The 72,089-nt window shown below is 41.8% G+C and overlaps 1 long non-coding RNA gene across 1 annotated transcript; it reads left to right on the top strand.

Moving 5' to 3' along the window:
• Nucleotides 1–20,263: 20,263 nt before the first annotated feature.
• Nucleotides 20,264–50,034, top strand: LOC110304391 (uncharacterized). The gene is made up of 3 exons (XR_002379076.3): nt 20,264–20,355; nt 30,376–30,496; nt 49,473–50,034. It is a non-coding gene; the product is annotated as an uncharacterized LOC110304391 (long non-coding RNA).
• Nucleotides 50,035–72,089: the final 22,055 nt, after the last annotated feature.

The following is a 72,089-nucleotide window of genomic DNA, read 5'->3' as shown; positions in this document are numbered from 1 at the left end:
GGCTGAAAAAGAAATTAGGGAAACAACACCCTTCTCAATAGTCACAAATAATATAAAATATCTTGGCGTGACTCTAACTAAGGAAGTGAAAGATCTGTATAATAAAAACTTCAAGTCTCTGAAGAAAGAAATTATAGAAGATCTCAGAAGATGGAAAGATCTCCCATGCTCATGGATTGGCAGGATCAACATTGTAAAAATGGCTATCTTGCCAAAAGCAATCTACAGATTCAATGCAATCCCCATCAAAATTCCAAATCAATTCTTCAACGAATTAGAAAGTGCAATCTGCAAATTCATCTGGAATAACAAAAAACCTAGGATAGCAAAAACTCTTCTCAAGGATAAAAGAACCTCTGGTGGAATCACCATGCCGGACCTAAAGCTCTACTACAGAGCAATTGTGATAAAAACTGCATGGTACTGGTATAGTGACAGACAAATAGACCAATGGAATAGAATTGAAGACCCAGAAATGAACCCACACACCTACGGTCACTTTATCTTCGACAAGGGAGCTAAAAGCATCCAGTGGAAGAAAGACAGCATTTTCAACAAATGGTGCTGGCACAACTGATTGTTAACATGTAGAAGAATGCGAATCGATCCATTCCTATCTCCTTGTACTAAGGTCAAGTCTAAGTGGATCAAGGAACTTCACATAAAACCAGAGACACTGAAACTTATAGAGGAGAAAGTGGGGAAAAGCCTTGAAGATATGGGCACAGGGGAAAAATTCCTGAATAGAACAGTAATGGCTTGTGCTGTAAGATCGAGAATTGACAAGTGGGACCTCATGAAACTACAAAGCTTCTGCAAGGCTAAAGACACCATCAATAAGACAAAAAAACCACCAACAGATTGTGAAAGGATCTTCACCTATCCTAAATCAGATAAGGGACTAATATCCAATATATATAAAGAACTCAAGAAGGTGGACTCCAGAAAGTCAAATAACCCCATTAAAAAGTGGGGCTCAGAACTGAACAAAGAATTCTCACCTGAGGAATACCGAATGGCAGAGAAGCACCTGAAAAAATGTTCAACATCCTTAATCATCAGGGAAATGCAAATCAAAACAACCCTGAGATTTCACCTCACACCAGTCAGAATGGCTAAGATCAAAAATTCAGGTGACAGCAGATGCTGGCGAGGATGTGGAGAAAGAGGAACACTCCTCCATTGTTGGTGGGATTGCAAGCTTGTACAACCACTCTGGAAATCAGTCTGGCGGTTCCTCAGAAAATTGGACATAGTACTACCGGAGGATCCAGCAATACCTCTCCTGGGCATATATCCAGAAGATGTCCCAACCGGTAAGAAGGACACATGCTCCACTATGTTCATAGCAGCCCTATTTATAATAGCCAGAAGCTGGAAAGAACCCAGATGTCCTTCAACAGAGGAATGGATACAGAAATTATGGTACATTTACACAATGGAGTACTACTCAGCTATTAAAAAGAATGAATTTATGAAATTCCTAGCCAAATGGATGGACCTGGAGGGCATCATCTTGAGTGAGGTAACACAATCACAAAGGAACTCACACAATATGTATTCACTGATAAGTGGATATTAGCCCAAAACTTAGGATACCCAAGATATAAGATACAATTTGCTAAACGCATGAAACTCAAGAAGAATGAAGACCAAAATGTGGACACTGTGCCCCTTCTTAGAATTGGGAACAAAACACCCAGGGAAGGAGTTACAGAGACAAAGTTCGGAGCTGTGATGAAAGGATGGACCATCTAGAGACTGCCGTATCCAGGGATCCATCCCATAATCAGCTTCTAAACGCTGACACCATTGCATACACTAGCAAGATTTTGCTGAAAGGACCCAAATATAGCTGTCTCTTGTGAGACGATGCCGGGGCCTAGCAAACACAGGAGTGGATGTTCACAGTCAGCTATTGGATGTATCACAGGGCTCCCAATGGAGAAGCTAGAGAAAGTACCCAAGGAGCTAAAGGGATCTGCAACCCTATTGTTGGAACAACATGATGTACTAACCAGAACCCCGGAGCTCTTGTCTCTAGCTGCATATGTATCGAAAGATGACCTAGTCGGCCATCAATGGAAAGAGAGGCCCATTGGACTTGCAAACTTTATATGCCCCAATATAGGGGAATGCTAGGGCCAAAAGAATGGGAATGGGTGGGTAGGAAAGTGGGGGGCGCTATGGGGGCTTTTGCGATAGCATTGGAAATGTATTTGAGGAAAATATGTAATAAAAATATTAAAAATTAAAAAATATATATTTAAAAAGAAAAAAAAACCTAGTCAATAAAAGTGCATTTCATGTTATTGATAAAAAAAAAAAGAATGATAAGATATATGCAGATTCATTTCAAAAATACAGTCAACAGATATTTAGAATATGTTTTTCTGAGCCAAGATATTGCAATAGATGGAAGGTGAGTCAAAGACTGGCCACAGGTTTGACCAAACAATCACCATGTCTTAGAAAGAAAAGATTACTGTCAGTTTGACATGAAGAGCAAGCTGAGTACAAAGGACAGGTCTAAGCCTGAGACTGCATTTTAGAGTACTCAGCCTTGAGGTTGGCTGTCATTACCAAAGGACAGAACTGAGGAAGAAGAGAGAGGACCATCCAAACCAGGTCAAATCAATGAGGGTCAAGGAACTAACCTTAGGACAGGAAGAAAGGCAGCAAGATATGATTTCTTACAGGCCATTAAAGAAAGTGTTTCAAGGAAGGTAGTGAATGGCAGTTGATGGGGTCAAGGAAGAATTATGCCAGCAGGAGGCATTAGCATGGCAGTGCGGGGTCCTATCTGAGCTTTGCAAGCCCCTACTGTGGCATAGTGGAAGCAGCATGGAGGGCATGAAAATGAATGAGTGAATGAATGAATGATTTCCTGTGTGCACCTGGAGTATTTTCCTTACAGAATATAAAACAAGTGGCCCAAATTGAATATAAAACAGCTCCCCAAGGCAGCTGTAGCATTGACTTCTGCATGTGCATATAGCATCCAGCTCTGATTTTCACACAGTGGAGATTCAAAGAGTTCAACTTTCCCATGGCTGGACTATGGTGAAACTACGCTAAAGTCTTATCAAGGTTCAACTTTTGTTACAAATAAAATATCTTGATGTTAGAGACAGCTGTCAGTTTGCTTAGGTGAGAAATCTTGATTCCAATTGGATTATATTGAATATTAACAGTGCTGATTCATATTACATTTCCACTCTTAGCCTCCCATCTCTGCCCCCCCCCCCCGGTGTGTGTGTGTGTCTGTGTGTGTGTGTCTGTGTGTTTTTTGCAGGATATTAAATGGTGGCCCATGCAGATGTTATACAAGTACTATGCCACTGAGCTATATCTCACAATCCATTATTAGCTCTTATTTCTATGAATTACTATCTGGGGAGAGTAGAAGCCTTTTGTATTGGCCCAAGGTAATCAGTGTTACACATCACGTAGGTCTTCCTGAAGGGAATTCTGTATGCTTACCTGGTTGTGATGTTATGCATATTGTCTTTAGGTATGGGATTTCAAGGTCCTCTCTTGCCCCCAACCATCTTTGGTTGCACTAAAACTAGAGCAACAGACAGTGCAGCCATGCTTGCCTTTTGTACTTCCATCTTTGGATTAGCCCACAAAGAACTTAACAAACAATAAAGAATTGCCCAGTTATAAGTCAGTTTGAGCTTACCACCTTGTTCTTATGACTTTAAAATTGATTCATTGGGGGTTCCTTTGCCCTAAGCTTTGACCACAACTGCCTCTCCCACAATCCATCATTAATATGTGTACATACTTAGTATGAGCTGTTTGGCTGTTAGAGACCCATGCGTTACCAGACTCCTAATGAAGCTGATGAAAAATGCTTGAGATGTCCAGAAAGAAATACACAGAAGTACAAAAAAAAATCCTTCAAAATATTATCAACAAGAGAGATTTTCAACTTTAATTCATCCAGTGCATCCAGGTGGTGTAATTCTGGTCTATATGAAAGTATGTGCTACACTACTGAAATAATGACTATGATAAATTGAAAAGATAGAGACTCCTCATGTAGCTTTCACGCATGAAAACAATTGTCCAAATACAGACAAATGTGGTGACTCCACAGCAGTCTCACCATTCACTGGAGAACAAACTCTGAACACACATCCTCATGTGTGTTCCTATTCACACCTCTCGCTTCAGATGTAGGTCATCAATAGAGTGTTTACCTGGCATGCACAGGCATCCTGGACTCGGTCCCAACCTCTGGGTAAGGAGACCATCCGTGGTGGACCTTGCTGTAATCCCAGCACTCAGAAGATGAAGTCAGGAGGATCAGAAGTTCCAGGTCATCATCAGAGTGAGCATGCCTGGGTTCATCTCAACACAGGAACACATAGGAAATGCCTGCCTGTTTCATAGTCAACATGGATAGATTAAAAGCTGGACGTTGGCCTGAGAAGATGGCTCAATGAGTAAAGACACTTGCAACCAAATCCGATTACCCGAGTTAGGGCCCTCATGATAGAGGTATAGAATTGACTCCTCCCAGTAGTCCTCTGATCTCCACATGCACTTGCATGTCACGGCACATACTTCCTTCCAATGTAATTTAATACAATATAATAAAAATAAAATCTACATTTTATCCACTAGCTTCCACATCAAGCTTCTGAAACCAAAGTCAATCAATCACAAGACCATCTCAGAGATTCAAATGAGTCTTTGGATTCCTGCCTCAGTGTCCTCACCATCCCCCGGTGTCTGGCAGTTCCAGAAAACTACAAGCAAACATGGATAATGGTTCTGACCAGTAACAGGCAGCACAGCAGGTGAACTGTGTACACCCAATGTCCTGGCCCTCGTTCCTGTGTGAGAAGAGCCAGGGAGCCCTATTCTCTGAGTTCTGCTACTCTAGATGTAAGGAAATGGACCCAAAGCATCAGCATATTCACTTGGACCTGTGAGAAATGCAGATCTGCTCTCCCATAGCTGGTCCATCAGAACCTTTAGCTTCCCCAGTGGTTCTGCACATGACTGAAAGTCTGAGAAACAGTCTCTAAGAAACTGTCCAGGTCAGACCGAACGGAACTCCCAAAGTGCTGGTTCAGCACGGGGATTGTGAGCCTGCATTTGCAAAACTCATCTTGGAGCCATGTAGGTGACTGACAGCTCTGAGGACAACTGTACAATGAGCCTCAGACAGTTATGCATAAATGTTCCTCCTTACTCATTAAAAAGGTTCAAAAGATGCTGTGCGGGAGATAGTCCACATAATGACCTTCCAGATTTCTTGGCATCAATTGTCTTCTCAGAGACTCTGGTGCCTTCGCATATTAAGTTAAGCCTCCTCTCTGCAGATTGTCAGTTCTTTGCTGCTGACTTTCAAGCTGCACCCCACACCACCCGAGGTTATTGGAGAAAATATATCAGGCACAGCGTGAACAAAATGCAGGCAGGTACTTAACGAAATAAGTTTAAAGCATCTTTGAAAAACTGGTCCAATTATTAACTGGGGTGTGGCTTCTGAGTCATTGAAATTCTGCATTTTATAGGTTCTGTCAGTGTAGGGGAGAAAGAGTCAAGCGCCTGCATTGCGACTGTGTTCACAAGCACACAGCTGCCACCTTAGCTAGGAGGTCACACATGCTACAGTTCTGCTTGTTTAGTCTTCCAGGTGTTTTGGAGGCAGCATTAAGGAGAATTTCAATGAGTCCAAGCTCCATCCAATGTATAAATTACATCGAAAATCTCCCCCAAGCTAGTGCGAGCCAGATTGTCCTCCCCTTATTAGAGGTAGTGTCTAGGAAGGCAATGGAAATGGCACCTTTGGAGCAAGACCCTCATAAATCAGGTGTTGCCACACTCTTTTGAAGTGACAATAGAAAGCCAATTGGAAAACATAGTAGCAAAAGACCCTGCTTCCAAACTGTCGGCAGACTTGAGAGTGGGTGAAATGTTTGGCAGGAGAGATGGAGTGTGAGCGTCCTTCATTGCACCAAGCACCATTCAAAGGCACCTTCGGAGCAAAGATTAATGAAAGCGAACTCTCAGCAAGTAACATAACACAGGATAACACAGGCTCTCTTCCTTCCTTTCCCTCGTACACGCCTCCTTTCAAGAGATCCAGACTTAGCTTAGGACAAGATTTACAATTCTGAAGGTGTGATAGAAGGCAAGTCATGGTCAGTGGAGCTGCTGCAGCATGCAGGTGTCACTGCAGACGTCAGCTTGTCACTTCTTAATCTAACTCAGATACACCATTGCTATTTAGGAAGCTAGGTAGACAGCCCTGAGGAATGAAAAGCCAGATGTCTAATGTTGGGCTATATAAGAAACTAACCCCTCAACATGAAGGCTACCAGGCTCAATTGGAGTTTGATGCCCTCCTGGTCTCACTTCCAATTCATTGAGTGTCAAACTTCAGGCCTACCTTCTTGGTACTCTTATTAATATTCTTTGCCCATCACAATTGACCATGTGAAGATCAATCGTGGTGTGAAGAACCAGCATGGAGTTATTGCTCAAGAAAAAAAAAAAACCACGGAAGACTGATTGCACTTGCTAATCTATACTTACAGCCAACGTAACGTAGATTTTTCTTTGAAATGCAAAACTTTATTTGCTTTTTATTCTTTTTGAGTCTGAGGCCACATATCTCTAGGCATTCTGAGGACACACCTCCTTGAAAAGCTGGGCTGGTCTAGGAATGAAAGGCTTCACTTTTTAATAACTGAGTACTACCCAACTGCTAGCTAAATATGTGGGCCATTTTCTAATCAACAGTGAATACTGCCATCCCAGATCTTTCCACAACTTAGCCATATTGCTGCCATAATCTAGTCTAAAGGAGGCATCCATTAGCTGTATATTTAAAAACTACTCACAGTTGGAGCTTATAACTCTCAACCTCTTCAAGTATTAGTGTTCTATTTTGAAAATAATATTTTTACCTTTATTTATTTGTTTGTTTTGTGGGGAAAGGGAGGGTGTGGCTGTGCAATGACATGTGTGTTAAGGTCAGAGGGCAACTATGGGAGTTGGTTATCTTCATTCAGCACATGGAAGTTCAAGCTGAAGGGGGTTTCCACATAGCCGATTTAGCATGAGGATTGAAGCCCTGTATGTGACTGATAGCTCTAAGGACAACTGTACACTGAACCTCATACCAAGGTGCTTAAACGGTCCCAGAGATTGAACTCAGCTTGCCAGGCTAGGCACCAAGTATTCTTACATGCTGAGATATCTTACTGGCCCTAAAGTAATATTCTTTAAGAAATGTTTTTATTGGAAATAATTCTAAATTTGTGGAAAATTTGGAAGACATGGTGGTCTAGATGAGACTAGCACCCCCCCCACAGGCTTATATATTTGAATACTTGTTTCCCAATTGGTGGAACATTTTGAGAAGGATTAGGAGGTATGGTCTTGATTCCTGCCATTCCCAGTGTGCTTCTCTATGTGTGTACTTCATGGCTGAAGTTCAGGATGCAAGCTCTCAGCTGTTCTCAGACACTATGGACTGTTGCTGTATTTGATAAATCTTCTCTAATCTTTCTGGCAGCGGCAGGCAGCGAGCGTTCCTCCCTACCCTTTTTGATGTTTTGAATTCAGAAATGAAAGACACACACACACACATACACACAAACACACAGCCTTATATTTAAATATGCCTTAATCAGCTCAATGGCTGGGTCACTCCCAAACTTCCACATTGCTAGCGCCTCCCCTCTGATACTCCTGAGTTATTACTTACTAAAATCTATATTCCATCTTTGCTACCCTAGATCCAATGGGGATGGGAGTAGGTGCTGGGGCTGCTCTTCCCCGGTTCTTACATGATTGATACTCTGTCTTCCCCAGCTCTCAAGCCTGCATCTTCTTCCTTTCTCAGCATTGGGATTCTGCTTCTTCCTCAGGCCCCTTGCCAGTGAATCCTAAAGTCCCACCTCCATCTCCCTGCCCAGCCATTGGCGACCAGCAATTTTATTTACCAATCAGAACCAGCTGGGGGCAGGGACACTCAAGTGTGACATGCAGGGATTCTCATGCAAACATAATGCAAGTGTTAGACCAAATCCATAACAGGACTCTAACCCTCTGATTGCATTAGGATCATCAAGTGCTTTCTTTTATAAGTTGTTGTGGTCATGGCATTTTATCACAGCAATTCAAAGTATAACCAGGACAGAAGGCAAGTTGTAGCCTGACTGTGGTATCCTTTCCCCAACAGGGCTGCTCTGCCTCAGTGGGAGAGGATGTGCCTGCCCTGGCAGAGACTTGATATGCTAGGGTGGGGGAGATATCCAAGGGGTGCCCACCCTCTCAGAGGAAAAGAGAAGGAAGGATTGGGGGAGGGTCTCTTGGGGGGAACTTGTAGGGGAGAGTTTGGAATATAAATAAATAGATAAATATAAATTTTTTAAAAAGAAAAGAAAATGAGAGGTTTATATAATACTCAGATTCATTTTTTACTTCATTTGCATTTTTATTTATGTACTTTCTGTGTCTTTCTCAATAAATATTTTCATAAATATGTAAAGATACTTAGTAATATACACTATGACCCTCAATCCTTAAATATTAAAGCATTTCTTAAGAGTAGGGAATATTTTCATATGCAAATCCACATTGCTATGATATCTTAAACTAATCTACATCCAAATTCAGTTGGCTCAGGAGGCCTTTTATACAGTGTATTTCTTGTTTCTGGGGTAAGACCTAGACTAGGATAAGGTGTTGTGCTTGGTTATCACATCTCTCAATTTGGAACATTTTACAGAATGACTTTGCATTTTGTGATACCCACATATTTGAAGAATGCATTTCCTGGCCCCGTTTTTAATAGACTGTTCTTCATATTTGGTTTGTCTGATTAGATTCAAGTGGGGTGGACTTGCCTGGACACAGCATAGAGGGTGTCCTGTTAGGATTTATTTTAACACCAAAGGATAATTTGCCAACTCTAACACGATCTGAGTTCAATTTTTTTCCTAATATGCACAGGCACTGCTGTGGATCAGGTTCGCCAGCAGCTACAGTCCCAGGGGGACATGCTGGACATCATACTTGAAGCACCTCTGCCAATCTAACCACTTTCAGGAGTCCAGGGAGACAGAGCTTTTGCACCAAAGTTAAACAAAGGGACTTTATTGCAGACTGGCACTGAAGAACATGATGCCCAGGATTCATGGAGTCCCAGGAAAGGTGTGTAGGGAACAGGGAATTGTATCTACGCACGTCTCACATCTCAGCTGAGGAATTTGGCTAAGAGGCCATGAGATGCCCCTGTGTAGAAGCCATGTAGGATATCCTGGGCTGGGAGTACAAGTACAGAGTCCTGGCTTTTCAACCAATCCCTCTGCATCCTCCCAATAGATGATGCATTTTTAGCACCTTATTCAGTTGTTCTTGAGAAATACAGTAAGATGGGGAAAAGGACTGAGTTGGCACAGAGTTCCTGAGAATGACAAGCCTGGACATGCTGAGTGTGTATTTGAGAATAGCTTGGACACTCCATGCCAGTGGTCGTTGACTGTTGACTTCCCTTATTTTGTACTTCAGACTCTATGTCACTGCTCATAACATTGTACAATGACAGTGAAGATCTTTGTTCTTCACAAGGTCCTTTTCAAAGTGCAGATGTGGGATGTTCTTTTGAAGAACGCCTGTGCACATTCTGAAAAACCGTAACTGACAACACTGTCCACATGTTCCCGAGAGCTTCCCTTTCGAGGAGCCAGGAGCATTTATTTCCAGTACAAAGCTTGCTTATATAAAATGACTTCAAGGTTCCCTTTTGTTGAATAATTAGGAGGTTAATGGTTCAATGAAAATTCTCTTTTCTCCTTGGGTTTTCAGAAAGATCAGGGCTATGTTTGAAGCTTAATTATTCTAATTCAAATGGAATATATGTAATCTTTCTAAAGTGGTTCTGAAATTTTAAGTTTTCTATTAAATTGCTTCTCCAGGAATGTATTTTAACACAGCAGAACTCGTGACTTGGAATACCCAATATAAGCTCCACCTCACCTTGGTATGGGTGTGGCCTGAGTTGCACACCGAACCAATTTGCCTCTTTATCTCTGTCTCCTTTTCCCTCAGATGAGAAAGTGTTTGACAAGTCTTTGACAAGTGTGGTGGTTTCTATAGGAATGCTCCCATACACTCATGTGTTTGAATGCTTAGCCCATAGGAATGGGGCACTACTAGGAAGTGTGACCTTGTTGGAGTAGGTGTAGCTTTGTTGGAGGAAGTGTTACTGGGAGGCAGACTTTAAGGCCTCAGATGCTCAAGCCAGACCCAGTATGGTGAGTCTCTTCCTGCTCCCTGCTGATCCAGTTACAGAACTCTCAGCTCCCTCTTCAGCAACAAGTCTGCCTGCATGTTACCATGCTTCCCACCATGATGATTATGGACTAAATCTCTGAACTCTAAGTCAGCCCCAATTAAATATTTTCCTTTATAAGAGTTGCCATGGTCATGATGTCTCTTGACAGCAATAGAAACTCTAACTCAGACATCCGATCCTGGTCCTTGTTAGCTCCCGTTCTACCACAGGTCCAGAGATATGGGTATAGCTTTGGTTTTTAGGCCCAGATGTGGGATAGCATCAGGTTTTCCTCCTTACACTTATTTTGTATCAGGCAAGCTGCTGATACAAAAGGGACCTTTACATAGTCTTCACACAGGGCCTCTCAGGCCATTTGTTTTTGCCTTTTACCCTCTGGCTGCCTCTCAATGCCTTTTTAAATTTAAACTCATGCACATGCTTCTAGGTTTGTGCAATGCTTTTAACAAGTCTTGCTGCTTCAGGTTTTTGTTGATCCCAGGAACAGAACATTGTTGGCCTGTGCAAAATATTCTCCTATTATTTATGCAGCAGGATAACTTGCAGAGGTTTTAACTTGTTTGTTTGTTTGTTTTTTGGCTCCTAAAGGAAATATATCAAGTATTTCTGTGGTATGGTGGAGCATCTTTTAGGTATACGCCCATGAGTGGTATAGCTAGCTAGGTCTTGAATAGAACTATTCCCAATTTTCTGAGAAACAGCCAAGTTAGTTTCCACAGTGGTTGTAAAAATTTGCACTCGCATCAGAAATGGAGGAATGTTCTGCTTGCTCGACAGCCTCACCAGCATGTATTGTCACTTTGGTTTTCGGTCTTAGCCATTCTGACCGGTATAAAATGGAATCTCAATTTTGTTTAATTTGCATTTCCCTGATGACTAAGGACATTGAATATTTCTTTAAGTGCTTCTCAGCCATTATAGATTCCTCTGTTGAGAATTCTCTGTTTAGCACTGTACTCCATTTTTAATTGGATTATTTGGTTTGTTGGTATCTAATTTCTTGACCTCAAAAATTCTACCAGAGAACTCCTTCAGTTGATAAACATCTTCAGCAATGTGATTGGATTCAAAATTAACTTAAAAAAATCAGTAGCCCTCCTTTATATAAATGCTAAATGGGCTAAGAAAGAAATTAGGGGAACAGCACTCTTCACAATAGCCATAAATTCTATAAAACATATTGGTGTAACTCTAACCAAGCAAGTGAAAGACCTGTATGACAAGTGTGTCAAGTCTCTGAAGAAAGAAACTGAGGAAGATATTGGAAGATGGAAAGATCTCCCATGTTCATGGACAGGTAAGATTAACATAGTGAAAATGGCCAAACTTTGAGGTTCTTTCTCTATATGCCTTCTGCTCAAAGTCACCATGGGATGAGAATGGAGAGCTTGGCAGTTCGTGCTTCCTGCTTCAGGAGCCTCTTACTGCAGGATGAAGAATTTGTCTGGCTTTATCTCAGATTTTTGACCCAGAGTTTTTGAAACTGTTAGAACTTGGATCTTTCTGACTGATAGAGTCTTGCCCAGAGAAATAGTTCTGAGGCTCCTCACAGGCTCTTGGGCATAGGCTTTGAGGAAGCTTCAGGATTACTGCTGGTCACTGAAAAGAATCACCATGTGACTAGAAGGTTGAGCCAGCTCAATCTGGGGGAGGGGAGGAGCTAGTGGGGGGAGGGAGCTTAGTTACAGCCTTGTGGCAGTGGTCTAACCAATCATATCTTCAGACCCTCAAGCCCAGGTTCCTGGCTGGAGAGCACACTGATGGACTGGGGATGGGGTGGGTTGCGGGAGGGGATGCCTAAAGAGCCCTTGGGGAGGAAAGCATATGAAAACACTGTGTGCTCTGGACCATCTCCAACCTTAACTCATAAGTCTTTTTGTTTGGCTGGACCCATCTGTATCTTTCACAATAAAACAGAATTATAATTACAGTCCTTTGTCTGATTTCTACTGCTCACTTTAAGTTACAGAATCAAAGGAAGCTGTGAAAAGCCCTTGGAGGTGTAGTTGTTTGGTCAGATATGAGGAAGGATAGGAACTCTACTTGTGGTTGGTACCTGAAGTGGGAACAGACTTGTGGGGGACTAAGTCAGTGACTTGTAGGGTGTGCCGTCAGTCACTCTGGGTGGTCAGCACTAAAACGGGATCACAGTACACCAGTTTGGGTTGATACAGGCCACAGTTGTGGTGCCAGAGTACAAGTCCTAGCTATTGTCCCATATCCGTGTCTCCTGTGCCTTCTTTGCTACAATACAATCCAGGCTATTGGTTCAGAATCTTGTGACCATCCAAGAACCTATCTAGATGTGTTTGTGTGATGTTCAAGGAAGAGAGAAGCTGTGGCTGGATGGTGGACCTTCAAGGACATGCACATGTGACCAGGCCACTTCTTGGTTGTGCTCACTTCAGCCTTTCTTAGTGGCACCTTAAGTCAGGCAGAGGCAAGCCTCCTCCTCCGCTGGAGAGAAACACTGATTGCTCTTCCTGATCTTTGCCCTTCAGAAAACAAAGAGGACTGTATTTCACAGTAGCTAAGTTATGGAAGCAACTTAGGTGTCAGTAATGAGTAAATGGCTTATAGACATGTAAAACTTGCTTACAAGTTTTGGGATCCCCACTATACCCAAGGCTGCACATGATAACTAAAACGTAGTGACATTCCTCCCACAGGATAAACAGGCATAGTTCTAGAACCCGATGACACCCATTGTACAGTATATAAACAGAGACCAAGAGCAATGCTCTGCTCTGTACATCTGGAGAGATGCCACCTTGATCTGCCCTGGGGCTAGAGGATCTTCCCCCAGGATCCTGACCTTCAAATCAGAGACTTGTTTCTATTAGAGACTGGACCTGACCTTCAGCGAAGATATGTCACACTAGGACTGTAATTAGGAGCTTAGAGTGTGAACCTTGTGTGACAACCCAAAGCAAAGTAACATCTATCTTTTTGTTATACATAGTACACGTATTACCTTCTTGCTTACTGTCCATCAGCAGAAGAATGAATATGGAAAGGGTGATAAATACATTAAAGAATAAAGTCCTGTCATCTGCAAGGAAAGACAAATGGACTCAGCCAGAGACAGTCATATTACGTGAATTAAGTCAGTCTCAGGAAGATGGATATCATGCTCTGGCTCGTTTGTGGGTCTTAGATTTAGCATAGAAATAGAAAAGAAATGTAGGTATAGAAAAAAAAATGCTGCATATACCAAAGCAAGTCATATACATAGAGATGATGTGAAAATCAAAATGAAATTGTCTGAGGGAACAAAGGGAACTAATGGGGAGGGGGAAGGGAGGAAAGGAAGAGAGTAGCGAGGGGTGGGGGATGTGCTCGAAAGACACATACATGCCTGAGAACAGTATTATGTAACCCAGTCTAATATAATAATCATTTTTAAAAGAAAGAAGGGTGTCTGGTGCCATGTCTTCCTGTGGTCACTGGCTTTGCGTTGCAGAGACAGCCTGAAAGGACCAGGGAAGCTCAACGGTCTGTGTTCACCACGGAAAGCCCCCCCCACCCCCACCCCCCCGCCCCTCTGCTGCTTTTGCAAGGGTGACTTCATGGCCCCTGTTTACCTTCCCCTGCACCTCACAAGGTGCCCTTCCTTGCCCTTTGGCTGTTGTTCCAGGCAGGGTGACACTAATGCTCCTCGAGAAAGGGGGTGGGTGATCAAGGAGAGCACCCTAATAAGTCACGTGCACCCCAAGTGCGCGCTGTCTGCCTTAAAGGTCACATATTTCCGCGCTATGAAGAAGAAGGAGCAGGTCGGAAGCCTCATGCATAAGCAAAGCTTCTCCCCGCACTCAGAAGTAATTTAAATGGCTGGGAACTTATCTCTCTGATAAAGGCTGCACCTTTTTATGTGTGTTCAACCTAAGGAAAGTGCTTCAAATCCTCCCTGGCATTTGCCTTGCAGTGCTCTTGGGGGGTAATGGGCCATGACGTGCCTGGAGCTGCTTTGGAGCTGAGTGTGATCTAGTGTAAATGTATTATTATTGCCATTAGGAATGTGGTGGTGGGGGGGATTAAATGCTACAGATAAAAATCACTGAAATCTATAAGGAGAATGTAAAACTGGGCCCAGGAAGTTCCATACTTCAATTAAATTAAATGACCACATAATGCTACATTCTAATCCTGTGTGCATAAATTAACATAAAAACAAAATGACACAAAACTGCTCGCATCAGCAGGAAATTGAGGGGCCATTAGTCATTACCCCTTGGAAGCCCCTTGCATTATTATTCAGTGCCCAGGAACTTGACAACTGCAGAATGCTTAGCAGTCATTTGTGGGTAAATCTGCTTCTCTAACGCTGACTTTTAGAATCTTTCCATTTAGCCTTGAGCTGAGTTTCCCCACTTGTCTGCTGGGACAGTGGTGCTTGGGACCTGTCGCTACTTGGTCCCCATGCTTAGAGCATCCCCAGGATTCTGCAGAGGTCAGGTGATTAGCTGATTCTTGATTGTGTGCTGCCTCCTGGCTCTCAGTTCCTGGTGATTTCCATGGTCCTGATGGGAGACAGGCACAAGACCTGTTTCTGCTTGGCCTTCAAACTTTTCTAGGTGGGACTCTGGACCATAGTGGTTGGTGTCCCAAGAGGAGTCCCGTGACTCATGTAAATGAATAGATGTGTTTTGTAATTGTGTGGGGTTGTGCATTCTCAAATGGTCTTCTGAAAAGAAACCTCAGGTTTCTGAATAGACACCCTTATTCATATGGAGAGAAGACAATGAGTGATGTCTAGGCTTGCCAGTTTCAGAGGAAGGCAGCATACTGATTTCCAACTAACATTCACTAAAATGCACTGCTGAAGGTCAGGTATGTCCTTTTGTGTTAAGGGTGCCACAGAAACAGCACCATGCCACTCCTGTTTTCCGGAGGCTGCCTTTTGGAGACTCCTCCTCAGAGAGATGCAGACAGGACGCACAGGGCTTTGTCCAAAGTCGGCAGATGATTTTTAATATAGCACAATGTTGTTTCTCTGCAGCTTCCTGGGAATATACTGGAGCTTCAGGCTAGTGTCTGTGACCTCAGCTCCCGTGGAAGTTTGGGTGAGAATGGCCCTCATCAGCTCTTATATTCAAATGATTGGTCCCTAGTTAGTGAAACTGTTTGGGCGGACTTTGGAGGTATGGCTTTGTTAAAGGGGGTGTGCCACTAGGCATGGTGGGCTTTGAGGTTCCCAAAGCCCAGTTAATTCTCTCTCTCTGCCTTGTGGTTGTTGTCTCAGCTACTGCTCTAACACCATGCCTGTCTGCCCGCTGCCGTACTACCCACCATGATGGCCATGGATTTCACTACCCTCTAGAACTATGGAACCCAAATTAAATGCTTTATTTTATAAATTGCCTTGGTCATGGTGTTTGGTCATGGCAATAGAAAAGTAACTAAGACAGTTCCCAAACTGTTTAGAGGTCCTCTGAATGATGGAGTCCCCACATGGAAAGAAGCACTTCCATGTCTCTTTAGCCCTAACTGCTGCTGTGGACCCAGGTGAATGGCAGTGTGCTGGAGTCTACTGGGCCCGTCTGTGTAGCTGTAACTGAATCCTGCATCCTTGCAGAAATGTTCATGCTCAGAGATGAAGGATCTGTGGACCGGTGTTGAAGAGCCAGGAACGGTGAGTTACTTAGCATTCATAGGCTTGATAGTGCTTGAGAAATCTGCAGTACACAGATGTGTAGTTTATATGCTCAGTGGTACCTCTAGGTCCTTCAATAAGTAATCACTGAGCATCTGCTATGCCTGATATTCTGCTAGGCTGTAATGTTAGAGTTCTCCAAATCTAATGGCAACAAAGAGATTATCAGCCACTAATGATGATGATGGTGGTGGTGGTAGTGACAACTATGACAAGTGTGGTGATAACTGTTGTTTGTGGTATAAGTTTATGTGTATGTGCTATTAGGTATCTGAGTATATCATTGCTAATTTGTATAACAGCTTATGAGATAGCACAGAATATCCATCTTAAAAAGGTATCAGCGTCAGAATTAAATATAGATTCCCATGGCTCAGCTATGTAACCTGTTACACAGTAAATTTTTTTGGTAGAAAAGTGTAGAGTGCAATGGAGAAGTGGTAAGAAAAATCAATACAAAGCTTGACTGCAGAGGACCGAACCCCTGGCAAGCAATTGGAGTCCACGATCACTTGGTAGATAACAGCAGAAGACTGGACAAGCATGTCCTGTAGCAGCCCTTCACCATTTCTTCCATTGAGAAGAATTCCCAGCATTTCAAAATACTGGACTGTCCTGGCAGCTAGAAAATGATGGTGATGACGGAGGTGATGATGATGACGATGACAATGATGACAACGATGATGACGACGTCGATGACGACGTCTGTGACTTCATTTTGTTCTCTTGGGGACCAGTAGTCACCATGACAATTCATACAGACAGCCAGACATCCATGGTACATCAGATACATGGTTATCACATGTTTTATTTATTTATATTTTTAGAAAAGGGAAATTATTTATTATTTACAAAAAGAAGTCATTTGTATAAATAAAGGTTGCCTCAATCTTAAAATTTCCTGAATAATTTTTGTGTTTTTAAGGTTACCAAGATAAGCATGCAAAATACTTCACAGGGAATAGAGGACTAGAGAGAAATTGGGAATTAAGTCATTAGACATTAAGATTCAGTCTGGAGGGACATCATCTTTGACAAGATGATGTAAGCCAGTAGGAAGATGACTTAACTTACATCCCACCTTTCAGGAACGTGTTTATTTTCTCCTGTGAGGCAGACCTTTGTATGGGCTAGCACCCACTCAGCCTTACCAGAGGAAAACTAGGTGCACTACAAATAGACGCTTCTGTATTATCGTCACCAGCCTTAGGTAGACTCGGTTGATAACCTGAACATAAGATGTGTCGAGCCACTTCTGATTTGCAAAGTGGAGGAAGACATGCCCTAACCTTAAATATGGAGGACGATGCACTTTAACCCTAAGTGTGGAGGAAGAGATGCCCTAACCCTAAATGTGAAGGAAGATTCTCCCCTACCTTAAATGAGCTACTCAGTCCTCATCCCGTCCTCAGAATGACAAGACATCTCCTGACACGTGTTTATTGCTATAACAGTATACTGGTTGTAAACAATGTTTCCAAATTACTTGCTCTCTGAGAAACAAACATCTCTCCCTCTAATGCTACTACCAGAAAGCTCTAGAAAAAAAAATAGCTGCAATTTCATGTCATTTTGTCTAGGTAAATCAGCTGAGTTCCCCCGCCCACCCCCCATCATTTTTCCTAGACGAGCTGGTGTCATTATCAGATGACTCCACATTTGCAGCATCTCCTCATAGCATCTCCCCTCCCCCAAGCCTCCCCAGTGTCAGGATGGTTCAAATAGACTCCACAGGAGCCGCACTCAAAGGAACAATCTGTAACACGGCCACCCACCCCTCCCCCTCCCCAAACCAAATCAGGCTTATGAGAGAAATTCAGCGTTTTCCTGCCAAGAACTTACAGATATCTGATTTAAGTGCCTAATTTTAGGATTCTGAGTGGAGCAGAGCATTTGGATTCTGAAAGACAACCATGTGCCTTTACTGCAGCCCCCTACTCTGCCATGCTACTAATTCATGCTTGATTATACATCATGCCTCCAATTCCATTTCTCAGCACAAATGTAGTCCTCAACAAAAGCTCAGCGAGGGTTCCATTCCTTCCTCTTCAATACACGTGTGTGGCTTCCATTAATTTTAATGTGACTTACGTGCCAGCAAAAATATCCATAAATTCAAAAGATAACTACTACCACTTCTAAAGCTTTCTCACTTCAAAACATTAATTTTATATAAAATATGATTGTCTGGGCACAAAAAGTCCTTCCATAATTTTCTTCCTAAACAGACAAGCAAGAATGTGTTGTATTATAATTTCAAATCATTTCAAAGCCCAGCTTCTCCTGTAGATGAATTTACTTCTCGAATCTTGATTTATAAAGCAACATAATCAACTTACTCTAATACCTCTTGTCTTCATCTATTGGAACTGTTATGTCAAAATAGCAAACACCAGAGGATTCTCAACCACAGAACCTCAGGTCTCACAGTTTGGGGGCTGAAGTTTGAGATGGAGTCACCAAGAGAGTTGAAGCCTTCTTCTGGGTCGTGGACAGCTCACCTCTTACCTACCCATGTGGTAGATGAGAGCCACATTCTCTGCTCCACCCCCCCCCCCCCCCATCATTGTTTGAATGCATAGAGCTTAGCAGCCCAGCAAGCACTGGGAAGGATTACAGACTGAATGCTTGTGTCCTCTTAAACTCATTTGTTGATTAATGCAATGGCTTTTGGAGGTTTGGCCCTTAGTGGGTAATGCCTGCAGGAGAGTAGAGTTAGTGCCCCTGCCCCTGTGAGGAGTATAGAGGTGCTTGCTTCCCTAGCATTCACAGTGTCACAGGGCAAAAGCAGGGAGCTTGTTTGTTGCATCCACCACCAGCTGCTTATTAGGCCCTGTGGGAATCTGCACCTGTATGCCCTCTGATCTGTTCCTTGCTGTACCATAGCCCTGTACCAGGGCTGTACCATGGTGCTCTCTGATGCTCACGCCCAGACTCTTATATGTTCTCAGAGTGAAGCCCTCACACCCACCATGTCACAGCACTTGGGACTTTGTCAGAAACATCAAAGTGAAGATCTGTTGCTCCTGAGCCACGCCTTCTGAATCCGGAGCCCAGGAGTAATCTGAATGCCCGGCCTTCTTGCAGCTTTGATGCAAGCTGACTTTCAGAACTGCTCTCTGGGGCATAGGACCCTCCCCACCGGTGGGAATGCTGAGACCCAGACCTCTCCGTGCTTCTGTATGAGGCCGAAGTGTTCCCTAATGAGACTATCCCAGCCCCTGAGCTACACCAATTAATAAGATAAGTAAAGCGCTGTGCCGTATTGATGGATCTCATTAAGTCAGAATTCTTTACTAACTTCAATTAATTCTTCCCAATTATCAGTGGAACTTCAATGGAGGAGCTTTTTAGTTTAACCTGAAATTACCCTTTACAGACAAGCTAATTTACTAAGGTTGACAATATTTGAAGTTTAAGAACCTTCACCTTGATTAATTATATTTCCACATCCTAAATCCATGATTAAAAGTGAAAGGGCCAGACATGGTGGCTCGCTGCACACTCCTGGAACCCTGGAACTTGGGAAGATCACCCAGGAGGATCATGGCCAGGAGTGTGTAGCACTGGCTGCACAGTAAGTTCTGTTCTGTGCCAGTCTGGGTTGTATAGTAATTTCTGCCTTAAAAAGCAAAATGAGAGCATTGTTGGTGTAGTTGAAGGTGGTTTCAAGGTTATCTGAAAAGAATATAAAGTATTAATATCCATGGACTCAGTACCAACTATATATTTTCTGTTTTAGTGACTACGTATTTGTTCTCATACATGTTAGGACATGTGTTTCTCACAATGAAACTAGGGTTTGGCCAGCTGTATGGTCTATTTACTGACAAGGAAATGGGTTCATAGAAGCTACACAGTAAACCAAGCTGGAAGCAGAACTAGGCAGACAGTGCAAAAATCCCCGGCACCACACCGCTTGAATGATGGACTGTGGTCCGTATATGCTCCAGTCTCTGATGCAGATAATTGTAATTTGGATGGATCTAGTTCTGCCTGATCTTTCTTTCTCCATGAAGTTTATAATGAGTGGGAAGCAGAAACAGAAAACTGAGCAACAAGGAGATGTCTGAGTTACTGTGGGCGCCAGTGACGGTCGTGGAGAAAGCAAGCGTGGGAGGAGTAGGCTACCCTCGTGAGGTGGGTGTGGCTGGCCCGTCTGTAGGAGGGAAGGAAAAAGGCTGACTTTCAGGAGTCACAATAGGCGGCCATGCAGAACAAAGGGAAGGTATGTAAGCAGAGACAGGAATGTGTGAGAGGTGACATGAGCAGAGGAAGAACCAGAAAGTTTGGAGAAAGTAAGAGAAAGCCCGAGGCAGAATGTCAAGAAGGGACTGAGAGACTGACAGACACAGCCCAGTGATGAGTCCAGGTAAAGACACTGAAAAAGTGTGTGCTGGACACTTAAAATAGAGTCTGACAAACTAACTGAATCGTGCACTCAATATGTTTTATTGTCTTTTAAATTTCTACTAAATTAAATTTATTTTTTGAATTTCATTTATATGTACTTAAGGTCTACCCCTTCCTCTTCTCCCTCCAATTGCTCCCATGACATCCCCCTCAAATCCACTGTCTCTTTTTCTTTAAACTATTGTTGTTAAGCATATGTATATATGTAAATGAATAAATATATAGCTACAACCTGCTGAGTAAGTTTAGTGTTGCTCATGTGTATATTTTAAGACTGACTCCTTGGTATTAGATAACCACGTAGGAGGCTCCTCATTTCTGGAGAAAATGAATCCTTCTGCGGGGTTTAGCCTTGTGTGCTGGGTATTCAGAAACTGAGCCCTGTGCTCCCATCCAGACTGCAACCTGATCCTGGCCCAATGTTAACCTATGTACTGTTAATATATATATATATATATATATATATATATATATATATATATGTATATTCCCCAATAATCCCTAATTAGTTAATAAAAAGCTAGAGCCTGTGATTGGCCAGGAGTGAGATGAAGGTGGGACTAGATACTGAGTAGGGGATCTGAGGTGAAGAGAAGGAAAAAGGAGTGGAGAAAGACACTATGAGGCAGGATGGACTATGAAGATGTATGTGGCCAAGAGAAGTTTGTCCTGAGGATGCACATGGAACAGAGCAAGCTGGCTGAGACTTAAATAGCAAGTAACATGGGGCCTATGGCTGGAATGTAGGCTAGAATAGCTCAGAAACTGCCCAGTCTAGGGTTACAGCTTGTTAATAAAAATACCAGGTTTTTGTGTCTCTTATTTGGGAGCTAGACAGGAACAAGTTGGGCAGAAAACCTCCAATAAAAATATTTTACATTCCTCTCTCGGCACTCCTTAACTGCCTGTAGCTCTTTATCTCAGGGTGGAAAAGAAGCAACCAAGTGAAGAGGAAGCCCCAGAGTGGGAGGGACTCTTCGTCAGTTACACATTCTAATATAGGATTAATATCTAGAATACATAAGGAGCTCAAAAACAAAGAGTCAAAAAAACCCGAACAAACCAATTAAGAAATGAGCTGTGGATCTGAACAGAGCTCTCAAAAAAGAAGAAACGAATGTGGCTAAGAAATAGCTCAAAACGCATTCATCATCCTTAGCAACTGAGGAAATGCAAACTAGAACAATTTTGAGGTTTCATCTCACCCCAGTCAGAATGGCTGTGACCAAGGAAACAACGACCAACAAAGGCTGGAGAGGCTGTCGGGCAAAGGAATGTGCTTTCACTGTTGGTGAGATTGCAAACTGGGCAGCTGCTCTGGAAATCAGTGGGGGAAAAAAAAGCTAAAATTATAACTACCATATGACCCAGCTATACCACTCCTTGACATATGACCAAAATAGTCAATGTCCTACCCCCTAGACATTTGCTCCATACTGTTCATTGATGCTGTATCCAAAATAGTTAAGTAATGGAAAGAACCTAACTGACCTTCAACCTGTGAGTGGAAGGTTGGAAATGTACACACACATATGGGTATGAAAAAAATGACATCGTGAATATTGTAGGTAAATATTTGGAACTAGAAGACACTGTGTCACTGATTCCCTCCCATAGCCTGCACTCTTCCCCTGTGATTGGGTATCTTCCCCCATCAGATGGTAATAATTGCACTGCTATACAAATTTTACTTTGTTCTCTATATGCTATGCATTCTCCCATTTTTCTGATTCTGGTTTTTGCTAATTCTTAGCCACTGTCTTTTCATGTTGGTGTATTTTTTTCCTCACTGTTTTCCAGCTACCTTGTACTTTAGAGTGAAATGCTTGCACTTACTGAAACTTTGAGTTGTCTGGGGGAATTTTTCAATGACCAAACTGTTTTGTGAGCTGAGTCCTTGAGAGAATGAGTGTCACTGGAATTTCACTGCTACCAGTGTCCCTGGGAAATAGTCCCTTTGAATAACTTTTCTAATGAATAAATACAATATCCTACCCAGATATAAGTTTGTTGTCTGAGCTGAGGGGGCTGAGGGAGAGGCTGACTGTTTAGGTCGGCAATATGTAGACTTTGTGGTAATTCTCCAGTAATCTGAAAGGTATCCCTTCTCAGCTGCACAATATCACTAGGTCTCTTCTTCATTCTATCTGGAGGCTAAACATCTAGACTTTCACACCTATCATAGGAAAAAACAATTGTCTGGGTGGGTATCCTAGATGTGGATTCTAATTGGCTCTTTGTACAGTCATTCAACCAATCATCTTGTCTTTGCCACCCCAAGTCCCATACCACTGTCTGTTAAGACAGTCCTTTTACTTTGTTTCCTGGTATTTCTATGACATGGATCAAATTATAGTTGACTTTGCATGTCTGTGGGTTGTGAATCTAGAGATTCATCCAACTGTAGACAGAAAATATTCAGAAAAATGTTAACTTGAACCTTACACGTGTGCTTTCCTTCTTGGTATTATTCCCTAAGATTATACTATATCAACTGTTTACATAGTATTCACACAGTCCTGTGTATTATAAATAAACAAGAGGTGATCGATTGAAGAGTTGTGAGTAGGGCTTTGCAAATACTGTGCTATTTTAATGACTTATTATTACGTGCATATGTGTTTTTATACATACACACACATTCCCAGTTGAGTCCTTATAATAATGTTACTTGTAGGTATGTTTTTAGTGTTGACCATTTGACACTGGACAAACATCTAGCATGCTCTTTCCTGGGAAAAGCCATGTTTCCTACTCCTGTCTTTCCTGAGTTGTGTGTAGTTCCTTGTGTAGGGTTGAGATCTCATGGACTTTTCCTCAACAGTTTGTCCTGATCATTGGTGTTATCCTTGTCTGCTCACATTTGGATGAGTGTGTTGGAGAGACTTGGAGTGTACAGCATCAGATGTTACTAGGAGACACAATCTCAGAGCAATGTCCCTGATCCTCTAACTCTTATAATCTTTCCACCCCCTCTTCAACAATGTTCCCTGACTACACTACTTTGGATAAAACATTCAAGGCTCTGCAGACTTTGTATAATTGGACTGTAATCAAACCAATCCCCATGGATATAAGGGGACAATTCTGCTTCTTGTTGAATATACCCTTTATCAGCTACTCAAGTCTAGTCACCTCATTTGCTTAAAGAGAAATAGAATCTTTGAGAGACCAAGCAAACTAGCTAGGATTTTGATAAAGAATGTTCTGATTCACAATGGGGGAACACAGAAGCTTAGAGCAGCTGGATGGGAAGCATCCCTGGACAGCTGCTTTTCATTCCATAGCTCAATACAATGCTCTCTTTGCCATGAATTTTCATGGGGCTTTAGGCAAAACCCTACAGCAATTCACAGTCCTTGCGGTCAAGGTCACCATGATATGCTTTGTTCAGCTTAGACACCACAGTCCTGGCCTGAAGTTCTCTGACTTTAGTACACCAAAGCACTGTAGTTAGATAAACAAATAGCAGCTGCAGTAATCAGAACTAATTTTAAAACAAAGTCACACGAAGTAAACTAACTGCACTTGGCCATCTCATTCTGGTTTGTTGTATAAAAAGGTTTTATGCAGAGATCATTTATTTCCTGCAGGTGTTTCCTGCTTCTGAGATGATGAACTAGAAAATCTGCAATGGTGGTATCTCTCTGACACCATCCTATTAACATAGTTCAGTTCTTCTAGAAACAAGCGTTCACCAAGGAGAAATATTTTACATATTTCCAGAAACGTCTTAAGGGTTTCCTTTGTACAGCATCCATTAGTGCCTTTGAGCCTGTTCTATACAATCCTGGAAATGGAGAGCTGAGAATAAAATCACTACAATTGCTACAATTTTTGCCCCAGCGCTCAGCACTTCTTGTAAACAGAATGTGTGCCATTGTTCCAGTACCAAAGGAAAAAAAGAAAGAAATCTAAGTGCTTCAAGATCCAATTTCGATAAATTCCAATTCTCACTCTCCAAAATGAAGGAAAACATCTCTATTGATTTCTGACATAAACAACTGGATCAAAAGCACTTGCTGCTTTTGTTCAGAGTCCCCCCTCTCCCTCTTCTTTTCCTTCTCTTGCTTCACCCACCTTTGATTGGCTTGTTACAGAGTGAACTTACTCACATACCCTCTGTTCTAAGTTGTTTTTTCCCTGTAGAATTTTTGGGCTGTAATCAGAAGGTGTGTGAGTGCTGTCTGAACTGGCTATGGCCTTGTCTCGATGTGCTTATGAGTTCTGAACCTGAAAGACTGACTTTGGGGCCGGGGTTCTGCTTTGGCTCCAGGCTTCAAATCAGATGGGCTGGCTGCTCCACCAGCGAGGGCACAGCTGGCAGCCTTGTGAGCAAGGACGGGGAAAACCAACCGTGGCAAGGAAGCAGTAGATGCAGAAGTTGAAGAACTTGTGTTTGTTGTAACTTTACAAAGCTTTGTGTCTTCTTTCAGGTTTTTATTATTTATTTGTTCGTTTTTTTTTAAAGAAAACCAAGATTCAATTCACATACTATAAATTCACTCTTTTGCAGTGTACAATTGAGTAGTTTCTTGTTTTGTTTTGTTTACTTACAAAGTTGGATATGATTATCATTTCTTAATTGCAGCATGTTCTCAACATGGCAATTAAAGACCCCTGTTCATCAGTAGTCACTCCCTCTCCCTCCAACCCCAAATCCCGACAGCCTCTTTATCTACTTTCTACCTCCATGAATTTGTGTGTTCTGGGCACTTCCTAGAAATGGAGTCATAGACAATGTGACCTTTTGCATCTTGCATTTTTCCTACCTGCCATTTAGTGTTTTCAAGGGTCATCCTTGTTATAGCATGCAGCCAAACTTTGTTTCTTTTTTATGGCTGACTGACATTTCATTGTATGGATATAAGACATTTTCATGACATTTTCTTTATCCATTCATCAATGTGTGGACATTTTAGTTGTTTATACTTATTGTCTATCATAAATAATGTTGCTATAAGTGTTCCTGTACTCTTGTGTATGCGTCTGTGGTAACGTTTTGAGGAACTTCTGAATTATTTCTCAAAACCACTGTAACATTTACATTCTCACGAGTGGCAGCTCCTGTTTCTCCACACCTGTGCCAACACTTGTAATTGTCGTTTTGATTGTAGACATTGCAGGGATTGTGAAGTGGTATGTCATTATTTCCACTTTCCTGACAGAATTCTTGAGAAAATTTTATATCCTTATTGACTACTTGTGTGTGTGTGTGTGTGTGTGTGTGTGTGTGTGTGCGTGTGTGTTCACGTATACTCATGCATAAGTGTGTGTTTGGAGACCTATCAATTCAATTTTTTCCATGTCTTCAGACATTGAAACTCTATCAGATATACAATTTGTGAATATTTCCCCATTCTGTGGTTTTTCTCACTTTCGTGATTGGGCCCTTTATAACACGACATTTCAAATTTCAGTAAAGCCAAATTTATTAATATTTTCTTTTGGCTTGTGTCCCTTACACATTCTACCACACACACAGATCCTCTACAGTGATGCAAAGCTAACAATAAGTTGAAGACATTGTTTTTGCCTTCAAGTTAAACAGAACCTTGCATGAACAAAGCAGAAATATGAAGAGGCCATAGAGAGTCTTGCTGCCATGTAGAGTCTTTACCTCATCTTTGGCTGGTCTTTACTCAAATGTCACTTCCTCAGAGGGACGTGCATTGACAACTGATCTAAAGATCACTTCTGTAACTACTGATCCGTACCCTCCTCTTAATGGCTTGCTAGTGCTAAACTTTATTTCTTTTTCACCCAAATGTAAGTTCCAAAGAGACAGGTACTTTGTGTGTCTTCACCTCTGAATGCCAAGTATCTGCAATACACCTGGTGCACAGTGATTCCTAATGAAGATTGACATGAAGTGCAAATGCAGTATCACAGGCAGAGAGGCACCAGCTCTCCCAAGGGAAGGTCAGAGAAATCCATGTAAGAATTGGGAAAGCTTAAGCAATGTTTTAAAACCAAATTGATGATAGGCTGTTCTAGTTTCATTTCTATTGCTGTGACTGCAGATTATGACAAAAAACAACATAGGAAGAGCATCTTTATATGGCTTACAAGTCTAGGTAAACCCATCACTGAAGGGAAGACAAATTAGGAAGTCATGCAGCCCATCACATCCTATTCACAGTGAAGGTAGAGAGAAACAACACGGACATATTGCTTGCTTGCTATTGCTAGCTTTCTTCTGTCTTATACAGTTCAGGGCCCTAGACTGGATCTTCTGGCCTCAATCAGTAATAAGGGCAACCCAAAATAGACATATCCACAGGCCAACCTGATCTACAAAGTTCCTCAAATGGGACTCTCTCAACATAACGATGCATGGACCAATCTACATACATTTTACCAGGATGAGGAGCTGGCTGAAGGCCCAGCTAAGTGGGGTATTAGAGAAGGAAAGTCAGAGTTCTTAGACGCCCTTCGGTGGGGTCACCCTGGTGTCTGACCCAAGGTCCTAGAAATTCCAAGCCTTAGGGTGAATTCTAGAATGGGATGGCTGATCTTTAAGATATTCTTCAACACCAAGAGTCCAGAATTTTACTTCAGCAAGGAGAGCTTGAGATATAGAAATTTTCAAGTGTTTTTCTTGCATGTGAGAGGCCTTGGGGTTAGTCTCCAAAACAAAAAGGGAGATAAACTTTCAATATCTTTAAAGTAAAAAATATCATTTCTTTCTTTCTGAAGTGAAATATAACATGCAGGAATACATTTTAAATGGGTTCTTAATGGAACACACACACACACACACACACACACACAGAGCAAGCATTGAGAGAGCCACCCAGATAAAAGTATGGGCTATTTCATTTACTCTAGAAGCTTCCCATTCATATTTTTTCCAATCAATAATTCCTAGAGTTAAGCCTAATTTCTATAAACATAGACTAATTTTTCTTGCTTTTGTAGTTCATGTTAATGAACCCATGAAGTATTCACCATGTCTAGATTTTTTCTTTTCTCAGCATAATGTCTGTGAGCTTATTCTTTATGTGTGCACAGACTGATGGGTAATGCTATATTACCAGACACAACAGAGTTCACTTATCCGGTCTATTATTGAAGAAGATTGGGTCTTTAAAGCTCTTAGTGGTTATGAATAAAGCTCTAAGATTTATGTACTTGTTGCTTGTTTTGTAAACATAATTATGTTTCCCCTTGCATGTACCAAGGAGCAAAACTGTTAGTTCCCAGTCTGGACTTCCCTTCACTCGGTAATACTCAAAGGATCCAATTGTTCCACAGCCTTTTCAACAGTTACTATTATGCAGCAAAGAACACATTTTGATGTGTAATTTTCTAGTATAGATTATATTGACATTTTCTTATGCCTGTTGTTTTGTTTGACATCCCTTTGTGGGAAATTTCTTTGGACAAGAAATGCATGTTCAAGATTTTTCTCCAATTTAAATTGGGTCTGTAAAACACTCTCTCTCTCTCTCTCTCTCTCTCTCTCTCTCTCGTGTGTGTGTGTGTGTGTGTGTGTGTGTGTGTGTGTGTGAGAGAGAGAGAGAGAGAGAGAGAGAGAGAGAGAGAGAGAGAGAGACGATGGAGCTTGAACATGCTAGGCAAGTGTTACTGAACTACAACCTCCATCTCTATTTTGAGACAGGGTTTTTTTCCAGGCTGGCCTTTACCTGTGATTTTCCTGCTTCAACCTCTCAAGTAGTGGCATTAGAAGTACGTATTACCAGATATGGCTTCTGTATATATTTGAAATGTTAGCTACATTGTATCAGTCATATAAAATTATATCATGAATGTGTATGTGTCATGTATATATAGACTATATGTAAAAATATAAATGAAGCATGTGTAACTATAATTTGTACAATAACAGATTTTTATAAGAATCCAATTTATTGTTTTCTTAATAGTTTTTATATGCTGTTTTATAAGCATTTTTTAAATTTTAATTTAAAAAATTTTAAATGTAGGGGGTCTCACTTGCAGCCCTGGCTGTCCTGGAATTCGCTATATAGGATGAGCTGGCCTCAAACTCACAGATATCTACATGTCTCTACCTCCTGAGTGCTAGGATTAAAGTCATGAGCCACCACACCCAGCCTCAAACATCTTTTTTTTTTTTTTTTGTAAATTTCAAGTTTTAAAAAAAAATTCCTCCCTTTTATTCAGGAGAATAATCAATTAGTTTTTATAATTATGTTTCCATGTTAAAAAAAAATATCACATTCAGGTTAGCATGCAAAGAAATGGGTTTCATCACAGGATCCTCATCCATGTGTGTGATTTTACATTGTTCTCATGTGTGCCCTGATCACTGCTTTGCCCCAGACCCCTGCCTGCAGCCTTTCCCCCTTCAGTCAAATGTCTCTTTTGCTTCTACTTTCATGGCATCTATATACACTTGACTTTACATATCTATTTAAACTCTCAGAACCACAAGACTTCATTATCTTTATGGCTGGAAAAAACTCCTCTGTGTACTTACTGAACAGTTTCTTTATTGGTTCCTCTGTCATTGGACACTACGCCGCATCCATACTTAAGCTACTACAGACACTGATGTGTGAGGACCTGTATGGTAGGTTAACTCAGAGACCTTTGTGTAAATAGTCTGGAATTGTGCAGCTAGCTTATAGGGTAGATCTAGTTTTACATTTTGAGAATTCTCTGTACTGGTTTTCGCATGGCTGGACTTGTCTATAAGAGCTCTCTCTCTCTCTCTCTCTCTCTCTCTCTCTCTCCCATACCCCCCCCCCCCGCCCCAGTGTTTGCTCTTGTTTTCTTAGTAGCCGCTATTCTCAGAGAACTGAAATTGTTGTGTTTTTAACTAATGTTATTTCTCGAAGTACTGTTGCTGTTATTACCTCACTAGGTACTTAGAGCAATCCTGTGGCTCTAGCAGAGCAGGTAGAATCTGCTTGACAGTGGGCTGAGGTCCATCCAAAGCCACTCAGCCGATGAAGAACCATCTAGACCCCACTGCGATTCTGCCGGTGGTACTGCTGTCAGAGTCTCTATCAACAGAGATTTTTGTTGTTGATCCTAAAATAGAGCAGGGAGTAGGATAATTGCCTCAGAACTATGCTTCATTTTAAAATCCGTAGCCTAATTTGAGATTGACTACAGAAGTGCAGAAAATGAGATCTTGAAAGGAAGATAGGCTGTTATGAGGAGTCAATTTCTTCCTATTGGTATAATTAATGAGATAAAACTACTTTAAGACTTTTTTGAGATGCAATGAAAGTCGAGTAACTTTGAAAATTCCTTCTTATACTTATTTGAAAGTGAAACAAGAATCCACTCCTGACGAGGTCCTAGAGAAATTGTTAGGCTATGCCCGATAACAGGGTGGTACATGGCAGCTGCCATTGTAGAACACAGTGGGGCACCAAGAACTGCCCCCATGCTGTCCATTCCTGTTAGCCAAGTGATCTTATTCCAACAGAATTTATCCTATACATTCTGTTAATATTGTTTTCTAATAGTGAAAGCAGAATATTATGTTGGAAATATAGGTAGAGTATTTGCTTACATGCACACACACACATGCATGCATGCATGCATGCAAACATCCAAACACATGTATATACAAAGGAGGATTATAATTAATGTTGCTAGATATCTGTGATGTGTATTCATATTCAGATTAATGCATGGCGCCCAGTACCTTCCCTGATAGATGAGCCCATGGTTTTACTTGATACACTCATCTCAAGGACAGAGCTGTTCAGGCTCTGCACACAGGATGGGGCTTCAGGAAGTAATAGAGGCAGCTCAGCATGCCTGGGCATTCAACTGTAACCACTCCTTCCTTTTATGGGTCAAAATATTTAATTTACTGCTTCCTCTATTCCACTACCCTTTTACCTAATTATAGGTAACCCCAAGGGTATTAGCTAGACAACATGCAATCTCAAACTGTAAAGCAACGGCAAATGTCACATCAGCAGTAGCTCCCGCATGATGTATATTGTTTATTTGTTTCTCTCATGATTTCCAGCCAGATGTCCAGAGTCCCAGCCTGCAACAAGAAATGGAAAGCTTTGATGCTTCAGTAAGAGCCTGTTGAGAACTCCTCTAACCAAACAGCCTGCACATCTATGAATTTTCAGCACCACAGGGTAAAAGGGAAAAGGAATTCTTTTGAGGTCATTTCTTATTACAGACTTGGCTTGACTTGTAGAAATGTCTTATGGGGCAGGGCATGGGGGAAATGGCATTAAAGGTTAAGTTTTTTGGGTTTTTTGTTTTTTGTTTTTAATATAGCTCATTCAACTTACAGAGATGTTCTTATATGAAGCAGGGAAGCTATTGTAGTATTTCCCTCCAGACCCCATACTGAGTGTGCATGTGTGCACTGAAACCGATGCTCAGCTTGCCCAGACATCTCAGAACTGGGCAAATGTGTGCAAACAGCTTGAACAGGGACCATTCGGGGTTTTCGTGCTCTTCGCGGGTATGCATTTTTCATGATTCTTCAATGTGAACGCTGGGTTGCAACTCTCACCCCGACTCTGCTTGCTTTTGCCTGCTGCCTCTTTCTCTTTCTCTAGCTCACTCTTGGAATTCAGTCTTACTTAGAGGGGTAAGAAAAAGAAAAACATAACTCAGAAATGAACTCATTTTATTGTGCCTTCCATTATGCTGGGAGCCAGAGAGCTTTTGTAAAGCCAGCCCTGTGCTCTGTTGGGCTGTGGAGTATGTCAGAAAGAGCCAGGCGTGAGTGACCCAAACACCCCAGATTTTAAGCTTTAATCAGTCATATTTTGCTCTCCAGAGTGACCAGTTTATTAGATTCTGTTTTAAGGTGACTCTCGGGGGGTGGGGGGAGATGAGGGGATGGGCATAGTTGTTCAGAAGACATTAGAGAACCCCACTGTTTCCCAAGGGCTTAATAACCACACTATGGCAGCAGGCCTCTCAAAGTATTATATGACTCTTCTTAAAGCATTCGCCTCCATTTCTGAGGTAATGAAAGTGATGCGAAAGGGATTTTTCTTTAACAAGCCCTGAGAAATAGGTAGGTCTTTTCGCTCTTTGTATCTCATTCCTTTTTGGAGGCATGGGATGTTCTTCATACATCTGAGCCCCACGATGCTTTTACTGTGTGTTGTTTTGCAGTGTCAGAGAAAGACAGCTTTAAGGGATTGTTCTATACCAGCTAGGTCTTGAGTGGGAAGCACTGGGTGGAGAAATAATTCAGTACACTGGAACAAGCCCTATTTGCTGTGGACTTAAGAAGCAATTTAATTGCACTGCTTGCTCAGGGAACCAAAAAGAAGCCTGCTACGGAATGCATTTAAGTCAAATTTGTGCTTGCATACTTTTTCATCGCCATGGCTTACATGGCCACAAAACTGAGCCCCTGGTCAGAACACGCACCTTATGATGTGCCTCCCCTAAAATACTCATGAATGAGGAAAGCAGCTTGGCAGAGAGATGCAAAGAATGGACATGTAGTTCATGCAAAATAGATAACCTAACACGGTGGCTGCAGGAAACGATATTGGTGTGGGGTGGAGGGAGTTATATGTGGGCTTTTAGGGGTGCAAATGATCAAACAGAAGTAGTTCAGACGTGGGGAACAGTACCCCACAGTATCTACCTCTTTGTCTGAAGTGTTGTTCATCTAACTGCGGTAGACAGGGAGAAGGGAATGATAGTAAAAATGGAGACTAAGGGAGCCTCCCCTCCGAAGCTCACCAGAGTCTCCATTAGATATTACCAGGGAATAACACATACTCAGAATGAAATCTGCTGTGGGCAGCGTGGCAGGCTGCTTCTGCTGAAAACACTTACAACCAGTGGGTTTCCAACCCTTGCACCTCACTCTCCTCATGTGCATTCTTTTCTGTCTGACCTCAGGCTCTGAGGGAGGGTGATACTGTGATATAATAAGCACATATTGGTCCTTGTTCCCATATGCCGGCACAGCAGGGATCTCCTAAAGCCCTTACAGTTTCCTGAGAATCTAGAACAGAGGAGCATCTTCTGTTACCCACCAGCCCCTTTCAGTCACACCTGAGCTTATGATGATATGCACACTCCTGGTGGGCTCTTGGTAAGTTTCAAGATGGCCCAACTGTGTGACTTGAGGGTGAGAACTTTTCACTCACAGGGATGGGAGAGGAGGGAGTGTCTGAGTTCAGACGTTAATGACTATTTCAACCATGCTACATAATGTGGCCCTCCACTAAAAATCACTAAAAGATAGGTTGTGGAGAACACAGCCCAGGGCGTTGAACACATTGGGCTCCCAGGTGGAGGATGGGTGAGCTTTACAGCCCTGCCCCAGAGCATGCTGAGGGCCTTTTTTCCAGTAGATATTACTGAGTTGTGGCCTTTATACTAATCTAATGGTGCTACAGGAGTTCTAAAGAAAAGATTCAACTCTAGAAATCAGACAATAAACTGGTTCCTGTAATCTATCCCCATGTGTCAGAGTCAAACATTGGTACAGGGCAGAGAAAGCCTTAATCAATGTGGCCCCACAGGAAAGAACAAATAAAGATGTTCAGTGACCTCCAGCTCTGTCTTTGAAAGAGGGATAAGAACGGTGACACATTTAGAACCCATAATACACACACACACACACATACACACACACACACACACACACACACACACATACACACATACACACACACATACACACATACACACATACACACACACATACACACACACATACACACACACACATACACACTTACTCACACACATACACACATACACACACACACATACACACACACACATACACACACACACACATTGAGGAAAGAGAAAGGGTTAGGATGAAGGTTTGTATGGTGTGGCTGAATCTGCTAGATCATTTTCTCAGTTTTGATTTTCAGTGGTATCTAAGTTGTTATTCTCCCTTGGAATAGCAATCTGGTTCCCCGAGGTGACTGCCCTGATTAGGGATAGTCTTGCTCCTCACTATTGCAATGATAAAATGTTCTCACCAAAAGCAACTTAGGGGAGGAAAGCTTTATTTTAGCTTACAGCTCAAATTTCCCCAGTTCATCCAGGGCAATAAGTCAAGAAAGACCATGAGCAGTAACAAACATACATCCAAAGAAGTAGGGCAGAAACCACCAAGGAATGCTGTTTGATGGTTTGCACAGAGGCTCATGCTTAGCTAGCTTTCTTATACAGCTATGACTTCCTGCCCAGGGAATGGTGACACCCACAATGGGGGGGAGGGTTAGGGCTGTTACATCAATCAATTAATAATAAAAGACAATACAGTCCATTGTATAAGGCCTCTTGGTGGACAGTGATCTTGTTATCTTTCTAGACTGTTCAGAAAGTCCTTTCTCTATGAAAGGCCAGGCAGAAATAGAACTCAGATCTCATTCTTATGATCAACAATCATGAGATTGAGCAGATTTTAAAAAAAAAGTCAAAGATAGAGCATAAAAATGAATCTACAGAAACAGTAGACTTTGCCAGGAGGAAACAACCATTTTTTTGTGGGCCTCAACAAAGCAGCCCCATCTTGTACCTTTCTCCCCTTTGTGTAGATTATAGTTGTCCTTTTTGATGAGAGAGAGAGAGAGAGAGAGAGAGAGAGAGAGAGAGAGAGAGAGAGAGAGAGAGTGTACTATACCATTTGCATGCACATGCCCACAGGTGCCAAAACAAGATATCAGAACCTTTGGAAATGGAGTTACAGACAGACAGTTGTGACCTGATTCTTGAACCCACCCTGGGTCTTGCATAAACAGAAGTAGTTCTAACAGCTGCGCCACCAATCCATCTACAACATTTTAACTCTTAAGGAAGGACAATTGAGATGTCTCACTTCCTTTACCATCAATGTTTTTAACTTGTAAAATTAGTGTATAAAAGGGAATAAAGGAACTGAGGTACAAAACCTTACATGAAGGAAGGGTCTATCCTCAGTGGCCTTCAAGACTGCTGATATCTAACCAGCTACCTAACAGCTTGGGTGAGAATGACAACCTGTGGCTCCAATAGTGTCCACTCTGCAGAGAGGAAACCTGGGCTTGTAAGAGATGAAGGTCAGTTTTAGCTTTACAGTTAATTGCAACTGAGTTCACAGTAGGACCAATTATTCCTAATTCCTACCTCCTCCCCAAAGCTCCCTCTTACTTTCTGCTAAGCAATGTGTACAAAAAGCTTTCCAGAATCTCCTTGTGTTTAGTTTTCACAACAATCTTATGAGGCAGGTCCTGATAATTAAATTGTATGAATTAGAAAAGAAAATTCAGAAGGAGAGAAGAAATTACCCATGGTCCTTTGCAGTTGAAGCTCTTGGCAGAGCTGCCTTCCATTTCCTATCTTAGCTGATTAGAAATGCTGGTGATTTTGTGGCTGGATCTTGGAAAATGGTTTTAAAGATGCCAGATTAAACAAAGGCTTTCTGTTCAATAGATAGATTATTTGCTTGCAATGAAAATTTTCGAAATGATGCTATCATTGTCCAAACCAAAACAAAGCGATGTAACAAATCTTCTACCTGATAGTTTAAATGGCTCATGCACTTTAAATGGGAACATTTATCATAACCTAGAGAAGGTACTATTTTCACTTATTGTTTAGAACACTTTAGTCCATCATGATGTTGATTTGACTGTGACATAAGATTCTAATGTAAGTTTTATGCATTGAAACAACCATGGCTATTTTCCACATTCCTATGTCTTTGTCCTTGGTGACAGCACAGGTTGGTTTTGGATATCAGGGAGAAAGTGATAGGATCACTTCTGGATACTTTCTATGAAAGCTTTATATGTCCCTATTCAAATGAGTGTACACATATTTCCCCCTTTACTCAAGAGATGGCTCCCAAAAGGCTGGAATGCCTTCTTGTTCAGGGTGTGCTGAATCCTGCTTCCCAGCTTTGGCCGAGAGCTGGAGACAGACCGTGATCAATGTGTGCTTGTTAAGACAAAGAATGGTTTTGTAATACAAGTGATAACCCACCAGCATATCTGTTCTGCCAGTTACAATTTTAGCACATTGCATTTTTCTTTAAAAAAAAAATCAAGGACAGCGAAAGATTAACATTAAAAATTATTTCTAAATGATGCAAGAATACATGAGAATTATCGCTGATCTTGATATTAGAATGTGGTATTTACAGGCACCTGAAGCAGGCTGAGAAGCATATGTTCAGGACTGGTTTCCCAAATTGATAGACAATAGCAAGGGAGTATTGATTTTCGCTTGTCTGTTTCTTTTTCTTTCTTCAGCACATGCTTCAAAGGGGTCAGATCTGAGCCATTTACTCTTTCACACCAAAAATTGGATCTTTGAAACACAGGGGAAATTCTGCCTTTCTCTCTTTCCTCTGAGATAGAACAATGAAGGGCTAAAACCTTTGTGAGTCAGGGGGTTCTTTGTTTCTTAGGTGCTTTGTGAGATGAAGAACGCATGTAAAGTTCACAGCAAAGGAAGGAATGGGGAGGGGAGGACATGATGGTGAGGGACAGACATGGTGAGGGGACACAAAATTTCAGTGAAGAGCTTAGATTTTTTCTAAAATGAAAATGAAGGGTTTAGAATTGGAGAGTTCTGGCCATGTTGTACTTTAATGTGATTAATATAAAAATCCCTCAAAGATGGCTGGGCTGACAGTAGGTCCATCAAATGTACAGAGCTGTTCACAATTGGGTGTAGGATGCAGACTGATGATATATGGAGCTTCAAGGTGGGGTCATTGAAGCTGATGCAGAATCAGGGGGCAAATGCCTACCTGACCTGTGTAACCCTGATAACTCACTGGGATCCATTATCTAGGAATTATAAACAATGCCTGCTCTGCCTACATCTGGAAGCGGTTGGGAATTATCACATGGGAGAGCCTCAACAATACATGAGGCAGCAATGCATTGCTGCTACCACTTTTGCCAGAGAACAGAGAGGAAAGGAGGTTGAGATAAAGCCTGATACCCATGAGGCAGGGTGGGGGACACAGGAGTGTAGCAGCCATTGGGACTCTGAGCAGAAGTCAAGGAGCCTGTTTATATGAGCGATGGGGAGAAGAGGGCTTCTCTTCCTTCCCCATTGCTCTTCTTGCCCAGGAGATGCCCCAGTTAATGTTCCTAACTCAGGGCTAATAGAATGAGCACTTCAACCCAATGATCCCACCTATTTCCCACACATCTGTTGTCCAGTGAGCTCTCTCTCTCTAATCCCCAAATACAAGCAGACCTACTTTTTATCATATGAACACAGTTTTTATCATATGAACAGAAGTCCATATGCCAACAGTTTGGTTCCTTATGCGGCAGTGGTTAGGTGTTGATAAGGAATGGAGTCCTCTGGATGCTAATTGGGTCAGGGGAGGATAGTAACCCTCAAGATGGATTAATACGATTTTCAGTAGCAGGTTATGGAGGGTGAATCAGGTCCTGAGACTAGACGTCACAGCGCCTACTCAGTTTCTCTTCTGCATGTGTTCCTACCAGTTCAATGTCATCACAAGAGCCCAGCAGATGCCAACAGCATATTCTCATCCTTTTAGAACCTCTTTTTCCTTATAAGACACCCAGCCCTGGGTATTTTGTTAGAATATCACAAAGCAAACGACCAGCTACCATACTAATCTCTTTTCTTGCTTTTTCTTTCATGCAGAAAATATGGCCTATTTTTATTTGGACCTGGGAGAACTCAGCTATCCTTTAGATAAACGTATAAATTCTGATACAGCAATGCAAAACAGCAATAAAATTAACCAGTTACAAATATGTGCAACAAATGTAATTGCAGATCAGAAACAATAATAAGGGGAGAATACAACATGCACACACACACACACACACACACACATACACACACACATACACACAAACAAACACAATATTAAAACATAGGGAAAAATAATCCCCTACTTTTTAAGTAGTAAATATACTGTTAAAATCAATTATCAAGAAGGTCAAGGGTCAGTTATGTCTGGTAAAGAGCGTCTGTGATCAGGAAAAGAAAGGCTGGGAGATCTAGGGGTACAGCTCCATTCTTACTAGTTAGATTGTTTAATAGGTAGTTTTTTTTTTTAATTATGTATTATACTGAGGATATATGGTACTCATTTTCACAAATTTCTTTAGAATTATATATTATACTGAGGCTATATGGTACTCATTTTTGCAATCAATGTCATATTTCACAATAAAAAAAACAAAAGAAATTATAGTCAAATATTACAGAGAAAGGCAGAGCAGCAAGCTTCAGGCCACCACTGTTCCCCATCTGTGAGCTTCCTTTTGCCTGCAGGCCTGGGCACACCTAGTTGCCCTCTCCTTGCCTCCTATTGGGGGCAGATGCTGTTGTTCAGATCCTGTGCTTCTGCCTTCTAAAGCCTTCCTGCACTACCCAGAGCACTTCCTGCTCGACACAGCACAGCCTGTTCTCACTGCTGCCTTCACTGGCTTCTTCACATTAAGCTGGGCACTGTCTGTGGGCGGTGCCTCATGTGTCATACCTCCAGCTCTTAGCACAGGACCTGGTCCCCAGTGGGGACTGAAAGCTCTTGATTGTCACAACCCAAGTGACCCATAGTGTACTCACAGGTCTGGATTCTAAGTGTAGCTGAATTCAAGTTTCAGTGGAAATGAAAACATGCCTCGTATACACTGAGGAGCTGAAAAAACTAGCCCTAGCTAGTTTCACATTATGGTCTGTAATAGTGACATCAGCTCTCCATTCATACTGAGCATTGAGCTAAGGTAACTTACAGATCATATGACTTTTACAGCTAGTGATCCAGGAGGTTAGTATGCCCACAATCTCACTGCTAGGTGGACTTGGGATTGCCATATGTCCCTATCTTCTAAACATCTCTTCCAGCTCCTTATAAGTGGTTGATTGTCAGGGATGTCTTGGTGGTTCCATTGTTGTGACAAGACACCATGATCACAGCAACTCTTACACAGAAAAACATTTGATTGGGGCTAGTTTACAGTTTCAGAGATTCAGTCCATTATCATCATGGCGGGAAAGCATGACAGTGTGCAGGCAGACATGGTGCTGGGGAAGAAGCTGAGAGTTCTCTGTCTGGATCTATAGGCAGCATGAAGAGAGAATGGCACAAGGCCTGGACTGGGCTTCTGAAGCCCCAAAGCTCACCCCCAGTGACACATTTCCTTCAGCAAGGCCACACCTATCCCAACAAAGCCACACCTCCTAATGGTATTACTCCCTATGAGCCAATGGGAGAATTTTTTCATTCAAACCAGCAAAAGGGGAAAAATTTTAAACGAACAACACCACTTCTGCAATGGTCAAAAAGACACTTTGTAGGTGGTATTGTTCTGATACCAGTCAGGGCAGAGCAGATGGCAGTCCTTTGATCATCCTAGCTTGGTTCCTGGCTTGGTGGTCAACGCTGTCTTATGCCTAGAACTCATAAAAATAAAATAAAGTAAAATAAAGTAAAATAAAATAAAATACGGGAAGCACAGTGTGGGAAGAAGAATACAGACTGAGACCTGCAGACTGATGTCCCACCCACAGATCTGTCCTTCTGTGAAAGGAACAGGTCAGAGACACCCAGTGACTGCTACACAGGTAGAAGGAGGATATCACCCAGGCCTGCCAGCCTGCAGCAAGAGCTACCACAATGTGCAAGTATGTGGTGGTCAGATGGGAGAGAAAGAGAAGTGGAACTGGAGACTCAAGGGAGCAGAGGAAAGCCTGTATGTCATCCCTGTCACCTGAGGCCATGATGGGATGCCCGCCCAAGCTGCTGCTGGGGGCCATGTCTGTGTCTGTGACTGTGCAGCAGCAGGGGCCAGTGTCACGTATGTGGTTCACATTACCACTGGAGAACATGGGGACATCTTTGGTGGAGTCAGATGCTGGGGACCATGCTGATGTCCGGACACTGTGCAAAACTGGCCTCACCCCTCCCTGACTGCAGTGCTCTGCAGAGCTGCTCCCAGCTTTCAGCAGCAGCAGCAGCACTCAGAGACTGAGCCTCGTGCCTTGAACAGGCAGCATAATGGAGCTGGTCCTGATGATGGGGTGTGGGTAACCTGACCCAGAAGGCATAAGTATGGATGAGAGGACTGACCCTACCACTTATCTGCTTTGGAGTGGCATGGGCTCAGAGGTGATACCACACCAGCACTGCCACCGCTACTGACACCTCTGGCAGTCAGGAAAGTTGCCCTCAGTGTCATGAGCTTGGGAGAACTAGCCCTGCTCCTTGACAGTTGTAGTACTCAGGAGAGTGGACCTTGTACCTTGCCTGGGCGGCATAGTAGTTCTGGCCCTTGGGGGGGGGGGGGTGAGAATGAGCCAGCCCTGAGGGACTGAACAAAGGAGAGCTGGCCCTGTCACTCTCTGCCATGAGGTGACATGGGTGCAGGAATGATCCCCTTTCCACTCCCCTGCTTGCCACCTGTGGTAGTCTAGATAGCTGGCCCCAGGGGCATGACAGCAGGAGAGTTAGTCTTGTCCCCTCAGTGGCTATAGTGCCCTGGAAAGCTGGTCCTGGACCTCGCCTGGGCAACACAGTGGAGCTGGCCCTGATGGTGAAGGCACTGATGAGCCAGCCCCAGTGTGTGAGTGGGAGAGCAGGCCCAGCCCTTTGCAGGCTGCAGCACTTGGGAAAGTGGGCCCTTCGCCTTGACTGGGCAGCATAATGGAGCTGGCTCTGAAGGTGTGGGTGTAAGTAAGCTGGCCACGTGGGCATGAGAGCAGGGGAGCTGACCCTGCCTCCTGTAATGGCAGCATTGGATGGCAGAGCCAGAGTAGTGCTGGAGAGCTCACCCTGGTGGTGAGGATAAGGGAGAGTTGGCATGCTGACCAGTACAGCTACCACCTAGGCCCAGATCCAGGGCTCTGAGTTGGCCCACCCCAAATCTTTATCAGCTGTGAGTAGGAGGCATGAAATGGTCAGTCCTGATGATCCAAAGCTGCAGGATCTTCATGACACAGGGCAGCAACAGGATAACTTGGAGGAGTCCCAATGAGGATCCAATATTGATGATGACACAGAACCCAGAGATCTCCAAACAGACCAATAACTCATTGTGATGAACATTTGCAAGGGAAGCTATATGATCATAGGGATAATACTGGGGGACACACTGTGACACACTACAGCATCCATGATGAGATATTTTCTATGCTTTGTTTTTGCTTGTTTGTTTGTTTGTTTGTTTGTTTGTGTTATTTGGGGGGGGGAGTTGTAAGGGTGAGAAGCAGGGATACAGGGACTGGGAGATGAGCAGGACTGAGGTGCATGATGGGAAACTCACAAAAATCAATACAAAGTTAAACAAACAAACAAACAAACAAACAAACAAACAAACAAACCTGTAGTCATGTCTGGCTTTGCAGTCCTGAGAATCAGACCAGACCGCTGTGCCTGCCACTGAGCTACATTTTTCAGCCTTTCCTTCTTATTTTTGAAACAGGGGTTTGCTATGTAGCCAAGGTTGGCCTTAAACTCATTATCCTCTTGCCTTCACTTCCCAAGTTCTGGGATCACAGGTATGTGTACATGCCTGTAGAAAATGGCCTTTGTTCTGAAATAGTATAGCGTATGCGTATCTCATTGCTTATAAGATATGACAAACTTTTACTAGCTTGGTGTACTGAATACTATATATGTGAATAGAGCCGTAAATTATGACTCTGAATCCCCATGTGCCTGGCTCCATTTCTAAACAGTCAGGGTTTGTTCTGAGGGTCTGGGCTGAGAGTGGAGAGTCAGGCTACTAGAGGCTCTGGAAGTAGTTGCTTGAGTATTAGGCATCTCTTGTACATCTGTGGAGTCCACTGCTCTCTTCCAAGTGAAACCCAGTGGCCTAGATGGGGTCATCTCAAGCTCCCCTGCCTATGATGCCCTATAAACTTGGTCTTCCTGTGTGGATACCTTGTAAATAACCATATTGTTCTCATGTGTGTGCCCACACAGTTGTGATGACCCAGGAAGAACAATGCAGGCACTTCATCTGAACACAGGGACCAGGGACATCTGTCCTGTGTCTGTCAGAATAACGTCTGTCTGCTTCTATGATATGTCTATCCTTGTCACACAATAGAGAGAAGTCACACAAAAAGAAAAAAAAAATCACTTTTGACTGACATAGGCAAACACTCTTGAGCACCCCACTATGTTCCTTGAAGCTCTTATTGAGATTTGTATTTGTTTCCAAGGATATTGTCCTGCCATCTTGACCCCAGGGAAAATGACTGAACTAGACTCTTAGGGAGGAAGCATGCCTGGAAAATGCCAGGGGCTCTTTAGCTGTAGTAGGGCATGAGGCTATGAGCACATTTGAATGGTGTGATAATCAAGATGTCACATTGGTTACCTGCTGGTACTGTGACATTAGGTGGACTGCTCTGCTAATCACTCCAATTGAGCGCTTCCTACTTGACTTTTTGAGTTCCCTCATTTAGACAGTCTGAGATGGAGTGTTTTCTCTTCCAAGTTCTGCCCTCTGTCCTGCTGCACATAGAGGAGGAAGCCACAACCTACAAACAACCATAATGCCAGGTTCTTTTTGCCCACAGGGCTCCAAAAATTGATATTAATAATGCTTTAAGGGAACAAACATTATTATAATGCTTTGTTCTTTAATTCAACATTCTGTTCTTGGAGGTGGTTAGCAAAATCTGACTAAGTATAATACAATGTATTAATAAGACTATTGAGTAACGCAAATGCAATATAATGTATATATAATGATGAATAGAAAACCAAATTACATTCCCAAAAAATCTTAAAACATCTGCACCTCCTATGTTACATTCTGTTAATGGGTTTTGAGTCCTTATATTAAATCTGAATGCTGGGCTCCCATCTTCCTTCTTTGGCTCTCTGTCCATATGCACATTACTACCTTGTATAGTCACTGCATGGCAGCTCTGTCAACACCCCCAAGGGTTTCTTTCCAGGAAAGTAAGTGCAGAATGTAGAATAAAGGTCAGGACTTTTTTTTTTTTTCATTTTAAGACACCCTTTGGATAATACCATTCCACTGAAGTCCTTCCTCCTACATCAGGGGGGCCCTCCACTCTCTGAGATTGCCTTCCAAGGGTGCATGCTCCTCTGTAAGCCAGTTGGAATTTTGCCTGGAAAAAGACATATGGGTCTTCATGAGGTTATAAAACCTGGCTTGGAAATCCACAGCTTCTTATAAAAACACTATTTTTTTTTATATAAAGAACCATTTTAAAGGCAATGGTTACTAGGCAACCTGATTTAACTTATTATGAGCAATGGGAAGAATGTCTTCCATTAGGTCTGTTTTTACTTAGGTCAAAAAGTTTTTTGCTTGTGCTGGTTTCCAGTCTATTTTTCCATCCTTCTTTTTAACGCACACATTCTGTGTGCCACTTAGTCATGGGGGCTATGGCCACAGAGTTGAGCTGGCTTTTTCTGTGTGCTATGCCCCCAACGAGCACGGGGAGCATCTGAGAGATCTACACACACTCACAGAAACCCATTCAAATTGCTGAGTTAAAAAGATGGAGGAGGAGGAAGAGGAGTTGGTGAGGCTGGAGGGATAGCTTAGCCCTTAAGGCACCTCCTGCTCTTGCGACAACATAAGTTTGGTTCCCCACATCTATTTCCATGGCAACTCATACTTCAGCTTCAGAGATTTCAATGTCCTCTTCTGGACTCTGCGGGCACCTGTACTCACATGGGCACATACCTCAAACAAACACACATAACTAAAAATAAGAAATCTTTTTTTAAAAGAGGTGTTTGAGAGTCAGTGAGGTGCCAGTCTTGAGAACCTGAGCTCAATCCCTGGGCCCCACATGGTGGTAGGAGGAAACAGGCTGCTAGACATTTTCTTCTGACTCCACAATTTAGATGTGGCATGCAAGCTGTTGTGGCCAGAGTGTACACATGTTATTATGAGAAATGGGAGGAATTTCTCCCATTAGGTCTGTTTTTACTTAGGTCAAAAAGTTTGTGCACACATGTAATAAATTAAAATGTAATTTAGGCCTGGAGATATGGTACAGCAGTTAAGAGCACCGACTGCTCTTCCAGAGGTCCTGAGTTCAATTCCCAGCAACCATGTGGTGGCTCACAACCATTTATTAAGGGATCTGATGCCCTCTTCTGGAATGTCTGAAGACAGCTACAGTGTACTCATAAATAAAATAAATAAGTACATCTAAAATGTAATTTAAAATTAAAAAGAGGGAATTAAATATAACTATGAAAATCAAAGGCTCGGGTACACACAAACATGACTGGGACCCACTTATGAGGGACAGGAGAAATGAGAAAGCCTTTCTTTTACCTCTCTTGAGTATACACCAAGGGTAGAATTGCTTGGTGAAAGGGTGATTCTCTGTATCACTTCCCCAGGAACAAGTTGATGTCCATAGCAACTGCCCCATTTTACATCCCCACCAGCAACATGCAGGTACTGATTTTCCCATGAGAAGTACTTTTGCTTTAGGAAATAACACTATAGTTTGGATTAAAACCATCCAAAAGAATGAACTAGGGTTTCTATTTTTTGTTTGATTTTGAGAGTTGTTTAGTTTTACTTTCTGTGTGTTATGCACCATACTTGTCTGTGTACCATGCAGTGCCGGAAGGAGCCAGAGGAGAACATTGGAAACCCTAGAACTGGAGTCACAGATGGTTATGAGCCACCACGAAGGAAACCAAACCTGAGTCTTCTCTAAGAGCAGCTACTGATCTTAACTAATGTTTCACCTCTGTGTAGTTTTGATGTATATCTTACAAATAACCAATGGCAGAAAATAGTTTTCATATTTGTTTTCTTTATTGAAACACCTACCTTTTCAAAGTCCTCCCTTCACTTGTCTGTCTTTTATTTTCGAGTTATAAGAATGGTTTGTATACTGTACACACACAATCCTTCCTCAGACATGCATTTTAAAACACTTTCATTCTGTGCCTTGTCTCTTTATTCTTTTGACAGTATACTTTGACTCTAAATATCAAGTATTTTAATCTGAGAAAGGAAAGAAACCCATCTGCTTCTCTAGATCCCAATTAGGATTTCTGGAGTAGGAAATTGGTTTTGCTCACTTAGAAGGAAAAAAAAATCCACCAATAACAGCCAAGAGTGTAAGCAAAGCTACTAGCCTCATCTCTGCTGGTGGTAGAACCTGTTCTCAATTGCACTGACACCTGAATGAGGCAAACAACCACAGGCCAGGGTTGCAGCCAGTGGTAGGTGGAGAACCAAGATGCTCCAAGACCTCCAGGGAGGGGCTTCCAGTGCTCCAGAGAGCACTTTCTGTTGTTGAACCAGCCTGCATAGAAAGAAAAGATTCCTTCAGCCCAGCATGTAAAGAAGGCCGGTTCTAGCAGGAGGTGTGGTGGGACTTACAGTCCACGTGGTGAGAGTTGCTGGAGATGCACGTTTAAGAGTCTGTCTCAGTGAAGCAGTGGTTGAGCCCATGAAAGTTAGTGGTGTTATAAAGAGTGGCTTAGTTAGGGTTTTACTAACTAACATGGATCAACAAATACCATGACCAAGGCAATTCTTATAAGGACAGCATTTAATTGGGGCTGGCTTACAGGTTCAGAGGTTCAGTCCATTATCATCAAGGCAGAGCATAGCAGCATCCAGGCAGGCATGGTATAAGAGGAGCTGAGAATTCTACATCTTCTTCCAAAGGCAAACAGGATAAGACTGGCTTCCAGGGAGCTAGGATGAAGGTCTTAAAGTCTACAACCACAGTGACACACTTCCTCAAACAAGGCCACCCCTACTCCAACAAGGCCACACTTCCTAATAGTGCCACTCCTGGGCCAAGCATATTCAAACCATCACAAAGAGGAAACAGAAAGGAGAACTAAGTGAGGCCAGGCAAGGTGAGACCCAGGGAGGTGTGGAAAGATGAGATGGGATCATGGCGAATGTCAGCGGATCAGATTCAACTTTGGCTCAGGGGTCTTTTATGCTCATTCCAAATCTTTCCTACCTGGACATTATGCCCAGTTCTCATCTTGTCTTTTCCTTTGGGGCTCATAGACACTTCCCATAGGATTCTCTTGGCATCTAGTCTTGCATTGCTAACGGAAGCCTCTTCTCACAGCATCTCTCATACTTCTGTATTTTCTTAGGGCCCATCTCTTAAGCAAGACTCTGGGCTCTTGGAGGTCCAGTGAGGTTGCGCTCCCCAACATAGTGCTGTTTACAGCTAAGTGCTCAATAATATTTGATTCTGTTACGAACACAAGCCTCTAATAAATGTTGCAACAGCTTGATAAGCCACACCCAGTCACAATTCTTTATGCTTTTCTGTTCCGTGCCATTAGCTTTATCTATTTATGTCTCCTATGACATAATCCTTGTTTCAGTATTGATGAAGGTAAGTTAGATATGGCATAATTGTTTCCAATAAGCTCATTCATTCATTACCATTAATGATTTTCTTCCTCAGATTATGAAGAAACTAGAGAGCTATGACAATGAGTTCTGATACTTTTTAAAAAAGAAAGCATCATTTTCAATCTAAAAGATCACTAGCAGTCCAGGGATAGAAGTAAAACTCAAAACTTGAGATAATACTTTTTAAAAAAGAAAGCATCATTTTCAATCTAAAAGATCACTAGCAGTCCAGGGATAGAAGTAAAACTCAAAACTTGAGATAATATATCATTACTGCCCTAAGAGGTCTGAGATAACAAATTGGAAAATTTGTCTAAAATAATTGCAGGAGAAAGATTGTTATCACCCACTTTTGTGAGAGAAACAAAGGAAATTACTATTTTTCTTGAGGTAGATAGAATTTGTGTGCATCTGGAAATTAAAGATGTTATAAGATAGAGTTGCAAAATGTCTTAATTTCACCCAGTAATTACCTTCTTCCAGCAATATAGTATATTAGCATGGTAAAAAAATGAGTCTATCAGAGTTAAAAACAGATAAAAGATTTATTAAGACTTTTTGCCTTATGAGAAATGAAACAACCAAAGAGGGAAATGCACGTAGACACTTTTGTTTCAGAGCAAAGTGTCACAACAGTAGGGATCAATTGTAAAGCCCTAGAACAGCTTTGTTTCAATATTTACCTCTTTTAATCATTTCTCCTTCCCCTTCTCTTTGTAAAACGCTACATAACTGTGTCTGATCTGAAACTCACTCTGTAGACCAGGCTGGCCTCAACCTCACAGAAATCTGCCTGCTTCTGCCTCTTGAGAGCTGGGATTAAAGATGTGTGTCATCATATGTGACTTCTCTTTTCCTTCCTTCCTCGTTGAAAATTAGGCATTTCAAGGGTCAGAGGTTTTAACTAGAAAAAAATGTAGCGGATGAAGACTCAAAAGACCCAGACTCTATTTAGAGCTCCTCCCTTCTTCCCTCCTCCCCTCCCTCCTCCCTCCCTACACTTCTTGCTACACTCTTCTAGAGAAACCACGGGTGTGTCACAGACAGGAAGTAGAGGGGAAGTAAGAACTGCGCATCAGTTCCCTCTCTACTTCTCTCCCTCTATCTTTCTCTTTCTCCCTCCCTTCCTTTGCCCCTCCCTCCTTTGCTTCTTCCTTTCCCCTTCCCTCCCTCAGCCTCTTCCTTCATCCCTTCCTTCACTTCTTTTTATTTGCTTTTAAATACAGGTTTTCCTATTTTTTATTTTATTTTATTTTAAATGCAGGTTGACATCAAATTCATGTTCTTCCTGCCTCAGCTTTCCAAATGCTTGGTGTTTGTTTGTTTGGCCATTTTAGTGCCATTGCTACACTCCTCTAGAGAAACCTCGGGTGTGTCACAGACAGGAAGTAGAGGGGAAATAAGAACTGCGCATCAGTTCCTCTCTCACGCGCAGCTCTTACTTTAAGTCCATTCATATATGACAAGGCATTGTGGTGTGTGCTTCCTCTAGTCTGGCTAGATGCTAGACAACCTTCCTACAGCATCATCTGAACTGTACCCGCTGGAGAAGCGCTTAGGTTTCTCAGAAAGTATTCTTGAAAACTAGGCATTTCGAGGGTCAGGTTCTAACTAGAAAAAAGTAGTGGGTAAAGACTAAAAAGACCCAAACTCGACTTAGAGCTCTTTGACAAAATAACTACATGGAGTGGAAAATTCAGCAAATGTCCCTGAGGCTCTCTGCTCTGCCATGAGAGGAAGACTGTGGGGACATTGTTGGCAACTTGGTCCCACCCCTGTGCCAACAGCCTTGTTTGGAGTAGCTGTGTGAAGAAGGGTTCTGCAGCTGCCCATGTGGTCACTGCACCTAGGGCACACAGAATGGCTGTGTGTGCCCTATGCTTGTTATTCTGAATTGCCATGGCTTAGGGATGTGTCTGGAAAGGTCTACTTGTATGTGTGCCAAGGCTCGTAGGTGACTCTGCCTTACGATCTCCAGGCCTCCCGTCATCCTGTCTTTTTCTCTGATGATGAATATGCTGTTTGCTGGAAGCCTGCAGTTGTCCTGCCCTATGGATTCCGGATGTTTCCAATGTATTCCTCTGCCTCTCTCCTTTCAGTCACTCAGTTCAACAACTTTCCTTTGTGCTGGGCAGTAAGCTAAGAGTCTGCTGCTGCCCTGCAGCTGTTTGTGGATCTATCCAAAAGAGCTGTAGCCTGTTTTCTGATGCTGGGAGGCTAGAGGGGCTCAGGCTGGTTTATCAGCACTCAGCCCAGCCGGGCTCTTTTGATAACAAGAAACAGAGGTTCTCTCAAGGTCACACTCAGAAGGGGCTTGGGATTAAAAACCTACAATGAGAATTCTTACGAAGTTGAAAGCAAAAACTGAAAGCAGCCTGGGTGTTCACAACTAGAATTTGAAGAATAATGATGGGCTTGGGTCCTTCCTCACAGTGCTCTGTACCTACCTATCCAGCCTCAGGTCTGTCATGGATAATGTGCAGCTAAAAAGAGTCATGCTGACTTCTGTCCTGAGATGGGGGCTGGTCAGCCTGGACAGAAGATCCTCTTATTGCCCGAGGCCCAGGGTAAATGTGGCAGGATAAATGAATGGCTAGCAGTCTCAGAAAACTCCCTCTGCCCTTGGACAGTATGAGAAAGTCACCTAGGCACTGGCTGTGTGAGTTTCATGGTTTCATCCGCTGAGCTCTCCTCATATTCATGGAGTTCTGTGAGAGTGCCCGTGGTCCTACCTGGCTTCTAGCTGGCTGGATGGCATGCTTGGGTCATCCTTGCTGATCAACCAAAACAGAGAGAGAGAGAGAGAGAGAGAGAGAGAGAGAGAGAGAGAGAGATTTAGGAGGGAGACAGAGGTGAAGACCTACATGAAGAGGACCAATGAAACTTGGAAGGAAGGAGTTTTGTAGACATCTTTAAGAAAAATGGTGTACTAGTGTTTTCTATTGATCACCAGTAAGAGGCAGCATGCTTGTAAAGAAGGTGACAGGTCTTGCCTGTGATGACAGTGTTGAACTGAAAATAAATCTACAGTGGGCAAAGACTTAATTTGCCATTCCTTATATCCAATCTACACACAGGCTAGGTTATATGTAGTAAGACTGTGCTTCCTGCAAGCTTTTGTTTAGCCAAGTGTTAGGACGTCTTAATGTATTCTTCCAGTAAGATGGCTCCAGGCTGGAGCCCAGGGTTACTCCAAGGTTTATTTTGATGCAGTGATAGACAGAAGCTAAGACAACCATCCTCACATCATCAGGCTAAGGCAGAGTTCAGCGAGGGTCTCTCAAGTCATATCACACTTACTAATGAGCTAGCCTTATGTCCCATTTCATCCTATTAGGCCATCTGCCCCAGAGGTAAGAAAGAGACTAAGACAAGCTTGCAGATTCATCATGAGGGTTAAATTAGGCCATACTGTGTAACTGGGAAAGTTGAGTTGTCTCTCCCTTCCATCACCCTATCACACTATGCATGTTAAAGCAGAGAAAGCTGGTCAAAAGTAAGCGAGGCTTTGCTGGGTCCCTCAGGGGCTAAGACACTCCATGTATCGGAATCCCGATAATTCCAGAAGGTTTGATATTAAATTCAGTTTGTCGTTATCTTTATTCTTATCATGAATAAAATATCTTTATTCTTATCATGAATAAAATAAATGGCACAGGACTGACACAGGGTAAGTTTCTTAGTTCAAGGACAGGAGAATTATTTAGTAGTGTAATCTGTTTTTTTTTGTTTTTTTTGGTTTTTGTTTTGTTTTGTTTTGTTTTGTTTTCAGAAACTAAAGCCAGAGGGTGAAGTGATCAGGCCAAATGCCCCACAAGTGTGGGAGAATGGATCCAGACACACCGCATGTCTGTAATCAAGATCTTCCCCTACTGTGCCCACTCAGCTGTCACAAGATAACTTAGAGGGCAGCAAGATCAACTTCCCCACTGTCTGTGGAGAAACAGCTGTGGGAAACATCTCTAGCTGGGAATCCCAGGAGATAAGAAGATCCAGCCCAGAGAGAAACTCTTAGAAAAAGCAACCTAGAGAAGATGTGGGACTGAGACCGTCAAGGTCAGGAAGGATGATGGCAACACTGACTGACAGGAGTCACTGGAGTAGAAGTTATTTCAGGAAGGGGCTGGGAAGACATTCTCACAGAGAGTTGCAAGCAACACGGTGGTGGGGATCTGGAAGGGCTTGGCAAGGCTGCTGCTGTCATTTCCGCCCGTGGAATGTTCCCAGGAATAACTTTAACATATAGGGAACTACAAGTTTACTGTGGAAAATAACATCATATCTGACTGCCATCATTTATGGTGTTGGGGCATTCTGGTTACAGAAGTGGGCACGATGACACACTTAATGAACTATTTGTGACATTTTACTCAGTGTTGGATATGCGTGTTTATGTTTTCCTCCAGAGTTGATTAGAAGGGATGGTGTCACTGGGTGACTGGGATGGGGTGGGCAAAGCCAAGCGATCCAGGGCAAACTCAGCTGGGGCCCAGCACCTCCCCTTCCTCCTGGCTCACAGACAACCAAGAGCCTGTTGATTTGACCCCCCATCCTCAAATATGAGATTCACAAATTGGATTTCTCACTGCAAAAAAGTTGAATGATCCTTGCCCTCTCCGATATACTGTGTCCTAGCGGCTCACAGGTTTCATAGGCATGGGTCTCAGAGAGGGTGTGACACAAACACTAACTACAACAGCGTCTTTGGGGGGAAGCTCCCTTTAGAGTGATGGGAACAGGTTGCAGGTGGGGAAAACACCAGGCCTCTGTGCTTTTCCCACTTTCTCCTTAGCTATCAGGAGCCTTCACCAGTGAGAACCATTTACCCTGACTCTTCATCTCCCACCTCCCCACAAAAGTGAGTATTTACTATGTCCAGATTAGAGAGGACGTTTAGTATCAAAAAGTTTTCTAAGATGTGTATTTCTCCAGAGCCATTATTTTATTTCTATGGCTTAAAAGAAAATTAGAAGATTGCTATGGTTAAATGGACCCCAATTGCAATATCAAGTATTTATTTGTAAAACAACAATAATCTAGAATAGCATTTGATAGTTTTATTAAATGAAAATGGTAGATTATTCATATGTACTCATGAATACCCATGTATTAATTTATTAGAATTTAGTTTTTAAGCTATTTTTACTTCACAGAAAAACAGAGGGAGGTCCAGGGGTCTCACATCTGCCCTATTCCCATTGCTACAACCTCTCCACTGTCAATGTCCCACAAAGCAGTTCCCACTCGTTAGGATGGGTCAAATTAGCTGACACATCATAGTCATAAGTTCGTGGTTTCATTTGGATTCACTTATGGTGCCATATGTCCCACAAGTTCGACAATGTATAACCACATGTGCTGTAAAGCAATTCATATTTAGAATTTGAAAACTTTCTTTAAAATGTTAATATTTAAAGGCTGATAAGGAGCTGGTGGGCATGAGCAAAGACCAATGACATACATGTATAAAACAATGACATACATATATAAAAATACTCAAGAGACCTTTTATTTTGCATACCAATGAAAACATTAATTAAAAAGAAATATATAGATCTCTCTCACAGAATTTTGGAAAAGAATGTTGTTACTATTTATATAGTTAGATAACAGAATTGCTGGAGAATATGTTCTGGAAACATCTTGGCTGCAAAAGATACAGTTTGTCCTCAAACTTTGAAAATTCTAATTCTGGTACTATTTACAGTTAGCTACATTGCTTTTAGTAACCTTGAGTTCTTCTCCCACCTGAGCAGCTACATATACTTACAAGGTCAGGAGACGAAGCACCTCAGGAGGGCTCTAGCTGTGGTCTGATATTTACATTTTCACTACAGTGTCCTCTTGTCTCTTTAGTGGTGGTTGGGCTACTGTAAAAATAGCTTTTTACTTGCACTTAGTGTTTTGTTAAAGAAGAAATAGAGGAATACAAATGTTGAGACTGCTAATAAAAGCAGGCCACTACTCTGTCTTGTGTAACTGAGTTAAAGGTGAACATTTTTAATCAAATATTTAACCTCATTTGGAAATTTACTGTGCAAATTATTTGACTCAGATTTTATAGGTAAATGTAAATGAAAAGATTAAAGTTAAGAAACAGGCTCAAACAGAATAATTAGAAAAATAAAGCAATTAATGGCATAAATTGGAAAGGCTGGGGTCAGACTATATTTGTTGACAATATGATTATCTCTAGATAACTCAAAAGAGTAAAGGAAAAAACTATTATGAACAATAAGGAAATCAAAAACCAACATATAAATTCATAGCACACACACAAAGAATAACCAATTCAAAGGTACAGTGAAGCCAAAGATGTCATTTTACACAGGCAAAAAATGAAATAAAATAAAATAAACAGCTATGAGTATAGATAAGAACAAATTTCTAAGTTATATGCAAAAATTGTGAGGTTCAGACAAAACCTCCTTACTTCTCTCTGCTCCACTGACAGCTATAATGACTTGTATAGCTCTAGTGCCATCCTTGAGTAATGATGGCAAAGATGGAAGTGACAGGTTTGCTGGTCAGCAGCCACAAAGGGGTTATTGAGGCCACCAGTGTCCCTTCGTGAACCTCAACCACAAGGTCTATTAACTCCAAGGTGTTCCATCCCCATCAAGTTCCAAGGTACAGTCAAGACTGAACTTGGGAGCCTTGTCATCAATGATAAAGTCATCTCTATCTTTTAGAACAGATCCCATGTTGGTGCAGAAAACCTGTGGAGTTCAATTGAGTCTTCACTTCACTATCATGGGAAAGGCAGGGCCCGCCTGAAGGGTGGAGCCAAAAAGATCATGTCTGCCACTTTTGCTGATGTCCTCATGTTGATGATGCACATGGAAAACGAGATACACATCTCACACAAGACCACTAGCAATGACTCCTGTATCACCAACTGCTTAACATTACAACCAAGGTTGTCTATGACAGCTTCAGTAACCACAACTGTGAACTAAACAAACACTTCTCCTTAAGTTGCTTTTCAGGATGTTTTATCCCAACAGCCAGAGAAGAGAGTCAGCAAAGACAAGACAGGATTCTACATGAAAAATGCAATAAGGTAATGATTTTTTAAATAATAGATGTATTTTAATAAATTGAAGATAGAAAAAATGCTTCCTAAGTAGTATTTAAAAGTGAAACTGAACAAAGTAAAAATGTTAGAAAACTCTATTACACAGGTATACAAAGTAAAAATAGTATTTGAGACGAAAAAACTGGAAAAAGCAGCATACATACACACACATACACACACATACACGAATCCATGTCTAGTCAGAGTAAAAGAAATGATATATTGGAGAAAATATTAATGCTTTGTTTCACAAAAGTGGTTGAAATCTGCCAAAAGATCTGTTAAAAATATAAGTAATATATATTTGTATAATTTTAAATAGGTAATTCACAAAAAATGTGTCCCTTAAACATAGGAAAAGGTATATAACTTTTCTCAAATTAAAAAAAAATACAAACAAAAAGTACCTTGAAATGCCAATTCTCACTTACCATATCAGCAGCAACTGAAAAAATTAATAAAGATAGTCACTGGCATGTATGTAAGTAAAACAAAGAACTGATGTCTATACATGCATGCTTACCCACAGTTCCTCATGTCTACACTTGCATGCATACCCACAGTTCCTCATGTCTACACATGCATGCATACCCACAGTTCCTCATAGGAAAAGCAGCACAGTGGGGTAATCAACCTGAAAGACATTAAAATAACGTCATACCCGAGACAGTGGGCAGGGATGGAAGCCAGACATTGTTGAGTCCACTTTGATGTTACAGTAACTGGCCTAAGATTAGAACCATGCAGGAGGCATTTTACTAAATGAAATAAAATAATACAGGGAATTGTGACTCACAAAAAGCACCCAGTTGTATTTATAGTTGGTTATTTAAATTAAATGGGAGTATTTACAAATATTTAAAAGGGAATGCTTTGATGGATAGAGGGATATAAATATGGGCAAAATATAACAGAATATAATTATATTCTTCATCTTCAAGGTAATAATTGTATACTCTAATAATATTGCTGTGTTTACTGAAGCAGACATCAAAGTTTGGCCGTGTTTAAAATAAAAATCAACCTGCATAAACGCCCCAGACAATTTCATAGACAATTTCCATCAGCTATTCAATAAAATGTTGACTCCAATCACATGTAAAAATCTCCCCAGAGAAGAGGATTAGAGAACACACTCTCCTGCAGGGATGTCAGAGCACTGGCTCCTCGAGGAGACCCAAGCCCTAACCTCTGGAGCCTGTGAATCCTAGCTTCTGCAAATAGTGCAAATGAGCGAGCAGGTGATCCCATATACAAAGGGTCCCAAGTAAAGACGTGTGTCCTTAGTAATGGGAAAGGAAGGTAGGAGAGGGCTGTGACTGCGGCAGGAAGGGGATCATGGGCAAGGCATGAAGATGACCTCTAAAGGATGGAAACACCCAAGCACACACACACCGGGGGATTTTTCTCATGGCCCTGGTAACATTTTAATCATTGCCAGTGGGACTTATTTGGACTTCTGGCCTCCAGAACTTCGTGATAATGGATTTATGTCACTATGTTGGCAGTGAATTGCCATAGCAGAAACAGAAGCTAATCCACCCTAACATCTTTTCAGATATTAACACACAGGGTGAAGAGAAGCAGTTGGTGCTCTGGAAGAGGACCTGGGTTTGGTTCCCAGCACCCACATGATGATATACAACTGTCTGTAACTCCACTTCAAGGGAATCTGATATGCTCTTTTGACCTCCATGGCCCCCAGGCACACATGCAGTGCACATTCATACATGCAGGCAAAATCTCCAGACAGATAAAACAAACACCTCTCCCCCAGGACAATTTAGCTCACCACCAGCTGAGGAGCTATTAGCATTTGATAGCTGCAGGACAAAGGAGAATCAGGTATTTAAAAAAGTATAATAGATAATGTGACCTCTCTGCTGACCTCACACTAGGACAAATCCAATCCCAAAACCAACTGAACAACATAATCCGGACTTGATGGGGAAAGAAAACAAAACAAAAGAAAACAACAGGAGGAGTAATCTTAAAGTTCTGTGGAAACAGGAGGAGTAAACTTAAAGTTCTGTGATTGGGAGCACAGTAAGGGATGGAGTTGAGGGGTGAATTTCAAAATACATTGTATGAAATTCTCAGTGTTAATAAAAATATTTTAATCTTTACAAGATTAACGTAACTTTAACAGCAAAATCAGACAGTTGAAAGAAATATACTGATCTCATTCTTGAGAATATTTGCAAAAGAGCTTGAACAAAAGCCTTTGTTGGCTTACAGGCGAGTCCACCAGGCTTCTTCCAGGAACCCAGGAAAGATTACATCACAATTACTCTGATACCTAAACCACAGAAAGATCCAACAAAGATTGAGAACTTCAGACCATTTTCCCTTATGAATATTGATGCAAAAATCCTCAATAAAATTCTTGCTAACCGAATCCAAGAACACATCAAAACAATCATCTATCCTGACCAAGTAGGTTTCATCCCAGGGATGCAGGGATGGTTTAATATACGGAAATCCAACAACGTAATCCATTATATAAACAAACTCAAAGACAAAAACCACATGATCATCTCGTTAGATGCTGAAAAAGCATTTGACAAGATCCAACACCCATTCATGATAAAAGTCTTGGAAAGGTCAGGAATTCAAGGCCCATACCTAAACATGATAAAAGCAATCTACAGCAAACCAGTAGCCAACATCAAAATAAATGGTGAGAAGCTTGAAGCAATCCCACTAAAATCAGGGACTAGACAAGGCTGTCCACTCTCCTCATACCTATTCAACATTGTACTTGAAGTCCTAGCCAGAGCAATTCGACAACAAAAGGAGATCAAGGGGATACAAATTGGAAAATATCACTTTTTGCAGATGATATGATAGTATATATAAGTGACCCTAAAAATTACACCAGAGAACTCCTAAACCTGATAAACAGCTTCGGTGAAGTAGCTGGATATAAAATTAACTCAAACAAGTCAATGACCTTTCTCTACACAAAGAATAAACAGGCTGAGAAAGAAATTAGGGAAACAACACCCTTCTCAATAATCACAAATAATATAAAATATCTTGGCGTGACTCTAACTAAGGAAGTGAAAGATCTCTATGATAAGAACTTCAAGTCTCTGAAGAAAGAAATTAAAGAAGATCTCAGAAGATGGAAAGATCTCCCATGCTCATGGATTGGCAGGATCAACATTGTAAAGATGGCTATCTTGCCAAAAGCAATCTACAGATTCAATGCAATCCCCATCAAAATTCCAACTCAATTCTTCAACGAATTAGAAAGAGGAATCTGCAACTTCATCTGGAATAACAAAAAACCTAGGATAGCAAAAACTCTTCTCAAGGATAAAAGAACTTCTGGTGGAATCACCATGCCTGACCTAAAGCTTTACTATAGAGCAATTGTGATAAAAACTGCATGGTACTGGTATAGTGACAGACAAGTAGACCAATGGAATAGAATTGAAGACCCAGAAATGAACCCACACACACCTATGGTCACTTGATCTTCGACAAGGGAGCTAAAACCATCCAGTGGAAGAAAGACAGCATTTTCAACAAATGGTGCTGGCACAACTGGTTGTTATCATGTAGAAGAATGCGAATTGATCTATTCCTATCTCCTTGTACTAAGGTCAAATCTAAGTGGATCAAGGAACTTCACATAAAACCAGAGACACTGAAACTTATAGAGGAGAAAGTGGGGAAAAGCCTTGAAGATATGCGCACAGGGAAAAGATTCCTGAGTAGAACAGCAATGGCTTGTGCTGTAAGATCGAGAATTGACAAATGGGACCTCATGAAACTGCAAAGATTCTGCAAGGCAAAAGACACCATCAATAAGACAAAAAGACCACCAACAGATTGGGAAAGGATCTTTACCTATCGTAAATCAGATAGGGGACTAATATCCAATATATATAAAGAACTCAAGAAGGTGAACTCCAGAAAATCAAATAACCCCATTAAAAAATGGGGCTTAGAACTGAACAAAGAATTCTCACCCGAGGAATACCAAATGGCAGGGAAGCACCTGAAAAAATGTTCAACATCCTTAATCATCAGGGAAATGCAAATCAAAACAACCCTGAGATTCCACCTCAAGCCAGTCAGAATGGCTAAGATCAAAAATTCAGGTGACAACAGATGCTGGCTAGGATGTGGAGAAAGAGGAACACTCCTACATTGTTGGTGGGATTGCAAGCTTGTACAACAACTCTGGAAATCAGTCTGGCGGTTCCTTAGAAAATTGGACATACTACTACCGAAGGATCCAGCAATACCTCTCTTGGGCATATATCCAGAAGATGCCCCAACCGTTAAGAAGGACACATGCTCCACTATGTTCATAGCAGCCTTATTTATAATAGCCAGAAGCTGGAAAGAACCCAGATGCCCCTCAACAGAGGAATTGGTACAGAAAATGTGGTACATTTACACAATGGAGTACTACTCAGCTATTAAAAAAGAATGAATTTATGAAATTCTTGGGCAAATGGATGGACCTGGAGGGCATCATCCTGAGTGAGGTAACACAATCACAAAGGAACTCACACAATATGTACTCACTGATAAGTGGATATTAGCCCCAAACTTAGGATACTCAAGATATAAGATACAGTTTGCTAAACACAATGAAACTCAAGAAGAATGAAGACTGAAGTGTGGACACTCTGCCTCTCCTTAGAATTGGGAACAGAACACCCATGGAAGGAGTTACAGAGACAAAGTTTGGAGCTGTGATGAAAGGATGGACCATCTAGAGACTGCCATATCCAGAGATCCATCCCATGATCAGCATCCAAACGCTGACACCATTACATTCACTAGCAAGATTTTGCTGAAAGGACCCAGATATAGCTGAATCTTGTGAGACTATGCTGGGGCCTGGCAAACACAGAAGTGGATGCGCACAGTCAGCTAGTGAATGGATCACAGGGCCCCCAATGGAGGAGCTGGAGAAAGTACCGAAGGAGCTGAAGGGATCTGCAACCCTATGGGTGAAACAACATTATGAACTAACCAGTACCCCGGAGCTCTTGACTCTAGCTGCATATGTATCAAAAGATGGCCTAGTCGGCTATCACTGGAAAGAGAGGCCCATTGGACACGCAAACTTTATATGCCCCCGTACAGGGGAACGCCAGGGCCAAAAAAATGGGAATGGGTGGGTAGGGAAGTAGGGGGGAGGGTATGGGGGACTTTTGGGATAGCATTGGAAATGTAATTGAGGAAAAGATGTAATTAAAAAAAAAAACAAAAAAAATGGATTTTGGGCCAAAACTCAAAAAAAAAAAATTTATTTGACTGTGCTGGTGTTGTTGGACCTGCAAAAGCTGAAAGCCTTTTGAATGAAATTAGGGAAAGAAAAACAAACAAACAAACAAACAAACAAACAAACAAAACAAGGAAAGAACTGAATCGGTGCAGCACTGGGCATGCGCAGTGCTTACCTCCCATAAGATGGGAACCTGGTTGAGTAAGACATTTATGAAGTGTTGTATGGTGAAGAGTCTCCTTATCAACATTCAATTCTACCTCAACTCGACTTGGAAATACTAATACAGGAGAAATCACAGTCCCCTTTTTGTTGTTCTCAGTTTTATTGTTTGTTTGTTTGTTTGTTTTTGTTTTTTTTAGACAAGGGTTTCTCTGTGTAGCCTTGGCTGTCCTGAAACTCACTCTGTAGACCAGGCTGGCCTCGAAGTCACAGAGATCCACTTGCCTCTGCCTCCCAGGTGCTGGGATTAAAGCTGTATGCCATCACCGCTCAGCTGGTTCTTAGTTTCATTACTAAAAGAATTTAAGAATGGACTTCTAATGGAAGCTTAAGGAGATTAAAAGGATCAGAGCAGGCAAGCTGCACATCTTAGCAACCATCGGGAGGAGAGTGGAGAAGAGCAGGGAAGGGGCACACCACATTGTGGGAGGGAAGCTGGAGAGAAGAGAGAGGGAGGGCAGGACAAAGGCACACCTGGGTTCTGCCAGCATCCACAAGAAAGACAGAAAAGAGGGAAAGTCAGGTCTTCCTAACGTGGGCCTCAGAAGGCAGACAGATCCAGCCCAACCCCCTGTAGCTGGTATTGACTCTGTTAGGAGTGGCAATGCTGGAGCAGAAAAGTACAGTGTCTCTTTGCAAGAATGACTACTCTGCCTGTCTTTAGAAAGTGGAGCCACCATCTGGATGGTCATTTGGCCAGGTGATAGATCTGGCTCAAATTAGTTTTATCTGTCTTTTTAATTATTCTTGAGAATTTATATCCAAATACCATATTTACATCTATTCTCCCTCTCTCCTCTCTCCAGCTCTTCCTATTGGCAGACATATCTAGCAAATGATACTTCTACAACACAACCCTTATCTAAGGCTTGGGGACCAGTGTGGAAACAGGGCTGAATGCTATGACAGTCAGAGGATCAGGAGTCTGTTGTGAGATAGCATCTTCTATACATAGCTGCACCCATGAAATCGGAACAGTCTGATAGTCTAACCAACCATTTTGTTCCAATAATCATTAGAGTTCATTCTTAAATTCTTTTAGTAATGAAACTGAGAATCAGCTGAGTGCTGATGGCATACAACTTTAATCCCAGCACTTGGGAGGCAGAGGCAAATGGATCTCTGTGACTTCGAGGCCAGCCTGGTCTACAGAGTGAGTTCCAGGACAGCCAAGGCTACACAGAAAAACCCTTGTCTAAAACAAACAAACAAACAAACAAACAAACAAACAAACAAACAAACTAAGAACATCAAAGGGGAACTGTGATTTCTCCTGTGTGAGTATTTCCAAGTTGAGTTGAGGTAGACTTGAGTATGGATAAGGGGAGTCTTCACTGTACACCACTTCATAAACGTCTTACTCAACCAGGTACCCATCAGCTACTTCTTCCCACCTCTTCTCAAATTCATGGCCTCTAATTTTAAAATTATTGTTTAATATATATACATGTATATGTATGATTATTATTTATATTTGTAAACATTTATAATATTTATTTATTACATAACTTTCTGGGTTTAATATTGCTCCTGTGTATATGTTTAAGGTTGATCACTTATGATTGGATAACCTATCAGAGTGCTTGTTCCTGGAGAATCATAATTACCCTTGTCGTAGTACTATATAGCTTTTCATCTGGGAGTATAGTCTTGTGAGATTTCCGCCATCTACATTTGCATGTCATTTTTAGGTCTGGCTCCTTCAGTGATAGAGTCATATCTTCTTTTCTAAGAGGCAACCAAGAGAAATGGCAGCAGCCTAACATGGTTTAGGAGTTCCTTGAACTCTCCTAACCAACAACTCAAAAGGAGGAGTCTCATGCATGGCACTGAGTTGTTTTTGTTGTTGTTGTTAAATAGTCTATCACTTGGTGGGGGTCAGTTACCTCATGTGGCAGAATTTCATTGTAACTATAGATGCACATGCACACATATGCATGCAATTTTAATTACACAAAATATTGTGAATCCCTATGGCTTTCCCACGCATCTCTAATGTCATTTATCCATCTTCCCTATCTCTATGTTGTCTCTCTCCTCCCTCCCTGGGTAGATACCCCTTCCCATTTTTCCCATTGCCCCTTCTATAGCTCCTGAATCCTAGTATCCCCTTCTCTAGAGTTCAACAGCAATTTTATCTTAATGGCCTTTACTGCTACTCTAACATTGTTTTAATTCTTAGAGGGGATGGCAAGTCTGCAGAGAGTGACTCAGAGTATATCCAAGCCATAGTGGGCAGTGACATTGAGAACCACACTGCCAAAGTATAGTGGTTCTTGGAGATGGTGACAGTGCATATTATGTGAAATAGTCAGACTGAAATCAAGGATGGTCACGTGGTAGAGCCCAGTCAAATGATGATTGATGGCTGTAAGAAATACATGTGAAGAACATTCAGTGGTGAGTTAGGCAAACTTGAAGGAGGCTTCAATTACATTCTCAAGGAAGACTATTCCAGTGTTGAAGAGATCTGCCAGAGAAGACAGATTTTGATTGTGTGATTAACGATGTGACAGTGTTACCAATCTTCACATCTCCAAAAGATTCCACACGGGAGCTTCTTTTTTTTTTAATTTTTAATATTTTTATTACATATTTTCCTCAGTTACATTTCCAATGCTATCCCAAAAGTCCCCCATAGCGCCCCCCACTTCCCTACCCACCCATTTCCATTCTTTTGGCCCTGGCATTCCCCTATATTGGGGCATATAAAGTTTGCAAGTCCAATGGGCCTCTCTTTCCAATGATGGCCGACTAGGCCATCTTTCGATACATATGCAGCTAGAGACAAGAGCTCCGGGGTTATGGTTAGTACATCATGTTGTTCCGACAATAGGGTTGCAGGTCCCTTTAGCTCCTTGGGTACTTTCTCTAGCTTCTCCATTGGGAGCCCTGTGATACATCCAATAGCTGACTGTGAACATCTACTCCTGTGTTTGCTAGGCCCCGGCATCGTCTCACAAGAGACAGCTATATTTGGGTCCTTTCAGCAAAATCTTGCTAGTGTATGCAATGGTGTCAGCGTTTAGAAGCTGCTTATGGGAAGGATCCCTGGATACGGCAGTCTCTAAATGGTCCATCCTTTCATCACAGCTACGAACTTTGTCTCTGTAACTCCTTCACTGGGTGTTTTGTTCCCAATTCTAAGAAGGGGCACAGTGTCCACACTTTGGTCTTCATTCTTCTTGAGTTTCATGCATTCAGCAAATTGTATCTTATATTATGGGTATCCTAAGTTTTGGGCTAATATTCACTTATCAGTGAATACATATTGTGTGAGTTCTTTTGTGATTGTGTTACCTCACTCAAGATGATGCCCTCCAGGTCCATCCATTTGGCTAGGAATTTCATAAATTCATTCTTTTTAATAGCTGAGTAGTACTCCATTGTGTAAATGTACCATAATTTCTGTATCCATTCCTCACTTGAGGGACATCTGGGTTCTTTCCAGCTTCTGGCTATTATAAATAGGGCTGCTATGAACATAGTGGAGCATGTGTCCTTCTTACCGGTTGGGAGATCTTCTGGATATATGCCCAGGAGAGGTATTGCTGGATCCTCCGGTAGTACTATGTCCAATTTTCTGAGGAACCGCCAGACTGATTTCCAGAGTGGTTGTACAAGCTTGCAATCCCACCAACAATGGAGGAGTGTTCCTCTTTCTCCACATCCTCGACAGCATCTGCTGTCACCTGAATTTTTGATCTTAGCCATTCTGACTGGTGTGAGGTGGAATCTCAGGGTTGTTTTGATTTGCATTTCCCTAATGATTAAGGATGTTGAACATTTTTTCAGGTGCTTCTCTGCCATTCGGTATTCCTCAGGTGAGAATTCTTTGTTCAGTTCTGAGCCCCATTTTTTAATGGGGTTATTTGACTTTCTGGAGTCCACCTTCTTGAGTTCTTTATATATATTGGATATTAGTCCCTTATCTGATTTAGGATAGGTGAAGATCCTTTCCCAATCTGTTGGTGGATTTTTTGTCTTATTGATGGTGTCTTTAGCCTTGCAGAAGCTTTGCAGTTTCATGAGGTCCCACTTGTCAATTCTCGATCTTACAGCACAAGCCATTACTGTTCTATTCAAGAATTTTTCCCCTGTGCCCATATCTTCAAGGCTTTTCCCCACTTTCTCCTCTATAAGTTTCAGTGTCTCTGGTTTTATGTGAAGTTCCTTGATCCACTTAGACTTGACCTTAGTACAAGGAGATAGGAATGGAATGATTCGCATTCTTCTACATGTTAACAACCAGTTGTGCCAGCACCATTTGTTGAAAATGCTGTCTTTCTTCCACTGGATGTTTTTAGCTCCCTTGTCGAAGATCAAGTGACCGTAGGTGTGTGGGTTCATTTCTGGGTCTTCAATTCTATTCCATTGGTCTATTTGTCTGTCACTATACCAGTACCATGCAGTTTTTATCACAATTGCTCTGTAGTAGAGCTTTAGGTCCGGCATGGTGATTCCACCAGAGGTTCTTTTATCCTTGAGAAGAGTTTTTGCTATCCTAGGTTTTTTGTTATTCCAGATGAATTTGCAGATTGCACTTTCTAATTCGTTGAAGAATTGATTTGGAATTTTGATGGTGATTGCATTGAATCTGTAGATTGCTTTTGGCAAGATAGCCATTTTTACAATGTTGATCCTGCCAATCCATGAGCATGGGAGATCTTTCCATCTTCTGAGATCTTCTATAATTTCTTTCTTCAGAGACTTGAAGTTTTTATTATACAGATCTTTCACTTCCTTAGTTAGAGTCACACCAAGATATTTTATATTATTTGTGACTATTGAGAATGGTGTTGTTTCCCTAATTTCTTTCTCAGCCTGTTTATTCTTTGTGTAGAGAAAGGCCATTGATTTGTTTGAGTTAATTTTATATCCAGCTACTTCACCGAAGCTGTTTATCAGGCTTAGGAGTTCTCTGGTGGAATTTTTAGGGTCACTTATATATACTATCATATCATCTGCAAAAAAAAAATATTTTGACTTCATCTTTTCCAATTTGTATCCCTTTGATCTCCTTTTGTTGTCGAATTGCTCTGGCTAGGACTTCAAGTACAATGTTGAATAGGTATGGAGAAAGTGGACAGCCTTGTCTAGTCCCTGATTTTAGAGGGATTGCTTCAAGCTTCTCACCATTTACTTTGATGTTGGCTACTGGTTTGCTGTAGATTGCTTTTATCATGTTTAGGTATGGTCCTTGAATTCCTGATCTTTCCAAGACTTTTTTTTTTTTTTTTTTTTTTTTTTTGGTTTTTCAAGACAGGGTTTCTCTGTGTAGCCCTGGCTGTCCTGGCACTCACTTTGTAGACCAGGCTGGCCTCGAACTCAGAAATCCGCCTGCCTCTGCCTCCCGAGTGCTGGGATTAAAGGCGTGCGCCACCACGCCCAGCTTTTCCAAGACTTTTATCATGAATGGGTGTTGGATCTTGTCAAATGCTTTTTCCGCATCTAACGAGATGACCATGTGGTTTTTGTCTTTGAGTTTGTTTATATACTGGAGTACGCTGATGGATTTCCGTATATTGAACCATCCCTGCATCCCTGGGATGAAACCTACTTGTTCAGGATGGATGATTGTTTTGATGTGTTCTTGGATTCAGTTAGCAAGAACTTTATTGAGGATTTTTGCATCAATATTCATAAGGGATATTGGTCTGAAGTTTTCTATCTTTGTTGGGTCTTTTTGTGGTTTAGGTATCAGAGTAATTGTGGCTTCATAGAATGAGTTGGGTAGAGTACCTTCTGTTTCTATTTTGTGGAATAGTTTGTGATGAACTGGGATTAGATCTTCTTTGAAGGTCTGATAGAACTCTGCACTAAACCCATCTGGTCCTGGGCTTTTTTTAGTTGGGAGACTATTAATGACTGCTTCTATTTCTTTGGGGGATATAGGGCTGTTTAGATCATTAACCTGATCTTGATTCAACTTTGGTACCTGGTATCTGTCTAGGAACTTCTCCATTTCATCCAGGTTCTCCAGTTTTGTTGAGTATAGCCTTTGGTAGAAGGATCTGATGGTGTTTTGGATGTCTTCAGGATCTGTTGTTATGTCTCCTTTTTCATTTCTGATTTTGTTAATTAGGATGCTTTCCCTGTGCCCTCTAGTGAGTCTAGCTAAGGGTTTATCTATCTTGTTGATTTTCTCAAAGAACCAGTTCCTTGATTGGTTGATTCTTTGAATAGTTCTTCTTGTTTCCACTTGGTTGATTTCGCCCCTGAGTTTGATTATTTCCTGCCGTCTACTCCTCTTGGGTGAATTTGCTTCCTTTTGTTCTAGTGCTTTTAGGTATGTTGTCAAGCTGCTAATGTGTGCTCTCTCTAGTTTCCTTTTGGAGGCACTCAGAGCTATGAGTTTTCCTCTTAGAAATGCTTTCATTGCGTCCCATAAGTTTGGGTATGTTGTGGCTTCATTTTCATTGAACTCTAAAAAGTCCTTAATTTCTTTCTTTATTCCTTCCTTGACCAAGGTATCATTGAGAAGAGCGTTGTTCAGTTTCCACATGAAGGTTGGCTTTCTATTATTTATTTTGTTATTGAAGATCAGCCTTAGTCCATGGTGATCTGATAGGATGCATGGGACAATTTCAATATTTTTGTATCTGTTGAGGCCTGTTTTGTGACCAATTACGTGGTCAATTTTGGAGAAGGTACCATGAGGTGCTGAAAAGAAGGTATATCCTTTTGTTTTAGGATAATATGTTCTGTAGATATCTGCCAGATCCATTTGATTCATAATTTCTCTTAGTTTCTCTGTGTCCCTGTTTAGTTTCTGTTTCCATGATCTGTCCATTGGTGAAAGTGGTGTGTTGAAGTCTCCCACTATTATTGTATGAGATGCAATGTGTGCTTTGAGATTTACTAAAGTTTCTTTAATGAATGTGGCTGCCTTTGTATTTGGAGCATAGATATTCAGGATTGATAGTTCCTCTTGGAGGATTTTACCTTTGATGAGTATGAAGTGTCCCTCCCTGTCTCTTTTAATGACTTTGGGTTCAATCTTATCAGATATTAGAATGGCTACTCCAGCTTGTTTCTTCATACCATTTGCTTGGAAATTTGTTTTCCAGCCTTTCATTCTGAGGTAGTGTCTATCCTTTTCTCTGAGATGAGTTTCCTGTAAGCAGCAAAATGTTGGGTCTTGTTTGTGTAGCCAGTTTGTTAGTCTATGTCTTTTTATCGGGGAGTTGAGTCCATTGATATTAAGAGATATTAAGGAAAAGTAATTGTTGTTTCCTGTTATTTTTGTTGTTAAAGTTGGCATTCTGTTCTTGTGGCTGTCTTCTTTTAGGTTTGTTGAGGGATTACCTTCTTGTTGTTTCTAGGGCATGGTTCCTGTCCTTGTATTGGTTTTTTTCTGTTATTATCCTATGAAGGGCTGGATTCGTGGAGAGATAATGTGTGAATTTGGTTTTGTCGTGGAATACTTTGGTTTCTCCATCTATGTTAATTGAGAGTTTGGCTGGGTATAGTAGCCTGGGCTGGAGTTTGTGTTCTTTTAGTGTCTGTATAACATCCGTCCAGGATCTTCTGGCTTTCATAGTCTCTGGTGAAAAATCTGGTGTAATTCTGATAGGCTTGCCTTTATATGTTACTTGGCCTTTTTCTCTTACTGCTTTTAGTATTCTGTCTTTATTTAGAGCATTTGTTGTTCTGATTATTATGTGTCGGGAGGTATTTCTTTTCTGGTCAAGTCTATTTGGAGTTCTGTAGGCTTCTTGTATGTTCATGGGCATCTCTTTCTTTAGATTTGGGAAGTTTTCTTCTATAATTTTGTTGAAGATGTTTGCTGGTCCTTTGAGTTGAAAATCTTCATTCTCATCCACTCCTATTATCCGTAGGTTTGGTCTTCTCATTGTGTCCTGTATTTCTTGGATGTTTTGAGTTAGGATCTTTTTGCATTTTACATTTTCCTTGATTGTTGTGCCGATGTTCTCTATGGAATCTTCTGCACCTGAGATTCTCTCTTCCATCTCTTGTATTCTGTTGCTGATGCTCGTATCTATGGTTCCAGATTTCTTTCCTAGGGTTTCTATCTCCAGTGTTGCCTCCTTTTGGGTTTTCTTTATTGTGTCTACTTCCCTTTTTAGGTCTAGTATGGTTTTGTTCAATTCCATCATCTGTTTGGATGTGTTTTCCTGTTTTTCTGTAAGGACTTCTACCTGTTTGATTATGTTATCCTGTTTTTCTTTAAGGATTTGTAACTCTTTAGCAGTGTTCTCCTGCAATTCTTTAAGGGATTTTTGTGCTTCCTCTTTAATGTCTTCTACCTGTTTACCAGTGTTCCTCTGTATTTCTTTAAGTGTGTTATTAAAGTCCTTCTTGAAGTCCTCTACCATCATCAGGAGATATGCTTTTAGATCCGTGTCTATCTTTTCCGGTGTGTTGGGGTGCCCTGGACTGGGCGAAGTGGGAGTGCTGGGTTCTGATGATGGTGAGTGGTCTTGGTTTCTGTTAGTAAGATTATTACGTTTACCTTTCGCCATCTGGTAATCTCTGGGGTTAGTTGTTGTCGTTGTCACTGTTTAAAGATTGGAGCAGAAGCTGTGTTCCACTCACCAGCAGTCTCAAAATCCTGTGGAGGGGGTCCTGGGTAGCTGGCAGGTGTCAGCCGACCCTGCGCTCTAGCTACCCTAGTGCTGGTCCGGCCGGAAGTGGCCTGTGGTCCTACTCAGGCCGTTTTTCTGCTTCCCTAACTAATGCAGTCTCAGGTCCTGCGCGCAATTGGATTGGAGCAGAAGCTGTGTTCCACTCACCAGAAGTCTTAAGATCCTGTGGTGGGTGTTGTGGGTAGCTGGCGAGTGTCAGCCGACCCTGCGCCCTAGCTACCCCGGCGCTTTTCTGACCGGAGAGGCTTGTGGCCCTACTGAGGGCGGATTTCTGCCTCCCCAACCAAAGCAGTTTCAGGTCCCGCGTGATTGGACTGGAGCAGAAGCTATGATCCACTCACCAGCAGTCCAAAAATCCTGTGGCGGGGGTCCTGGGTAGCTGGCGGGTGTCTGCCGACCCTGCGCTCTAGCTACCCTGGTGCTGGTCCGGCTGGAAGAGCTGATTCCACACGGGAGCTTCTAATACTGACTCTTTAATGAAACTACTGGAGGAGGATGGGAAATATTTCACACTGGGGAGCCATGACCATTTGAGGCGAGCCCCATTGCACTATGAAAAACAGCAGGGGCACCTGTCTTTTCCTATGGGACTCTCAAAGGAGATCATCTGTGTTCCTTCATGAGTGGACTTGTGGGCATATTCTGATTTGGGGAAGAAAGCTAAGGCTTGAAAGTGAACATCCCTCATGATGTATCAAGTCACCTTCCTAGTTCCATATGCTATACATGCCATGGTAAAGAGCCAGGAAATGGACTAAACTACTTCAAGTTTTTTCTTTAATTATTATTTTTAATTTTTAAAGTAAATGTATATTTTGATTAGCTTGGGTGCTTATTTTGTGAAAACCAGCTGTATGACAATTAGACATTGCTACAGAAGCTGTAGGGTACACTCACCTTTACAATGCAAATTTTTTTGTTTGTTTCAGGGAGGACTTTGTTTTTTTGGTTTTAGTAAGACCTTTAGTTTGGACATTTGGCAGAATGAACATCATTGCTTTGTTCTGGAGAGAAATTCTTAATGATATTTCTTAGCCCCCAAAATTAACTTAGATATTAAAATTTGGAGATTATGAGAGAGAACGAGTTCAATAAGTGAGTTAGCAGTGCTTCAATTAAAATTACAAAACAAACAAAACAAACAGAAAACCCTACCAAAACCTCATTTTCAAGTTGGATTTTCAAAGGCATATGAAGGCATTTTGTCATTAGAAAAGTTATTAAAGTAATTCACCATCATTACAAACTGAAGAAAAGCCACAAGATAATCTTAATAAGTAAAAAAAGTGCACTCAATAACATTTAAAATACACTTATTGTTAAAAAAAACTCTTGGGCCATAATGAAGTAATTAGCTCTTTCATTACAAATAACTATAAAACTAGACAAAATACATTAATGACTATTTTCAAATGTTAGGCAAAAAGAAGGCACGGCTATTGTTACTGGAGGGGTCATGGGGTGTCCCTGAGGCAATGTCCAGGTGCTTTGTATGGAGATCAATGAATTGAACAAGACACATAGTGAAAATATAGATTTATTAAAAGTGCGTGTACAAGCAGACTGTATATTCAGTGCTTGAATATGTATGGCCCTCATAGACTCATGTGTTTGAATGTTTGGCCTACAGGAGTGGCACTATTAGGAGGTGTGGCTTTGTTGGAGGAAGTGTGTCACTGTGGGGTTGGGCTTTGAAGTCTTCTATGTTCAAGCTACACCTGGTATGGCACACAGGTTTTCCTTGCTGTGTATGGATCAAGAGGTAAACCTCTCAGTTTCATCTTCAGTGTTATGTCTGTCTGAACACTTCTATGTTTCCTGCCATGATAATGGACCAACCCTAAACTCCATCACCAGATCTGCCTGCACACTGCCTCGCTTCTTGACATGATCTCTAAAACTCTGAGCCATCCCCAATTAAATGTTTTCTTCTATAAGACTTGTCATAGTGGTGCTGTTTCTTCACAGCAGTGGAAACCCTAAGGCACTCTAGAATGTCAGCCGTCTAGCAATCATGTGACTAAATAGACCCAAGTTCTTTTGGGGAATGGATTTTGAGTTTAGGAGCTGGGAGGAGAGAGAATTAGGTGGACAGATGGACTGTTACATAATTTTGGACAATTATAGTACCTGTATGAATCTGCACATGTGCAGGCTGTATATCTCATATTTGTGAGCATGTGTGTACCCTGTCATTCATACTCATGAGTTTGCATGTAAGGCTTTCCTCTGAACAGGTCACCCATTTGCTCTCATTCCCCTTGCTCCCAATACTGTTTTAAGCCTGCCTCTCTTTTCACCAGGAAGTTCCTGACCCAAAACTACCCACAGGAAGAGCAGAGGGGAGATACAGAGGGCTGTCTTAATGGGAAGGGGCAGACATGGTTTTCCCAGGGGAGTTGTTCCAGGTATTTGGGCTGTCTTATCTGGCCCACCTCACTATGGCAGCCTGAAAGATTGCAACGAAATGGAACTAGTTGTACAGTCCAGACAGCAAAGAGAGGGAAATGGGCCCAGAAAGAACACCACAGCCCTGTGAAATGAAGGAGACAAACATGGCTATGGCTCCTGAAGAGGAATGTGCAGAGCAGACTACCAAAGGAGAAGCTACAGGAAAGGAGGGCAGGAATATCAACATTGGGGCTTCAATGGTCCTTAGACCAAAGGCTAAGGTATGCATGCATAGTTAGATTCCACAAGATTCTTCCAGGGAAGAAAGAACAGAGGGGCAAATGGTTGATCTGAATAGTTAGTGGGGCTCATGAGGTCAGAATAGCTAAGCAATCAGAATATGGAACTTCACTGGACCCCAAGCTTTTGGTAAAGACCCCAGAGATGGGCTCAACTCAGTCTAACTACATAATTCATCCTAACAGAGATTGCAGAAAATATTTCAAAATAGCAGGTAGATACATACAAAGAAAGAAACCTGATGCTTTATAGTCAACAATACAGTGTTCCAGTGTCCAGTATGAGACAGATTTGGCTAAGGATTAAACATTGTTATGTACTATTAAGAATGTTAATATGGGACCGGAGTGACAGCACAGTTAAGAGCACAGGCTGCTCATCTAGAGGGTCATTCCTAGAATCCATGTGGTGGTTCACAACCCTGTCACTCCAGTTCCAGGAAATCTGTGATGCACAGACATGCATGCAGGCAAAGCGCCCATTTACATAAAATGAAGTAGAAGAGCACGTCACTGTCATGAAAGGTTTGCATTGCAAATGACATTAGCTAAGTATCTGTTTTAACTTCATTTCTTTAAATAAGTTAAACTCTTAGGAAGGAGCCACTTCATAGTTGAATGACAGCTAACAGATCCTTCCCTTGTGCCTTGCTCCCCTAGGCAGGTGCTGTCAGCCAGTGGTACTTTTTTCTGAACACTGTACTATCTCTTTAAAGGAATTCTACTCCAGCTGCAAGAACCAATGCAAGCAAAGCAGCTGCTTAAAACTGTGGTGGGGCCTTCTGGTCTGAGTTGGTGCCCTGAGCAGACCTTGGGCACTAGCTCTGCACCCAGTCCCACAACACCTAGAAGAAGCTTGACTCTCAGGTGCTCTAACATGCCCAGGATCATATGTGAGGAGACCACAAGATCTGCTCTAACACTGGGAGTCACTGGGACCCTCAGGATCCAGGGATGCAGGAACCCCCTGCCTGGCCAGTGGCATGGGTTCCTTCTGGTCTGAGCCAGTGCCCTGAGAAGACCTTGGGCACTAGCTCCACACCTAGTCCTACAACACCAGAAGAAACTCAACTCCCAGGTGCTCTAACACACTCAGGATCACAGGATCTCAGGAGCTTGGTCACACCATGATTTCAGGATGCAGAGGCAGCTTGAGTCCCAGGAGCTCTAACCACCCAGGATCTCAGGATCCCAGGATCACAGAATCACAGGATCACAGAGACAGCTAAACTCTGAGGAGTTCTGACACAGCCACGATCACAGGAGGGACAGGCTCAAGTCAGAGAAAGTGAGATCAGGTAGCACTAGATAACCAGATTGCAAAAGGCAAGCACACGAACCTAAGCAATAGAAACCAAGGGTACTTGGCATCACCAGAACCCAGTTCTTCTACAACAGTGATCACTGGATACCCCATCACACCAGAAAAGCAAGTTTCAGATTTAAAATCACTTCTAATGATGATGATAGAGGAATTTAAGAAGGACATAAATAACTCCCTTAAAGAAATATAGGAGAACACAGGTAAACAGGTAGAAGCCCTGAAAAAGGAAACACAAAAATCCCTTAAAGAATTAGAGGAAAACACAACCAAGCAGGTGAGGTAATTAAACAAAATCATCTAGGATTTAAAAATAAAAAAAGAAACAATAAATAAATCAGGAAAGGGGACAACCCTAGAGATAGAAAACCTAGGAAAGAGATCAGGAGTCATAGATGCAAGCATCACCAACAGATACAAGAGATAGAAGAGAGAATCTCAAGTGCAGAAGATACCACGGAAAACATTGACACAACAGTCAAAGAAAATGCAACATGTAAAAAAGGTCCTAATCCAAAACATCCAGGAAATCTAGGACACAATGAGAAGACCAAACCTAAGGATAATAGGTATAGAAGAGAGCTAAGATTTCCAACTTAAAGGGCTAGTAAATATTTTCAACAAAATTATAGAAGAAAACTTCCCTAACCTAAGGAAAAGGATGCCCATGAACATACAAGAAGCCTACAGAACTACAGATAGACTGGACCAGAAAAGAAATTCCTCCTGTCACATAATACTCAAAACACCAAATGCACAAAACAAAGAATATTAAAAACAGTAAGGGAAAAAGGTCAAGTAACATATAAAGGCAGACCTATCAGAATTATACCAGACTTCTCACCAGAAACCATAAAAGCCAGAAGATCCTTGGCAGATGTCATACAGACCCTGAAAGAACACAAATGCCAGACCAGGCTACTATAGCCAGCAAAACTCTCAATTAACATAGATGGAGAAACCAAGGTATTCCATGGCAAAACCAAATTTAAAACAATATCTTTCCACAAATCCAGCCCTACAAAGGATAATAAATGGAAAACATCAACACAAGGAGGGAAAATGCACACTAGAAAATGCAAGAAAATAATCTTCTTTCAACAAACCCAAAAGAAGATAACCACACAAACATAATTCCACTTCTAACAACAAAAATAACAAGAAGCAACAATCACTTTTCTTTACTATCTCTTAACACCAATGGAATCAATTCCT

Source organism: Mus caroli, unplaced genomic scaffold (assembly GCF_978045245.1).
Source record: "Mus caroli unplaced genomic scaffold, Mus_caroli_1 scaffold_1, whole genome shotgun sequence".
NCBI classification, from domain to species: Eukaryota; Metazoa; Chordata; class Mammalia; order Rodentia; family Muridae; genus Mus; species Mus caroli.
The sequence above is the reverse complement of the archived record's forward strand: the minus strand, read 5'-3'. Positions and strand labels throughout refer to the sequence as shown.